Here is a 72,089-nt window from a genome sequence, read left to right on the forward strand (position 1 = left end):
ATGACATTCCACAGCCTATTTCTTTTGATTAAATAAGAATGGCAATGCGGGCTGCAAATGTTCTTTTTCAGGCACAAATGTCACTGAACGATACAACACAGACACTAGTGTTTGATGGAGTCAACTTGTGTGTGTTGGTAGGTTAATGTCAGATGAACAAACTGACATACACGGGTATGTGTCAAATTCATACGCTACGTACTGTTCGCTGGCGCCATCTGTACGCTGTTCACTCTCAATTATTGTGTGTCTAATGATTTAGTGCTCTGATGGCTATGTGCAGGTTTGCCAACTTAACAAAGTAGACATGCTAACCTTATGGACCTAAGTTTGATGTGTATAAGAGTGCAAGGGATAATTATATTGAGTTTCGATTTGACTCTAGGCTTAATGTTATTGTTGTATGAATATTATTATAGTATTTAGCAGTATGCTTAAACTTTTACAAAATTTATCAACTTGACAGAGGGGTATGTATGGTTGCCTTACAGATCCAAGTTCGATGTGTATAAAAGTGGAGAGGGTAATTATACAGGTTTGGATTTTACTTTAGGGTTATTATTATTATTATTATTATTATTATTATTATATGAATAGGATATACGAATAATATTATAGTATATTTAGCAATATGTGCTTTAACATTAGAAGAGCGACACTTATAGAGACATGTTTCGATTGCACTCTAGTAGCTAATGTAAATTAGGATGCCCTGTTGCATACTGCTCTGGTGGGCAATGTAAAAATTAGTATGTTTTGCCACATGGAGCCGTGCTGTGTTCAAGTGTGAAAACAAAAAGGCTTTCCAAACTTGACAGAAGGCATGCTAGCTGTGTAGATTTTAAGTTTATAAGACTGCAATAGCAACCATACAGGTTTGGATTCAACTTTGGTGCTAATATTATTAATAGGATATTCAAGGCTATGCATAAACTTCACAAAAGTGTTACTCTTGCTGGGTAAATGCATATAGGCCCTATGCCACACTCTGACAGGCAGTGTGCGAATTAAATCATGAAATACTTGTTTCTTTAAAATGATCTGTTTTATGCTCTTTTGTGAACAAAGAGGTTTTGTAAGCTGTTGTTCATGCATTAAAGCAGGGCCTCCCAGGGTGCATGCGCGTGGTGCATGCACTGTGCATGGTGCAAAAGATGACTTGGCTTGGTTGACCAGAGTGCATGCACCCCACTCCTCGATTTGGAGCAATAGCACTTACTCTCTCTTTCCTCACGCCTCTCTCGCTCGCTCCGCCTGTCTCCCTCTGTCCCACTTGCGCTGTAGCGCTCCAAATCCGGGCTGAGTTGAGCCGAGTATAGCCGAGTAGAGCCGAGCTTAGCCGAGTAGCCCAGAGACGAAGCGTTGATCCGAGCTATACCGAGCGGCACCGATGCACAGTGCACGGAGCTCTTGCGCCTCGCTCTGCACACGTGAGATTTTGGGCATTTGAGAGGCCCTGCATTAAAGGTTTAGTTTGTTTTAAGAAACTTGTTTAATAATAAGAGAAATAAGGCAAGTAAGGCTTTGTTTTGCCACTGTATATGCATAAATATGTTTATAGGCAAGGAGCATGGAGGAGTGGAGGGCAGAGAGACATGCCATATATGGTTAGCAGGGCGTGACATTTGTTATCAGTATGTAACATGATACGATAAGGAAGGGAAGGAGAAGGCAGCCATTCTGTTTATGAACAAGTGCACATGGTTTTTGGCAACAGATTTAACATGAAGCAGCTGTGTTTTATACTAACATATGAATGTTACTTAAGCAGAAGTATGTCTTTTTCTATTTTGTGTGATAAATAAGCCCAACGGACCAAAAATTAGTCACCCGAGTGCGCAGGAACAGATGGATTGTTAAGCCTGTACAGATGGCGCAGCGAACACATCCCATGTTCAACCGCATACGCACTGCCTCTATGTGAGCATACGGCAGTAGCGATCAGTGAGACAGTAATGTTTCAGTGGACAGTGTATGTCAACATGGGTAAATATAAGGATGTGACACAGTGACAAAAAGGATCGATCATGTTTTGCCGTGCGCATGGCCACATGGTGTGTGAACATACTGGATTTGTTGGCGTTTCGCAGCAGACTGTTTAGCGTGTCTACAAGCAGTGGTGTACTACACGTGACCACGAAACACGACGCCAGAATTGTGGTCGGATAAAGATCCTCACTGAGAGGGATCAGAGACGCATTTCACGGCTTGTAAATCAAAATCGCTTCCAAACCCGACAGGAATTGCTGCGGTTAGTGAATGAAGGTCCATCCCAACCTGTTAGTGAGAACATTGCGACAGGAACTGCGTGCAGTTAACATTTGGAATCGGTCACCTTGCAAGAGGCCATTGCTCACACAGGCACGTAAAGCTGCACGTTTTCAGTGTACTGGAAATCATCGAATGTGGACAGTAGCTGGCTGGCGGAACGTAATGTGGTCTGCCGAATCACGTTTTATTCCAATGACGCATGTTGTCGAGTGCACCGAAGGCCAAATGAAGCATTTCATCCTGGATGTGAGCAAGGTCAGGTTCAAGCCGGAGGTGCGTCAGTGATATTTTGGGGGTTTTTCGTATCATGGATTGGACTCACTCACTGAGGTGACCACTAACATGAACCAGCATTATTTAACCATTCTGGATAATCAGATGTGGCCTTTCAGTTAACATCAGCATGATGAGTATGCTACTGATACCCGAATTTTTCAAGATGACAACAGCAAAGTTCATCGGGCTGAATGCACATAATAATGGCGAATGGCCTCCGGAGAGGCCTGTTGCGGGTCTTTATCTTGTAGACTGCCTATTAGGTGACTTGCATGTCTGTGAAGATGGCCCTACCTAGGATTATTTCTAATGCTGAATACACCACACACACCCAGCCCCCGAGCCATTGGAATTAACCAATTAAGGTTAAAATCCCCGACCCGGCCGGGAATCAAACCGGGGACCCTATTGACCAAAGGCCCGCACGCTAACCGTTTAGACATGGAGCCGAACTGGACGCACATGTGACTAGTTTAATAAACACTCCCCCACTCTATTACATGTCGATTGGCCTGCAAAATCACCTGACTTGAATCCCATTGAAAATCTGTCAGACCTGTTGGATGAGCGGGTAAAACGCCGACATCAGCATGCCCGCAACTAGGTGGAATTGCGCGATCAGATCCTCAGCGACTGGCTTAAGCTGGATGCAACGTACGTGCACAACCTTGTGGACTCACTTCTTAACTGAATCCAGGCGGTTATGAAGTCCAGAGGTGGAGTTACACTGTATTAAATGATCCTTGTAATGATTTCTCTAGGGGTGACTATTTTTTTGTCCGGTGAGCTTATGTGCGACTGTGTAGGTTGGATTGAAGGGTAGGGGATGTAGAGCAAGAAGGTGTAAGGCGATGCTGGTAGGAAGGGAGGGAGAAAGCAGCCATTTTAATAAGAAGCACGTGGCGTTGTTGATCAACAAGTGCAGGTGCTTTTTGACAACAGATTTGACACGAAGCAAATACGTTTTGTACTAAGATTCTATATATTTGCAAACATATAGGTTAGGAGTGTGAGACACACACACACACACACACACACACACACACACACACACACACAGAGAGATGTCTTTTCTTTGTGTTTAGCAATACTATTTTTTATATCACATCAAAGTTTCAGAGTTTCGATAGGATGGGATCAACTGTTTGTGACTGCATATGCGGTGCCTTCTAGTTCTTACTTACTTACTTACTTACTTACTTACTCCGTGGCTCTATGGTCCTTTAAGGACCTTGGCCTCCTTGACCACAGCTCTCCAGTCGTCCCGGTCTTCAGCACGCCTACGCCACCTCCTGACTCCAACGGTCCTCAGATCAGTAGTCGTCGTAAGTTTGGGACCGTCCGGTTATCTTGATTTGGTTTCTGAACAATATGTAGTTTTGTGGTAGTGGAGTTGTTAGCCCCACGTACCAATCCCCAACCTGGAGGACCAGGGTATCACTCTTAGTCTGGATCATCACCTTAGACCTGTCCGGCTTGGGTGGCCCTACCAGGAGCATTATGCTCCCGTCGGCATAGTTCTAAGGATCATTTGAACACGCAAGCCCCCAAAACACCCGGCAAAATGTATTTTGCCTTCGTCAAGGTGGTGATACCATCTGGAGGCCTCTAGTTCTTAACAAGAGAAATAAAGCCAGTTAAGCTTTGTTCCAGAGTGCACCACCTACCTCAACATGGAGTAACAGCTGTCAAACAATCGCGCCCACTATTCAAATTTCCCGCACACTGTAACGTCACACGCCAACAGCCAAGCCAACCAGAAGCTCGTTCAAAGTGCAATTTGGTCTGGATCGCGTGTACGGTAACTGCTTCCATTGTTTGTAAACTGTTTTATGTTGATAAATAAAAGAATCTGTCACATGGGAATACAGTACTGTGGAATTGAATTCCTGTGTGTCGTAATTTATTTCATTTCGCAACTCAGCTGTTAACAGTCGAGTTGAGACTTTAGAGAGAAGTTTGGATGTGTTGGGTGTTCCGCTGTTAATTTGACGCACCCCGGCATGTTTTAAAATTTCGTCCGTGAACACAGCACAGGATACGGTATAATAATTAAAATTAATATAGTTTTCCACTGATTTTGGTTATGTATGATAATCCATTATGTCGAGACGGAAAGTGAGTATGGGTCGTAGTACACGCATGCACAGAAATGGTGTCCCGATATAAACAAAGCATGGATCCCTCCGCCCACCTCCTCGATGCAAGTAGGCAGCCCGCTACAAGACTGTTGCGATTGAAATGGGCACAGTGGGGGATGTACTGCAATACACACACTGTGCCTTCAGCAGTAACCGTTCACTCCCATCCCCTCGTTTTCGGTACCGGAGTGGCCTTCAACATTACCCCTTCACTCACTCCCCTCCTTTTTATTACTGGAGTGAGGTAGTGTTGATTGTTTATGTCGGGACACCATTTCTGTGCATGCGTGTACATCGGACTCCAAAAGAGGGTGTTTATCCTCCAAAAGCAATGAAACTGACAAAGAAAGATATTCTCGATTGTCACAGGACAGAGGAAGAATGGCTTCACAAAGAGCAAGATCTGTTGATTGTAATAATTGTCCGTCTCGAAGTAGACATAATTCACAGAGTAATGCAAGATCGACTATTGAGCGAAATAGCCCCCTCTCAACTGATTAATACGTGAAGGAATGGTTAAAGAATCGACTCTACAATAAGAGTCGAGACCCGGGCAGAACAACCAGCTCAAGTCCACAACTACAACACAACAATTTTATTCTCTGCTACAAAGAACAGCACCGGTAGGTTATCATATACAGGGTTATTCACCTAAGATGTTACACGGAAATCACTTCTAAACCATTAAAGATATCGGTAATCTGTTTTCATATTCGTAAATGATACCCAGGGGCTTATAAAATAATGTGCTACTAATTCCCATGGGGTGATTGATAACCGAGATATTGATACTAACTCCATATTTTTAAATGGAACGGCACAAATACATACAGCTTGCCCAAATGTTCAACCGCGCATAAGTTCAAATATGTAAGTTTTTTCAAAATCGGACAGTTACTTTTTGAGATATCAATAACAACAGCATTTGGGCTTTTGTGTGCCCTATCAGACAGCGTGCGGTCGGCCAAGGACGTATTGGCACGCAAGCTGTTTCCTGGCATTGATTCCAGCCACATAACGGATACCAGGCATGTACTGTAAACTATCGTACACATAATGTGATGTACCGTAACATACCCTGCGTGTGCAACGTTATTGTATGGCTGGCGAACAAACAACGGGGAAGGGAGATTACAGTTTCTTTGTTTTGTTTTGAAATCCATGTGTAACAGGTTGCGCTCAGTTTGGCGTCTTTCCCCACGGATGGAAATGGGAAGGATTTGGAAAGGACGTCGGCCGTGGCCTATCTCAAAGGTACCAATCCGGTATTTGTCTGGTGTTGAACATGGGACACCAAGGACACGAACCCGAATGCACGTACTACATTATTCATTTGCTTTTCCAGAAGGAGCTCTTCAGGTGCTCCGTGTTATGTTTATTTCTCAATTCTCAAGTCAAAGTTACTATTTTATTCCTTTTAAAAGCATCTGCCCTCCCTGTCCTGTCATGAGTTCGCCTGTCATACACACTTTGCAAACCCATCACATGTGTACGATATGCTTACATGCCTGGTATCCATTCTGTGGCTGGTATCACATCGCTTCCGCGTCAGTATGTCCTTGCTCGACTGCACGCTGTCTGATGCGGCACGCAAAACCGCGCATGCTGTTCTTATTGATATCTCAAAAAGTAAATGTCCGATTTTGAAAATACTTACATATTTGAACTTGTACGCAGTTGAGCTTTTAGGCCAGCTGTATGAATTCATGCTGTTCCATTCAAAAATATGGAGTTGCTATCAATATCTCGGATATTAGTCACCCCATGAGAATACGTAGCACATTATTTTATAAGCCCCTGGGTATCATTTATAATAATAATAATAATAATAATAATAATAATAATAATAATAATAATAATAATAATAATATATTTTTATTGCAGCCAATGGCATGATAACGTTCACAGCTCTTACGTGTCTGGTTGATGAAATTTCTTAGTTTTACACAACTTATAATGAAATCCGTGTATTGCAAAGCGTGTGATCAAGTGTCTGAGCTCATATCCTCCTTCTTGCCAGTCTTTGTAAATCCTTGCGCCCGTCGTGTAAAATTCGCTCCATATGTCTCTCTTCTTTGCTCTTAATTTCTCTATAAACTGTAGATATGTTGGTATAGTTGGTAGCGGTAGGTGATAACGCAGATCCTCTACGTAGAAAGGTTCGCGAGTTAACTCATATACAAGCCTTGAAGGCGTATACTTCGAGACACATAAGTTAGTGCCGTTTTCAGAAACGTAGCTTTCATTTTTTCTAGTTGCTCAAACTGTTTCATTTTTAGATGTGGTCATACAATTTCTAAGCCATAGGTGATCACTGGTGATATTTTGAGGTCAAATAATTTCACGGCTGTTTTGATAGACAACTTATTCAAATTCTGTATGTCGTTGATGGCTCTGATTGCTGCGAATACGATATGAAAACAGAATGCCGATATCTCTCCGTGTAACATCTTAGGTGAATAGCCCTGTAAATTCTCCGAGCTACCGTATTCAGAGATCATCATCATCATCATCATCTGTTTACCCTCCAGGGTTGGCTTTTCCCTCGGACTCAGCGAGGGATCCCACCTCTACCGCTACAAGGGCAGTGTCCTGGAGCTTCAGACTTTTGGTTGGGGGATACAACTGGGGAGAATGACCACTACCTCGCCCAGGCGACCTCACCTGCTATGCTGAACAGGGGCCTTATGAAGGGATGGGAAGTTTGGAAGGGATATGGAAGGAAGAGGGAAGGAAGCGGCCGTGGCCTTAAGTTAGGTATCATCCCGGCATTCGCCTGGAGGAGAAGTGGGAAACCACTTCCAGGATGGCTGAGGTGGGAATCGAACCCACCTCTACTCAGTTGACCTCCCGAGGCTGAGTGGACCCCGTTCCAGCCCTCGTACCACTTTTCAAATTTCGTGGCAGAGCTGGGAATCGAACCCGGGCCTCCGGGGGTGGCAGCTAATCACGCTAACCACTACACCAAGGCGGACGTAAGTTATTCAGAGATAACGTGGACTATTCTTATACGGAATAGTTCTTCTTCCAGAGGGCTTCGGCAATTATTGGCGATCGCACCCGATGATGCTCTAGGTTTCACCGTCAGGCATTATGCAGACGTCATTGATGTTACCTCTGAGATACTTGACGCGCTAATGATTTTCAGCTGAGAGAGCTGCTAGACCAAAGGCCATTGAATTCTCTCCTTTTCGTTTGTTACGTATTTTGTAACTTTTGTTCAATTTTTCTTTGTTTATATGCTTTGTGCATGACATACTCTAAATAAATACAAAATGTAGGTACAACACATCGCACTACCAACCACCTCAGTTCACATTTGGTTCTGACCTCAGATTAATTACAAAAGTTACTAGTGAGGAAAGAGAGAATGGACACTGGAAGGAGCAATGTTGTAAAATAAAAACACTGCGACTACTTTCTAAATATTCTATCTTCATTAACACGATGAACATAATTGAAATCAAATAATCGTACAGTTATAGCACTCCACTGTAGCCAGTGTCAACACCAACGAGCTAGACTCCTCTTGTTCTCCTCCGACCCAGACGGTGTTAGTTTTTCAAGTCCTAGATGTTTTTCATTTCCCCTCTTTTTTGTCAGTCATTCTCTTCAACTTCGTCGGTTGGAAACTGTCTATCTCAATTAATTATAAGAGAGGCTGACAATCCCCTTAAAACAATCACAAACACTACTGCACCGAGTTGTTAAAATGACGAAGAAGAAGAAGAAGAGGAACGCCATCCGCCATGAAACACACAGAATTCAAGTGATTCTTCGCCGACATTCCGCCGTTCACCATCAATCAGTCTATCAATCACTACTGGTCTGTCGCCCAGGTGGCATATTCCCTATCATTTGTTTACCTTTTAGTGCCGGGATGTGTCCGAGGATTTTGGCTCGCCAGGTGCAAGTCTTTTGATTTGACTCCCGTAGGTGACCTGCGCGTCGTGATGAGGATGGAATGATGATGAAAACGACACATACACCCAGCCAGGGGAATTGACCAATTATGGTTAAAATTACCGACCCTCCCGGAAATCGAACCCGAGACCCCTGTGGCCAAAGGCCAGCACGCAAACCAGTTAGCCGTGGATGATTTTAAAGAAGTTGGAAATTTATCGAACATCTCCCGTTGTAAATTGTTTTAATCCCCAATTCCCCTTGTTATAAACGAATATTTGCTCCACTTGAATTCCAACTAACTTTTCTATTTCATCGCATGCTGATCTCGGAAGGCTATCATATCAATTCTCCGATCTGACGTGGATCTCTTCATATTATTCTTATTTTAATGCCATTCCACGCCATTTCTCCGCTACTAGCGTGGAACAGTTCGTCCCCTTGCTCTTAAGCATTCTCAGCTCAAAATTTGCAACATTTTCGTAACAGTATACGTTTGTCGAAAACCTCCCAACAAAGCGTACATTCCTTTGGATATTTTCCTGTTCTCAAATTAAAGTAATCCTAGTAAGGGTCCCATGCCTGGAACCATACTCTATTTGGGGTTTTACCAAAGATACGTCCTCTCCTGTATATTCTTACTACAACCCCTAAACACCCACATGACCACTTCACCTCCCAGTGATCCACTGATAACGACTTCCAACAGTGTTGCCACTACAGAGTGAATGAAGTACACACTAGGGGGTAGCAGTAGCGTCAAATACACTATAGTGTATTTCGTAGTGTGTTCGCTGCATGTTCTCATTATTGATGTGATGTTTGGGACATCACTGTATATTTTTAATTATTGAACTATATATTTAATTGATAAGATGTATATATTTAATCACTGATAGGTCATTTTTAAATTAATATACATATATATAGGGTTTTTATCATCCATTTCAATCATCATTTCATTTCTTTGTATCGCGGCTATAACGTATTCTGAACGAACAAATTATTGGGTAAAGTATTTCAACATCACGCATATTTATAACTTGCAGTAAATTTTCCAATAGCCGTTGTGAGGTGACCAGAGTCAGCAGGCTAATTTCAGCCCAGTTCCAGGAAATGTACGTCATCGAGGTTACGAGAGATATTACCCTCTCCACCTCATGAAGAGACAGTTGATATATTATTAATACCCACTTTTCAAACTCAGCTTCGGGACGCTTTATTTCAGCGGGAAAGTTCAGCCTATGTGAATGAACGTAATGAAGCAACGTGATGGATTCACAGCAATACATTGGAGAAGGGATGAGACCTCGAATCTTACTGGACCATGTGATATGGCTGATGGAAGGAGACTTATGAGCCGATAAATACCACCGACAAGGGCTGGAGAGGACTTTCGGACATTCGGACTTTCTCATTTATATTTTTATTCATACTCTTACTACGATTCTACGTCTACGCATCGGAGAAGATTTTAACTTAGTTCACTTCGCATCTGAGTATATTCTACTCAAAAGTTACTCTCATTGGGACTTGTTATCTCAATGACGAGAGGTAGTCAACGGGAGATCGGCTTTGACTAGTATAGGGCAGGAGAGCTCTTATTATGAATTTAGCTACGCTACTGTTCCGTAATACGGAAGAATACGAATGTATTCTCTCCATGAACATAACCCATGGTGGTTTTAGCACTTAAAATTAAGACTCATTACGACTTTATGTAAGGAGTACAGTAGGAAGTGTTAAGGACAGGAAATGTAGAAGTAGGACTGGAATCCAACAACAGAGAAGGCAGCCGGTACGAGATCCACATATCATCAGCTTCAAGACAACAGAGTCTACATATGGTGAGCTTATGGCATAAGTTACTGCAAGTCTTCGCGCAACAGTTCATTTTTAAAATTAATTTCATTCAATTTTTCTTTTGCTTCCGTAAGTTCAGATGTCGTTAAAACGCCGTTACGTCACGTTTTTCATCTTAATAAATAGCTGTTTTAATTTGTATTTTATGAAATGATTATTAATGATCCTTAAATTCCAAGTTAGCGTACTTAATGATTTGTATTCCGTTCACCTCGCCCCTGGGAGTTTTTTGAGTCTCATTACGCATTATTATTATTATTATTATTAATTATCTACTTTTGTTTTCAAGCCATAGGCTTGAAGACTGGCGCCCTTGGGATACTGTTTCTGGAGAAACAATGACATATCATTTATTTATTTTAATATTAAAGTGACCCGCCACGTTATAATTTTGTCATTCATCTGTGGGCCAAGTGGGTACGTCACATATTGTCGCCACAACTGAGGGGCTCGTAAATCATTAAGTACTGGTATAGAAGGATAAAATCAGTAGTTTTGGGGTAACTGTTGTGTATCCGCAGTATATTTTTCTAGTGTGTTTGATTTTGGGGGTAACATGGCTGAGCAAGAGGAGAAAGACATGACGCTGCGTAGTGGACACGTGCTGAAGGGTAGTACTTTAGGTAATTCTAAGGAAGAGTTAGATAAATGTGTAGAAGAGGAAACTGATATTAGGAGCGAAGATAGCGAAGGGAATAAGAGTAGGAATGACGAAGTTACGTTAGATTCAGACGATAGTACGATGGGGGGCGAGGCGGAGGTTAGCCCTAACAGTGAGGGTAATAATAATCAGTTACTTGAAATGATGCAGTTAATGTTAAGTAAGATAGAGGATAGTAAATCTGAAATAAAAAATGAAATGGAACAAAATAAATTTGAAATAAAAAAGGAATTGGAACAAACTAAATCAGATATCAAAAATGAAGTAGAACAAACTAAACGAGAATTAAGTAAGGCATTGAATGAACACAAGGTAGAAGCTAATAAAAGGATGGACGAACATAGCAAACACTTACAAGAATTATTTAAACAAAATGAAAGATTTAACAAGCAGATAGAGGAACAGAAAGAGATAACTAAGCAAAACAAACAAGAGGTAGAAAAGAAATTTGTAGAGCAGAGGAGTGAGTTGTTGGGATTAATGGAAAAAGAAAGCAACAACACTAGAAAGGAGTTAGAGACACAGGTGACAAGTATTAATAATAAAGTTGAGATCCAAAAGGAAGAAATAAAAGAATTTAAAGATCAGGTACAAAACAAGATCGATACCGTTAAGTGTATAATAGAAGACAACACTAGGGAACAAAGAGAAAAGTTTGCGATAGTAGAAGGCAATACAGTGGAAATTAAGACATTGAAAGAAAAACAGAACACTGTAGTGAATGAAATTGAAAGAAGAGATAAAGATGTAGATAACCGCATAGCGATGGCAGAAGCACGCATACGACGAGAAGTAAGAGAAAGGCAAGGTAACACTGAGAGGCAAAGTTATGGAGGGATTTACAGTAAGGAAATCGAATTACCGAAGTTCAATGGGAAACAAACTAACCCATTAGAATTTCTTAAAATAGTAGAAAAACGGTTTGGGAAACGGATTGAGGAAGGGTTTATGGACTGGGAAGAGGCGATCGACATTATTGATCATGCTTTTGTGGGAGAGACGCGTTCCTGGTTTTCAGTCTATAAAAGTAACATGAAAAGTCTGAAGGAATTTAAGACGAAGTTCACAGACAAATACTGGAACGAAACCGTTCAAAGCCGTGAAAGAGAAAGGGTAGTATTCGGGAAATTCAAACATAATGAATGTGTCTCTATGACTGAGTATTTTTTGTCACATGTTATGATTTGCCAGAATTTAGACGGAATCACGGCTGATTCAGATGTAGTCAGATTACTGTTACGACATTTTCCAGACAGGGTACGCGAAGCAGCGTGTATGCAAAGTATTAAAACTATTCAGGAAATGGAGCAGTTATTAGGGAGCTTTGACGCACTAGGAAACATTGGGCATAGAACAGGAAACTCACATAATTTTGTTCCTCATAGTGAACCAAGGGACAATAGGAGACAGCCAAACTACGAGAATCGTAATCAGTTTCAGCCAAGGCATAACGGTAGGGGTGGCGCACCTGAAAATAGATCGGGAAATGCCCAACAAGTCAGAGGACAAGTTACTAACGAGCCAAGTGTAGGTACACGATCGCAACCTTTAAACTAAATGCAGGCTGTAATGATGGGTCAGAATTCCAGCCTTACCAGGAAGTAGTTAGGAATTGTGTTATGAAACTATTGCCATATGACCTAGATGTTAAGGAAGACCTTATGTGTGAACCAGATAATAATTATTTAGATTCGGGTGATGAAGTGATTAATCCTGTGGTTCAATTAGAAGTTTGGGGGGCGTATGTTCACGCGTTAATTGATACTGGAAGTCAGAAATCATGTATTAGTTCAGAATGGTATGACTCTTTAGTTAAACAGGGTATTATGATGGAAGAGATGCCTGTTAAGTCTACATTCATTATTACAGCTGTTGGTAAAAAGTCGAAACAAATATGCAAGCAGGTTGCGGTGCCGATTTGTATAGAGGGTTTTATTTCAGTGCAGGTATGTTTGGTTATTCCTCACCTTGTATTTGATCTCATCTTGGGATGTGACTGGCTGACTTTAAAATCGGCTCAGCTAGATTACGATGATGCAACGGTAAATCTGAAGTGGGATAATAAGTATGTCAAACTCGAACTGAAAAATGAAATTCAGAGGAAAACGAATGTTTGTGCTATGTGGAGTGTTATTGAGGTTTCTAGATATGAGGAGAAACCCAGTGAGGGGTTTAATTTATGCCAGTTGTGGTTGAAAGAGGATCAGAAGGATGCCTTATTTGAAGCTGCGAGTAACAGTAAATTAGAGGAAGTCCAGAGGGACGAATTGTTGGCAGTGTTATGTGAACACGCTGAGATTTTTTCTAAGAAACCCGGTAAAACACATGTTTATGAACATTCTTTTTCAGTGCTGGATGACAGTCCTTTCAGCGGGCCACGGTATGCTATCCCACACAAATATGCCAAGGCAGTTGACGATCAGATACAAGCTATGTTAGCTGATGGGATAATTGAAGTGTCTAATAGCCAGTATGTAAATTCTTTAATCGTTGTGCCTAAGAGTGATGGGAGCGTCAGACTTTGCATTGATGGGATGGGAGGGATATGAATAGACGTATTTGTACAGACCAGTTAAAATTACAGACTATTGAAGAGTTAATTCAGGGCTTTGAGGGTAAAACATGGTTTTCATCTGTTGATTTAAGAAGTAGTTTTTGGCAGATTCCTTTGAGAGTAGAGGACAAGCCTCTGACAACATTTAGTCATAAGTACAGCTTGTATCAGTTTCAGCGCGTTCCCTACGGGACGAAGACTAGTTCTGCAGCCTTAATTAGAGCATTAAATATTGCATTAGGTGATGATACAGGTGATTTCGCCACGGTTTTTATTGATGATATGGCTGGAGTTTTATATCAAGGACCTTATCGTGTACATAAGAAACTAGGACCTTGTGCTTATAAATTATCTGACGGTGATTGCATTTTATTGGGTTCATTCAACATTCGGAGTTTACGTAAATATATTACGAGTCCGGGGGATTTTCCATAGTGCTGGAATATAGGTCAGTGAGCCAGGCCACGCTTATCTCTTATATAATATACACCTGCCGCAGCGTGGAGTGACTGCTCTCTGGTAGGTGGAGTTTCCCAAGTTTTGTTTTGCTTGCTACACGATGTGTGTGTATACGATTGACACGAGTTCATTACCAAGGTTACGTCAGTTCTCTTTACGTAACGCCATGTATGGGTAATCTAGTATTTGATTTTATATAACGAGGATCATTAATATAGCAGTTTAAAATTTGTAAATTCCCCGTAGACTATAAGAAGACATCATAAAGACTTGCAATAATTTTACCCTAGGCTAAAACCACGTGAATGTGTTAGCGTGTGTGAAGTGATAGTCATACACCAAGAACGTATAAACACTTGAAAGAGTAATACGATGCATTTTGTTTGTGTAAATTTTGTACAGATCTAAATTGAATTGTCAAGTATTGCATACACTGCATTCATAAAATCAGCAAGAGGTGACGAACATTTGAGAAAGTGAGACATCAGAAACTCGCTAAGTTGTAATATTGTGTTTTAATGGACATTTTGAAATGTTATATATTATTTGTTATTAAGTTGTAGGTGGAATCATCAAGTTGTAATTTTGTAAAATGGTGTTATGTTGTATACAGTAATGAATGAATGTACAGTTGTTTTGAAAACAAGTGAAACGTAAGTGGCAAAGTGTAAGTGTGAGCCCTCAACGGAAGTACTACTTGTTTCAGGCTCAGAGGGGCGAATGTGATGTTTGGGACATCACTGTATATTTTTAATTATTGAACTATATATTTAATTGAAAAGATGTATATATTTAATCACTGATAGGTCATTTTTAAATTAATATGTTTATATATATATATATATATATATATATAGGGTTTTATCATCCATTTCAATCATCATTTCATTTCTTTGTATCGCGGCTATAACGCATTCTGAACGAACAAATTATTGGGTAAAGTATTTCAACATCACGCATATTTATAACTTGCAGTAAATTTTCCAATAGCCGTTGTGAGGTGACCAGAGTCAGCAGGCTAATTTCAGCCCAGTTCCAGGAAATGTACGTCATCGAGGTTACGAGAAATATTACCCTCTCCACCTCATGAAGAGACAGTTGATATATTATTAACACCCACTTTTCAAACTCAGCTTCGGGACGCTTTATTTCAGCGGGAAAGTTCAGCCTATGTGAATGAACGTAATGAAGCAACGTGATGGATTCACAGCAATACATTGGAGAAGGGATGAGACCTCGAATCTTACTGGACCATGTGATATGGCTGATGGAAGGAGACTTTTGAGCCGATAAATACCACCGACAAGGGCTGGAGAGGACTTTCGGACATTCGGACTTTCTCATTTATATTTTTATTCATACTCTTACTACGATTCTACGTCTACACATCGGAGAAGATTTTAACTTAGTTCACTTCGCATCTGAGTATATTCTACTCAAAAGTTACTCTCATTGGGACTTGTTATCTCAATGACGAGAGGTAGTCAACGGGAGATCGGCTTTGACTAGTATAGGGCAGGAGAGCTCTTATTATGAATTTAGCTACGCTACTGTTCCGTAATACGGAAGAATACGAATGTATTCTCTCCATAAACATAACCCATGGTGGTTTTGCACTTAAAATTAAGACTCATTACGACTTTATGTAAGGAGTACAGTAGGAAGTGTTAAGGACAGGAAATGTAGAAGTAGGACTGGAATCCAACAACAGAGAAGGCAGCCGGTACGAAATCCACATATCATCAGCTTCAAGACAACAGAGTCTACATATGGAGAGCTTATGGCATAAGTTACTGCAAGTCTTCGCGCAACAGTTCATTTTTAAAATTAATTTCATTCAATTTTTCTTTTGTTTCCGTAAGTTCAGATGTCGTTAAAACGCCGTTACGTCACGTTTTTCATCTTAATAAATAGCTGTTTTAATTTGTATTTTATGAAATGATTATTAATGATCCTTAAATTCCAAGTTAGCGTACTTAATGATTTGTGTTCCGTTCACCTCACTCCTGGGAGTTTTTTGAGTCTCATTACGCATTATTATTATTATTAATTATCTACTTTTGTTTTCAAGCCATCAGCTTGAAGACTGGCGCCCTTGGGATACTGTTTCTGGAGAAACAATGACATATCATTTATTTATTTTAATATTAAAGTGACCCGCCACGTTATAATTTTGTCATTCATCTGTGGGCCAAGTGGGTACGTCACATTGAATGCACCTGCAAACGGTGCTATATTTTTGTCACCGGGCGAGTTGGCCGTGCGTGTAGAGGCGCGGGGCTGTGAGCTTGCATCCGGGAGATAGTAGGTTCGAATCCCACTATCGGCAGCCCTGAAAATGGTTTTCCGTGGTTTCCCATTTTCACACCAGGCAAATGCTGGGGCTGTACCTTAATTAAGGCCACGGCCGCTTCCTTCCAACTCCTAGGCCTTTCCTATCCCATCGTCGCCATAAGACCTATCTGTGTCGGTGCGACGTAAAGCCCCTAGCAAATATATATATATATATATATATATATATATATATATATATATATGTCATCGTTGACGTCGACGTTCTCGTATCATTAGTAGTGCGACACATTCTTCCGTATCGGAGTCCATTTTGCTACAGAGGCGCAGTTGGAGAAAATGTCTGCAAGCGGGGTTCACTAGAGGACATATTTACATAGTACGTTTACATGCAGGATTCAGATCGATCTGAGTACAGTTCCCGTATTGAAAACGCCATGTAAAAGGAGACTCAGTTCGGATCGAGTCTCATGGCCGATACGGTAAAATATGGTATCGTATCGTACTCGGTTCGAATTGAGTTCCATGTAAACGCGGATCGTACTGAGATCGTATTGCGCACCCACTCCATGTTTGTTGTGATGAAATCATCATCATCAAAGTTCTGTCGAAATAACAAATATAATAAGCTGGTCAATATATTTACCTGTATAAATGATCAACAACCGCAGTCATATTCAATCAATCACTACTGATCTGCATTTAGGGCAGTCGCCCAGGTGGCAGATTCCGTATCTGTTGTTTTCCTAGCCTTTTCTTAAATGATTGCAAAGAAATTGGAAATTTATTGAACATCTCCCTGGTAAGTTATTCCAATCCCTAACTCCCCTTCTTATAAACGAATATAGACGGCCAACCCTTGCGATTAACAAAATCACGATAACCTTCTGTTGGGGGTAAAATTGGAATGTGCGTTCCATCTATTGCACCAATTACATTTGGAATATCACACATACTTTCAAAACTGAAAGTTATCTCCTGGGCTTCTACTGCATTTGGCGTTTTTAAATTCTAAGAGGTGATATAGATTTTACTACAATTCTGCATCGTTCGTATACGTCGATGTTGCCTGGCGGATTCAATACGATACTCAAGTAACATACTACATGTAAACGGGGATCGTATTCAATACGGTAAGTGTACTCAAGTCGATCTCAGTCAAGTGGCAGCCACTCGTGACATTGGCTAGTGGCTCCGTTTGCTTCCGATCTTAAAGTACACTTTACTGCGTCCACGATTGTCACTTCATAGAGTAGTTTAGTTAAAGGTGGCATCGGTCATCTTAATTTCACATGTTCTCTGGATAATCTTCCACAGCTGAGATCAGTTAGTCTTCTTTGCCCGTGAAGTCTTGGTGGATTTTCTGGAAAACAGGGCTTTACACACGTACCAGACGGCGAAGACAACGCAGCCCAGACCTGCCAAGAGCACGCCCAGCACGTCTAAGAGGAAATACTGGAACAGGTAAAGGTCCGTAGCTGCCGAACGGAGATGTCTTGCTCCCTTGTGTCTTATCACATACTCGGTCCAGTGCACCGCTGTCTCTAGGGGGCTCTGAGGTCTGTCCTTGAACAGAGCTGATATCCTCTTGGCATTCTCCCGATAGCTGGAAAGAAAGACGAGAAAAGTGAGTTGCAGTACTGTAATTGACCTGATCCCTTTTATCATGGGACGTGATTACAGGACTGTGCAGTTTCCTTGTGGACACAATTTAAGAAAAAAACCAGAATTAAGGTTATATTTTCTCGGTAAGATCATATTAGTACATCAAAGAACGGAACTTGAGGTCGGGTATGATGGACAAATACAACTGCATTCAAAACATCCCACAGTTGTTGATAAAGTCAACATCACCTCAGAAATGTTTAACATAATCTGTTTGTTTCAAAACTAATACGGTATAGACATTATTTATTTTATGTGAATGTACGCTTAGTAGTCAGCAGAAAATAAAAATTACTGTTCGTTTGAAGCTGACGCCAGATCTATTTGAAAATGACAGGCTGCGATAAATGCATTTGTCTTATGAATCCCAACGTTGCATTGTGTCCAGCCTAATAAAGGGATTTATTTTCAAGGAAGTGAGTAAGTAAGAAAATTAGTGGCGCATCTCGTTTCAGGCACATCGCCAAAGGAGGTGAAATGGACTGCATAGCAACCCAACCCCAATGAAGGAGCTAAACCAAATGAATGGAGAGTTGCTATAGTAGCCCCTGTGTATAAAGAAAAGGGTGATAGACATAAAGCTGAAAATTACAGGCCAGTAAGTTTGACATGCGTTGCATGTAAACTTTGGGAAGGCATTTTTTCTGCTTATATTAGACATGTTTGTGAAATTAATAACTGGCTCGATAGAAGGCAATTCGGTTTTAGGAAAGGTTATTCCACTGAAGCTCAACTTGTAGGATTCCTGCAAGACATAGCAGATGTTTTGGATTCTGGAGGTCAAATGGACTGTATCGCGATTGACCTGTCTAAAGCATTTCATAGGGTGGATCATGGGAGACTACTGGCAAAAATGAGTGCAATTGGACTAGACAAAAGAGTGACTGAATGGGTGGCTTTATTTCTAGAAAATAGATCTCCGAGAATTGGATTAGGCGAAGCTTTATCTGACCCCGTAATAATTAAGAGGAGAATTCCTCAAGGCAGTATTATTGGACCTTTCTTATATATATATATAAATGATATGAGTAAAGGAGTGGAATCAGAGATAAGGCTTTTTGCAGATGATGTTATTCTGTATAGAGTAATAAATAAGTTACAAGATTGTGAGCAACTGCAAAATGACCTCGATAATGTTGTGAGATGGACAGCAAGCAATGGTATGTTGATAAACGGGGTTAAAAGTCAGGTTGCGAGTTTCACAAATAGGAACAGTCCTCTGAGTTTTAATTACTGCGTTGATGGGGTGAAAGTTCCCTTTGAGGATCATTGTAAATACTTAAGTATTAATATAAGGGAAGATCTTCATTGGGGTAATCACATAAATGGAATTGTAAATAAAGGGTACAGATCTCTGCACATGGTTATGAGAGTATTTAGGGGTTGTAGTAAGGATGTAAAGGAGAGGGCATATTTGTCTCCGGTGAGACCCCAACTAGAGTATGGTTCCTGTGTATGGGACCCTTACCAGGATTACTTGATTCAGGAACTGGAAAAAATCCAAAGAAAAGCAGCTCGATTTGTTCTGGGTGATTTCCGACAAAAGAGTAGCGTTACAAAAATGTTGCAAAGTTTGGGCTGGGAAGACTTGGGAGAAAGGAGACGAGCTGCTCGACTAATTGGTATGTTCCGAGCTGTCAGTGGAGAAATGGCTTGGGAGGACATCAGTAGACGAATAAGTTTGGATGGTGTCTTTAAAAGTATGAAAGATCACAATATGAAGATAAAGTTGGAATTCAAGAGGACAAATTGGGGCAAATATTCATTTATAGGAAGGGGAGTTAGGAACTGGAATAACTTACCAAAGGAGGTGTTCAATAAATTACCAATGTCATTGAAATCATTTAAGAAAATGCTAGGAAAACAACACACAGGGAATCTGCCACCTGGGCGACTGCCGTAAATGCAGATCAGTATTGTTTGATTGATTGATCGTGAATTTCTGGCTGTACCGGGAACTGCAGGCTACACATTAGAGAGGTGGACCAGGGAGAGGATGCCATAAACAGAATAGCTTCTCTATTTCTTTCAAAAGTTCTGACAGGTGTATTTCGTTTGAGTACACTGGTTTTGGTGCACCGGCCTCAAGCACGCAACGGAAATTCTTCTGCAATATAATACACTTTTCTGTTAAAAACACTTCTGTGGTATTAAACTACCACTACTTGCTCAATGGAAAAATAATATTTGCACCAATTAGATTCAAAGTATAGTATAGCATAAACCGAGCTGAGGAGTCAATTAAATCAATTTCTGATTCAACATTTTCAAATATTTGAACCTTCAGTTATGTAACTCCAACGTTGACAGTTCAAAGCTTCAGATAGTAGTGTTTATTATAGGCTAGTAAGTTATAAACCATATTACAGAGTATATAAGCGAATGATTGTGTTATTTAGGCCTACGAGTTGTTCAGAATGGGCGAGTTCGTGATAAATTAACTGGAAACGGGAAGTAATGACAGCAATAATAAGAAAGCCTGCAGTTGAAGAAATTAAACAGTCTGCAGAATTGTCTGGTAAAAGAAGTACCGTACCATTAATTAAGACTAAAGTAACTGTTTTCAAAAATCATGGTAATTATCGTACCACGGGAAAAATTAGGAGGGAAATCCCCCCTAGTTTAATGAATATTTTAAAATCTCCACAATTAAAAATACTAAATTTTCATTTACTCCTCTGATGAGGTTGACGCCAGGAAGGGCATCCGATCGTAAACATTCGCTAGGGAGACTCGTTCCACATCATTTATTTATTTATTTATTTATTTATTTATTTATTTATTTATTTATTTATTTATTTATTTATTTATTTGGGAAACCAAAACAGCAAGAAGCCGAATTACAGAGTTCCGCAACGAAAAATATATTTACAGTTGAGAAGCACAAGGCAAACATAAAAAAATAAGTGGATGAACAATGAGGAAAAAACATCTAATGATAAAAATAGAAGAAAAATTAAAAACTAACAAAATAACAATAGAGACACAACAGTTAAGAACAAAATATAAAGGCAAAAGAAACAACGAGGTAAATTGAAGATTGAACGTAAAACGAAGAGAAGAACTTATAGCTAGGCACAGTAAGATAAATACAGATATAACACATAAGTAATGGTATAGTACAGTAAAAAATAAATAAATAAATAAATGAATATTAGCCTACATTATGCACAAAAGGGAAGACAGCAATGAGAAGAGAAAAAAAGGAATATGAAGAAAATGAACTAGGTTAAGGAAGAATCGATTAAAGAAGGCATACGAAAAAAAGAAAAAAAAGTCCAAGTTCCTGTCAGAAGATAACGAGTTAAGGAGGGTTGGTATGCGGATAAACAAATTTCTTTGTACGAGAGAGAGGCGGGAATACGGAATATGAAGGGGCGGATTAGTCCTGGATTTTCGAGTTGGAACATGTAAGGAAAAGAAGGATGCAGGTTCGGGAGAACGAAATACGACCCCGTAGAACAACGGGACAAGGGTTGAACATACATATATTAATATTTGATCATTACCGGGCAAGTTGCGATCAGGGGCACGCAGCTATGAGCTTGCATCCGGGAGATAGTGGGTTCGAGCCCCACTGTCGGCAGCTCTGAAAATGTTTTTTCGTGGTTTCCCATTTTCACACCAGGCAAATGCTGGGGCTGTAACTTCATTAAGGACACGGCCGCTTCCTTCCCACTCCTATCCCTTTCCTACCCCATCGTCGCCGTCTGTGTCGGTGCGACAATTTTTAAAAATAAATAAATACATTTTATCATGAAGGTGCTATACTGATTGAAATATTGTTGTACATGAATATCGTGCTTCTTTGGTTGCTAAACACACACACACACACACACACACACATATATATATATATATATATATATATATATATATATATATAATATGTACGGTATAGTGAAATATAGTAATTAATACGTAATATAAAGTGAGTAATCAAGTAATTAAATGAACAAGTAATTAATAATTAAATTTTTTGTAACTAAAACATAACATTAAGTCAAACTATGTATTTGAATAATGATTATGTATAAATTAAACTGAAAATGCGAATGTAGGTCTTATTGTACTAGTGAATGAACCAACCTTGGCTTTGTAAGAAGCTCACCCAGCGCCCAGCTCACTGACTCTCGAGTGACATTCCAAGGATCCAGGAAGAGCGCATACCCTGCGTCCTGTGCTCTCGCCGCATTCGGCCTCTGGTCACCCATCACCGGAATGGCCAGCAGCGGAATTCCGAAGTAGGTCGCTTCTTGTACACTAAGAAGTCCTCCGTGGGTCATGAACACACGGACGTTAGGATGAGCTGAAAAAGAAAAAAAAAACACAGATTGAGGAGCCTTCATCGTCTGTTGCAATAAAAATGAGAAATGTTTCGATCCTTCGATGGAATAATCTGAGAAAGGTAGAGAAGAGCCATGGAAGATGTCCAGCTGCTAAAATTCCCGTAATCCCCAGATATTTACGCCAGGACAATCCGTACCACTTGATGCCAAATTGGAATTCCATTTTCACATAATGAGCCTCACAGACACACTTTGGAAATCAGAAATAAAAATAATTTACTTTTGCTGAAGAAAACTTCTAGATTTATTCTTTTATTCTTGATCTATATTAATGACATTTCTTCTCATCTGAACGACTGCAACTATCATCTTTATGCCGACGATCTTCAGATATACTCACACTTTAAGGTCCCTGACATTGATAAAGCAATCCACCATATGAACTCGACTTTATATTCAATTAGCTCTTATGCTAAAGATAACTGCCTATTAATTAACCCGAAGAAAACGCAAGCAATCATAATAGGACAATCTAGACTTTTAAATACGCTAAACATCATACAGCAGCCTAACCTCATGCTCTGTGGTGAAGCTATACCTTTTCAGAAGTCTGTAAAAAACCTAGGCGTTGTCATGAATGACACATTAAACTGGAATGACCATATAACAAGTGTCTGCAGAAAAGTATATGCATCTCTTCACCCCCTAAAAATGAAACAATCCATTCTACCACACAACATGAAAATAAAACTTATTCAAACCCTCATTTTTCCAATAATTTATTACTGTGATGTCGTATTAACCGATGCAACTACAGAACAAACTATGACACTTCAAAGGGCAATGAACTCTTGCATACGATTTATATTTTCTTTGAACTTTAGGACACATATTTCCCCTTATTATGAGAAGCTATCCTGGCTGAAAATTGATCAACTAAGGAATTTACATACTGCGACACTAATTTTTCGACTTCTGAACGAATCTACACCTGAATACCTATCCTCACATTTTAACTTCCTCTCATCTTTCCATGGACATAATACCAGATCGACTTCTACCCTTATGATACCTGTTAATCATTCATCTGTATACAGCCACTCTTTCCAAGTGTCTGGGGCAAGGCTATGGAACACACTCCCTGTCAGTATACGTAATAGCACTTCAACAGTCTCATTTAAACGGTCTTGTCGAGATTTCCTCTTAAATACGTGACCAGCTTGTATGAATGTTAGTGTGCATGAGTGCAATTATGATTTAGAACTATTGTTAGGTGATGTAGATGTAGATAGGCTAGATAATATTAATCATTAAAAATAACAATTATAATCTGTTATAATATTACTCCATAAATTTAAGTAGCTCTAGGGTCTGCTAATGTTATTTTACTAAAGTATGTGATTATGTACTGTACGTAGTGGTTAAGTGTAAGAGAGGGCCGTGAGCCCTAACTTCGCCACATACAAGGCATAAAAATAAAAATAAATAAAATTATTTTAATAATTTTCCTTTAAACTATACTTATCACTTATGTTTACGTAAATAAAAAGCTGTTCGGTGCTAGCCGACAAATGTGCAACCCAATAAACTCTTGTTCTTGTAGTATTTCCTCACAACGGGAATAATCCCTGAAACAAAACACTACAATAGAAATATATATCGTGTTCGGGCGCAATGTACCTGACGAGCATAAGGATGGGTAATATTACTATTATTGTGAATATTTATAAACCATTGCCTTATTTCATTACCGAGTAATAAGTAAAACAAAATATTCTGATGAACTGGCTGATATGGGCTTGAAGGTCGCGTGGAAACAGAAACTACTGAATGGTGGAAGTAACTAGGAACCCGCGAATGACGAATACGAGGTAAGAATTAACACGTCTGCCAATCAGATCAGTTGCGCCCGACGGAACGTTAACACCAGTAGTGGTCACACCGTTGCGGGGGCTTCTGCTCTAGTAGTGGACAATGGATATACAAATGAATACATGCAGTAGGATATCGTTTTTACTTCGCTATAGTTCCTATTCTTTCAAGTAGTACGGAATGTCCTCTCCTAAATATTTTAAAGTAATCAACTGACACATTTCAGGTAATCAGACGGTGAAGTCGTATGAAATGTCCGTGGTACGAAAATGTCCTAGAAATCTCTCTCTCTCTCTCTCTCTCAGCTTTTTTTTTTTTTTTGCTATTTGCTTTACGTCGCACCGACACAGATAGGTCTTATGGCGACGATGGGACAGGGACGGGCTAGGAGTGGGAAGGAAGCGGCCGTGGCCTTAATTCAGGTACAGCCCGAGCATTTGCCTGGTGTGAAAATGGGAAACCACGGAAAACCATCTTCAGGGTTGCCGACAGTGGGGTTCGAACCTGCTATCTCCCGAATACTGGATGCTAGCGACTGCAGCTATCGAGCTCGGTCTCTCTCAGCTAGTGATGCTTCCTTTCGCGCTGACTACTCACTAGGGTGATGCCTGCACAGAAGGCCACTTAGCATAATATGTAGGCAAAGTTTACCTACTGAACAACTTTTTCTTTTGCTAGTGGAGACGATGGGATAGGAAAGGCCTAGGAGTTGGAAGGAATCGGCCGTGGCCTTAATTAAGGTACAGGCCCAGCATTTGCCTGGTGTGAAAATGGGAAACCACGGAAAACCATCTTCAGGGCTGCCGGCAGTGGGATTCGAACCCACTATCTCCCGGATGCAAGCTCACAGCCGCGCGCCCCTAACCGCACGACCAACTTGCTCGGTGCTGAACAACTTAACAAACATCGTTTTAGTAGGATGCCCCTGCTGTTGAAATGGAAGCCTAATTTTTCGAGTGATCTTTTCTTCCTATGTCTCAGTAGGGGTTAATGAACCTGCGGTTTTGAGTCACTATCATCGCCTGTTCACTCGTTACCAGGACTGAATAATATTTCCAAGTTCCGTTTAATAGCTCGTTAGGCGGTGATATACAAGTTATACAAGAATTCTCCACAACTTTTGTAATGTACAATATTTGGAAGTTAGTAATAATCGCGAATGTCACTGTTATTACATCTCGTACCGTAAAAACGTATGAAACATACGAGATCAGAAATTATGCACAATTTTCGATGTAGCTAATATTAACGGAGAAATTTGGCATTTGTAATTACGCCCCCTGTAGCTCTCATACCGAATATCCCTGATCTTAAAGACGGAATGTCAAGAAATTGTGTAAAGAACTTCTCCCTCGATGGTATGATACATACATTCTTTTAACTAATCCTGCAGAAAAGCGAAGTATGGCTGTAGATGTGGATGCGGCTTATTTATTTATTCATGTATTTATTCATGTTGAATGGCGTAATGGCGTTCGGAAAAGCCTGGTTCAGGTCTTTCGAATTGACGTCCTGCACGACTATGAGGATGTTGAACATGGAACGAATACCCAGCTTCCGAGCCAGACGACTTAACTAATGAAGGTTTAAATCCCCGACCCGGCCGGGAATATAATCCAGGATCTCTAGGACCAAAGGCCAGCATTTAGTTATGGAGCCGGACTCCTGATTGTACTTACCTAGGATGTCGTTCTGAGGCAGCCACTTCTCGGTGCGCACATTGGCCGGCTTTCCTGGGAGCGTGTCTGTCTCCCACTTCCAGAGGACTTGTTCCTTGAGGCCAGAGAACGCCTCCAGGAGACCTAACCTCATGCTCTCCGGCATGTTGGCGCTGCGGACGTTAGAGCCCAAACTGAAGTAGATTACCCCGTGGGGAGCCTCGTCCAGAAACTTCTTTAGCTCCTGAAAACGAAGAAGGATCCGTCTTTATTAAACTGAACCTTATTATTATTATTATTATTATTATTATTATTATTATTATTATTATTATTATTATTAATCTACAAAGCGTATATGGCAGTAATTACATAAATAATCATCAAGAAACTACGGTAAACCTATAAAGGACTACCGTCCCAAAAATTTATCTTGAGACCTGCTACGTATCCAGGTGACGCTTCTGGAATTGCTGCACGTACGTCATCCAAAGAACGAGAAAATGCATGCAGCCGACTTATTGATGGTCTGCGTTTCAGCACCGCAGTACAACAAGGAGTCTATTAAATCCCATTGATGTAGAGATGAGTCAGTCCGAATGAGTGTTTCATCTGAGCTTTTCAGCTTGGATCAGACAGGCCTGGGTAGTCTGAAGCCAGCTTTACTTCCTCTTAAAACAATAATCATCACCACCACCATTAGTGGTAAGAGAATGGTTGTCCAGTAATACTTCCTCTTAAAACAATAATCACCACCACCATCAGTGTAAATACAGGAAGGTTGTCCAGTTGTACTTCCTCTTAAAACAATGATCACCACCACCATCAGTGTTAATAGAGGATGGTTGTCCAGTTGTACATCCTCTTAAAACAATAATCACCACCACCATCAGTGCTAATAGAGGATAGTTGTCCAGTTGTACATCCTCTTAAAACAATAATCACCACCACCATCAGTGTTAATAGAGGATGGTGGTCCAGTTGTACATCCTCTTAAAACAATAATCACCATCATCATGAGTGTTAATAGAGGATGGTTGTCCAGTTGTACATCCTCTTAAAACAATAATCACCATCATCATGAGTGTTAATAGAGGATGGTTGTCCAGTTGTACTTCCTCTTAAAACAATAATCACCACCACCATTAGTGTTAATAGAGGATGGTTGTCCAGTTGTACATCCTCTTAAAATAATAATCATCTCCACCATTAGTGTTAATAGAGGATGGTTGTCCAGTTGTACATCCTCTTAAAATAATAATCACCTCCACCATTAGTGTTAATAGAGGATGGTTGTCCAGTTGTACTTCTTCTTAAAACAATAATCACCACCACCATTAGTGTTAATACAGGATGGTTGTCCAGTTGTAGTTCCTCCTAAAACAATAATCACCACCACCACTAGTGTTAATAGAGGATGGTTGTCCAGTTGTAGTTCCTCTTAAAACAATAATCACCACCACCACTAGTGTTAATACAGGATGGTTGTCCAGTTGTACATCCTCTTAAAACAATAATCACCATCATCATGAGTGTTAATAGAGGATGGTTGTCCAGTTGTACATCCTCTTAAAATAATAATCACCTCCACCATTAGTGTTAATAGAGGATGGTTGTCCAGTTGTACTTCTTCTTAAAACAATAATCACCACCGCCATTAGTGTTAATACAGGATGGTTGTCCAGTTGTAGTTCCTCCTAAAACAATAATCACCACCACCACTAGTGTTAATAGAGGATGGTTGTCCAGTTGTAGTTCCTCTTAAAACAATAATCACCACCACCACTAGTGTTAATAGAGGATGGTTGTCCAGTTGTACATCCTCTTAAAACAATAATCACCATCATCATGAGTGTTAATAGAGGATGGTTGTCCAGTTGTACTTCCTCTTAAAACAATAATCACCACCACCATTAGTGTTAATACAGGATGGTTGTCCAGTTGTACATCCTCTTAAAACAATAATCACCACCACCATTAGTGTTAATAGAGGATGGTTGTCCAGTTGTACATCCTCTTAAAATAATAATCACCTCCACCATTAGTGTTAATAGAGGATGGTTGTCCAGTTGTACATCCTCTTAAAATAATAATCACCACCACCATTAGTGTTAATAGAGGATGGTTGTCCAGTTGTACATCCTCTTAAAACAATAATCACCACCACCATGAGTGTTAATAGAGGATGGTTGTCCAGTTGTACATCCTCTTAAAACAATAATCACCACCACCATTAGTGTAAATACAGGATGGTTGTCCAGTTGTACTTCCTCTTAAAGGAATAATCACCGCCACCATCAGTGTAAATACAGGATGGTTGTCCAGTTGTACATCCTCTTAAAACAATAATCACCACCACCATTAGTGTTAATAGAGGATGGTTGTCCAGTTGTACATCCTCTTAAAACAATAATCACCACCACCATAAGTGTTAATAGAGGATGGTTGTCTAGTTGTACTTCCTCTTAAAGGAATAATCACCACCACCATCAGTGTAAATACAGGATGGTTGTCCAGTTGTACTTCCTCTTAAAGGAATAATCACCACCACCATTAGTGTTAATAGAGGATGGTTGTCCAGTTGTACATCCTCTTAAAACAATAATCACCACCACCATTAGTGTTAATAGAGGATGGTTGTCCAGTTGTACATCCTCTTAAAACAATAATCACCACCACCGTCAGTGTTAATAGAGGATGGTTGTCCAGTTGTACTTCGTCTTAAAACAATAATCACCACCACCATTAGTGTTAATAGAGGATGGTTGTCCAGTTGTACTTCATCTTAAAACAATAATCACCACCACCATTAGTGTTAATAGAGGATGGTTGTCCAGTTGTAGTTCCTCTTAAAACAACAATCACCACCACCATTAGTGTTAATAGAGGATGGTTGTCCAGTTGTAGTTCCTCTTAAAACAATAATCAACACCACCATTAGTGTTAATAGAGTATGGTTGTCCAGTTGTACTTCCTCTTAAAATAATAATCACCACCACCATGAGTGTTAACAGAGGATGGTTGTCCAGTAGAACTTCCTCTTAAAACAATAATCAGCACCACCATTAGTGTTAATAGAGGATGGTTGTCCAGTTGTACTTCCTCTTAAAATAATAATCACCACCACCATGAGTGTTAACAGAGGATGGTTGTCCAGTTGTACTTCCTCTTAAAACAATAATCACCAACACCATTATTGTTAATAGAGGATGGTTGTCCAGTTGTACTTCCTCTTAAAACAATAATCACCACCACCACTAGTGTTAATAGAGGATGGTTTCCAGTTGTACTTTCTCTTAAAACAATAATCACCACCACCATTAGTGTTAATAGAGGATGGTTGTCCAGTTGTACTTCTTCTTAAAACAATAATCACCACCACCATTAGTGTTAATACAGGATGGTTGTCCAGTTGTAGTTCCTCCTAAAACAATAATCACCACCACCACTAGTGTTAATAGAGGATGGTTGTCCAGTTGTAGTTCCTCTTAAAACAATAATCACCACCACCACTAGTGTTAATACAGGATGGTTGTCCAGTTGTAGTTCCTCTTAAAACAATAATCACCACCACCATTAGTGTTAATAGAGGATGGTTGTCCAGTTGTACTTCTTCTTAAAACAGTAATCACCACCAACATAAGTATTTAACACAGGATGGTTGTCCAGTTGTACTTTCTCTTAAAACAATAGCCACCACCACCATTAGTGTTAATAGAGGATGGTTCGGCCGATTTGCACTCACCTTGGGCAATTTCTGAGGCGGTTTGATGTGCATTCCCCCGACGTCGATGGTATTGGGAGTGAATGGTCGAGGGAAAGTCATACTGAAGTGAGTGTTGAGCAACATTAAGGACGTGTTCCTCTCGATATCGGCAACGCTCGGAATGGTGGGGTCATCGAGAACACGACGCATCGCCGCGTCTTGCCGCGGAAGGATGACCAGCTCTCGCAATCCGACGTATAAGACTGCGTTTAGAGAATTAATCAGCCGCTCCTTGAAGGTCATGTCCGTCCGGTGGGCGGCTATGGAGTCGGGGATGTAGGACGTAGTGTGGGGATTTCCTGCGGGGTCCCCCAACCACAGGGTAACAGTGTTGGCGCTGATCAGTATCACAGGAGCGTTCATTTTGTGGACCACCCCGAAGAAACATTCGCTGAAGAAACTCTCGAAGATGATCACGTCGTAGTGCAAGTCCTTGTCTGCGAGCAGCTTCTGAATGTTGGGCTGGCGCAAGTTCTGCTCGCATATAGCAGACCCACCCATCGCGATGAACATCAAGATCGAGTAAAACGATTTCTGGTCTTGTAGACTGAACATCTTGTCGATATCTGAAACACGGACAACACCAGCGTCACAGAGCGCAAGCGAGATGTTCTTTACACAGTAGGAGAGGGGGACAGTCTGGAGATTAAAAGCGTTGTCTACGCTATAATACAAGGCCTTGAAATGCACTCGTGGAAACGGGTTGCTTCCTAGTTCACCATTCAGCCGCTAGGATCGCGGTCTTGCCCCCTTGTATTCGCATGGCCGTATATGTCAATAAGTAAAGTATATCCTAAATAAATGAACTGAATGTTTTTGCGAGTATTGACAGTACTTTATTTATAGACCGGTGCTGCATTGGCTTGGATATGTCATTGAAGTTTCAAAACTTTCCTTCTGAGGGGCTTCTTATCAAGTTTCAAAATTTTCTCTCTTCTACTTGAGTGGCTCAAAGCAATGTTGTCTAACAGAGGTCTCAGAAATTTTCAAAGTAGAAAAAGAGGTGGTTTGTTGCCTTTATACTTTCCACACTTAATTTCACTGTTGAACATGTCTCTCGAAAAAATAAACGTACAGGTACACCTTTTAGTAACTCTCTTCGGGACAAGTACTGCGTAGCGGAAGTGACAAATACCGCCGTTCACTGCAGAAGTGCCACAGACGATGATTTTCGGTATCTGAGGGCTCCTTGATCTTGAAAACGAATAAGCCACAATATTGGACTTTGAGTAGCTGGAGAACAGATATGTTCTAAACAGCCTTTATAGTCTGTTTTTTCTTTTGCCACACGAACCATAATGTCATTGTATTCCGCTTGGCGTCTTAGGTAGCTGAAGAAGAGCTCGATGTCATAGCTCGTTAGGTTCCTCGTCAATGCATAATGCAAATGTATACTTATGAGGTATTTTACTCAGGCCACAGTGGACTGGATAGTCAAGATCTACGCCTGATACATTTCTCTCATGATTCGTTTTTACTTTCTCTGAATGCATTTTAAGTTTCTTAATATACGACAGGAAATCATTAATTAACCAACTAAGGAGTTCATCTTCAGTACTAAAAGATGTTTTTTTTTTTTTTTGCTAGTGGCTTTACATCGCACCGACACAGATAGGTATCATGGCGACGATGGGATAGGAAAGGCCTAGGAGTTGGAAGGAAGCAGCCGTGGCCTTAATTAAGGTACAGCCCAGCATTTGCCTGGTGTCAAAATGGGAAACCACGGAAAACTATCTTCAGGGCTGCCGACAGTGGGATTCGAATCCACTATATCCCGGATGCAAGCTCACAGCCGCGCGCCCCTAACCGTACGACCAACTCGCCCGGCTGAAAGATGCTCGTTTGTTCTCGTTCCTGAATATGTCCCATGTGAGGTGTTGCAGACGTTATGCGCATTGAACAATTTAATAAAATGCTCCATAAAACAAATGGCTTATTTTAAACTGTATTTTATGCTCTCGGGACAAAACTACCTCCATACTTTTCAATCCAGAGATTTTTTCAGGGGAAAATACAATATTTTCAGTTCTTGCTACATTCATTTTCGTGAAATTTATTGGGCAAATTATTTTCCTCGTTGGTTTCCTAATTTAAGATTTCTGAGTTTGAAGAAGCCTCTCAAATGATTGCCGGTCACGGTAGCATAGTTTAAAAAATGTCCAGTGACAAATTTTGGATCGCCCGATTCTTATGACGTAACTCGGATCAAAACTTAGGAACAGAGGTCTACTTCGATCAGCTTGAATTCGTATCTCATGCGTAATACTTCCTCTGTATAATGTTTCGAACATTGAACATTCACTGGAAATTGTGAAATGAAATTCCACTACCTTTAATTTCTCGTGAATAAACCATGACTGGAACTGCGAATGTTTAACATCAGACAAATACATAATACATTCACAACCAACTCAGTTAATGAACACGTTTAAAGGCGCGAGCCTGGTAGTCAGGGGGCAAGAAAGCGATCCTAGCGGCCCGGCATTGAACTTCAGTGTAACCACTTCCATAGCGTTTTACGGGCTCTATTTCCAGGCCTTGTATTATAACGTAGGCAACGATTAAAAGATATACAGTCGAACCTCGATATCTCGAACCTCGGTTACTCAAATTTTGAGTATCTCGAAGTAACTTAAATTTCCTGACCGTTCGTCCAAGACCAACTACAATATTACATCAGACCGTAATCCAGAAAAAAACATAGCGGACATCGGTGTGCGATATGAGAGGTTGAGGGAAAGGTTATGCATGTTTATTCCGAGTCACCTAAAGAAAATATCACAAATCGAACGTCATGAAGTGCAACTCACTAACTCAAAATATAAATAATTAAACACCAAAAGTAGCGTTATCGCGTATTGTAAGTTTAAATGAAATTTCAGAGGGAAAATAACGAAAGGAGAATTATTGTATCAACGTCGGATTGAAAAAGACACAGAGTATAAGAATATTTCACATATGAATCTCCGGTCAACAAATACGATAGGCCTATATAGATGTCAACAAAGAACATTATTAACCTTACATAAAATACAATGTAACACTACCATTAACCACAGACCATTATGTAAAACACGCAAACAAATTTCTCCAACAAAATTTCAACCCTCCAAAATCCACCTGTATTGCTGAGTAGGTACAAGCGATATTTGTATGACACACTTGACCATCTAAAGCACTCGTCACCTTAAAACTCACCAGAATTGATGGCATAATTGTATTTTATATATAAAAAAAGAACATTATCCTCATGTTCACTCACGGGAAATGGGGTTAGGTTTAGTTTACGCACGTTCATTGTAAAACGTTGAAAATTAATTACATCATTCCTGCAGCACCGTTTAAATTTAATTTAGTCTCCAAATAACAAATCTTGCTCATGATTTTCCGAATCTTTCTGGGACTGATTTAATTTCCTTCGTAGTAAGGTACGTTGGCTTATAGGGAAAATGCTAGAATAGGCATCATTGGTTTTAACCTCGGAAATTTGCGCGGCGCTCGAATTAGATCACCCCCTATGGGTATATAATGTCTTCCCTCACAATACATTTGATTTCAAAAATGATAAAATGATTAATGCACACAACATTATCAGTCCTATGATTCGGTTCGAAGTTTTCCTTACGAATGCTCTTAACCCAATTTTGCCTTAATACTAGGTCTTTTGGAAACGGGAACACTGAAGCTCTTACTTACATCCAGGCACACAGCACAATAAACTACTCGTATAGACATATTGCATAGGTAACTAAAAATGAAGAAAAATACTTTCAGAGAAGAACACGAGAACCAACATTAACATAATCACCACCGATATTGTTGTAATAAATAAGCTCTTTGAGAACAAACAGCTTATTACGGCACTGAAAGAGGATCTATAACCTTCTTAAGACTATAAATAAATATAATTCACTATTAATAATATTCAAATTTCCGTAAATATTTGGTTACAACACGGCTTACACAAATCAAAACAAACGCATGCTAGCACTCCAGCTGCCGCCATTATGGACATTTTCTATAGGTTGGTTAAGGTCTTGTAGTTGGTCTTGGTTCGTCCTATTCTTCACGTGTATTTATTTCTCTATTACTCGAAATTCGGTTACAAGAATTTCTGGATTTCTCGAAGCAAACATTTCCTCCCTTGCAGCAAGCAATACTCTGTAACTCGTATTTTGTGCAACATTAACTGTTAGATTGATTTGTGGTTTGTGAGGAACAGTAAAGAAAGGTTGACAGTGATGCTGGGAGCTAATATGACGCGAACCGAATAACTAAAACTTCTAGTGATCAAAACATCGACGAAGCCTCGCTGTTCCTTGGGTGTGAATTAATTACCGGTCACGTACGAAAGCAACCCCCGAAGTCGCGGATGACAAGCTCCAAATATGAATCTCGGGTACGTGGTATTGATAAGAAGTTTCAACGTGAAGGAAGGAAAGGTTAACAGTAACAAACAGAAGAGACTGACGGATTTTTTCCGAAGGTGTTAAGCGATGTATGTTTCTTGTTTCACTCCTGTATGTACAGTATCCTGTCTACTAAAAATGTTACAATAATATGTTTTATAATTAAAGTGATGCCGTAAAATAGAGTTAGTTTGTATATTTTTAAATACTGTTAAAATAGTGTATTCACTATAAGCCCGTAGATACATATGATTCAATTATGTGCTATACATGGTCAAAAACGGTATTCTCGATATCTCGAAATAAATATCTCCCGAGGTGATTCGAGATATCGAGCTTCCATTGTAATTATGCCATTTTGGGGAATACATGCGGATGTGGGCTTCCTTTCCTTTGTTTAATTTTTTCTCAAACTTCCAATTTTACATGGATAGATACTGTTTAACTTTATACAATGTTATTTCACTTTCTCCCTATGATTATTATTATTATTATGATTATTATTAGGATCCAGATAAGGAAATCAGGTGCAGAATTGAGAACGCTAGAGCTGCATTTCGCAGGATGAGCTCTTTGTTCTGTAATAATAATCTAAATCTGAAGCTCAGACAGAGATTAATGAAGTACTACATCTGGTCAGTACTGTTACATGGAGCAGAAACATGGACCTTAAAAGCCGCAAGTATGAAACGACTTGCCGCCTTTGAAATGTGGTTGCACAGAAGAATGCTTAGAATACCCTGGACAGATATGATAACAAACGATGAAGTCCTAAGGAGAGCTAGGACAAAGCAAGAACTAATAACAACTATAAAAGTTCGCAAAACAGCTTATCTAGGCCACATATTAAGAGGAAACAAATATCGCCTCATAAAACTCATTCTCCAAGGTAAAATAGAGGGAAAACGGCGAGTTGGCAGACCAGAGATAACATGGTTACACAACATCAAACAGTGGACCGGTATTGAGACAACTGAGAGACTCTTCCGACTAGCAGAAGACAGAAAAACTTTCTCCAGAGTAATCGCCGACGTCTGGGCAACCGGATATGGCACTTGAAGAAGAAAAAGAAGAAGGTAGGGGTTATTCTGCCCGAAGGCAGGTCCGAACCTCCGTAGAGGTGTTCCTGAGCCGGAGTTTACGTGCGGTAGGGTGGCCAGTTCCTTTCCGCTCCTCCATTCCCTTACCCCCACCAACAGCGCGTGGCAACCCATCCAGCTCCTGACTACGCCCAATGTTGCTTAACTTCGGAGATCTCACGGGATCCGGGGTTTCAACACGACTACGGCCGTTGGCTATTCTTCTTCTTCTTCTTCTTATTTGTCGTTTAGGCCTACTGAGGACCACGGGGCTCGTATCTACTCTTCGCTAAACTTGTTGCTTTCTTCTTCTTCTTCTTCTTCTTCTTCCAATACTCCTTCATTTGCTGACTATGAGCCAGCTTTCTCTCCTCTGCCCACTTAGTTCCTGTAGTCTTCTTACTTGTAAGGGACGTTGGGAAAACTCCGTGTTGGATGGCTTGACGGAACAGTAGTCGGTCATGAGTTTGTCCCAGTGGGATATCTAGTTGTTCCATATCCGACTTAACTTGACGTGATCCATTTGTTCTTAGAAGCCTTGCCTCTTCCTGTTACTGTGAATATCCTGTTGGTGAGTCTTTTTGGAATCCAGACGGGCCAAGTGTCCATAAAAGGTCAGGCGCCTTTATCTTATAGACGTGACAATGTCCTTCTGGTGTTCATACAGTTCATCATTATGGCGGATTCTGTAAGTGGCTCCTTCCTCTCTGATTGGCCCTAATATCCTCCTCAGGATCTTCCTCTCCTTTAACTCTAGCTTTCTGAGTGGGCCCTTCCTAGCCATGACAAGGCACTCGGAAGCATACAGAACAGATGGTTTGACGACCGAGTTGTAGTGTCTGAGGTTCTTGGAGAGGCACTTAGATGAATAGGTACTACGACACGAGTGATAAGCCCTATCAAACTTGGTACATCTGGCATCTATGGCTAGGTTCTCGCTCTGATTCGCAGAGATCCATTTTCTCCCAAGTACTTAACTGCAAGTACTTTCCGTGTGGTAGCGTCTGTGAGAGGAATTATTATTATTATTATTATTATTATTATTATTATTATTTACTCTGGAATGGAACCCATGTACTACGCTTCTACGTAGTTCCTCTTCTGATTACCTACTTTTAGTGCATGCAAATGATAATACACTTTCTTGACTTTATACGTAAATCCTTCCCTCTAATGTACAGAGAGCTTTTATGCCATTTGTTTCATCGTTATGATAGAAAACCTGTTTTGAACGTTGCATTTTTCCAGGTCGTAAACTTAGGTACAGAGAAGTTCATTTAAACGCAATATATCACTGGTTATAAATTATGCACAAGAAGATGAATACAACATGATATTTCTACATCTGTGCATCGGAGATAAAGGAAACTACGAAGGTAATTCCAAAAATAAGGTATCCTATTTATTTATAAATACATAGACCTGTTTATTTCTACAATGGTTTACATAATTTTACAGCTTGAACATTTAGCTATTTTTCTACATAATCACCATTTCGGTCGATGCATTTTTGTAGACGCTGTGATAGTTTTTGTATGCCCATGTCATACCAGCTCGCCGCCATGCTGTTCAAGAAGTTATGAACCCCATCTTTCACCTCGCCGTCGGTGCTGTCGCCCATCTTTTGCCCACCTTCCGGTATTTCAACTTTTCCGTTAAAATTCTGTGAGCGGCGCTTCGGGAAACATCCTGAATCAAAGTGCAGAGATCATCCTGGGTGATCCGCCGATCTTCACTCATGATTTGTTCAACCTTCACGACTGTCTCGAGGGAAATTGACGGTCTCCCTCTCCTTTGTTCGTCGTGAATTTCAGTCCGACCGGCTGCAAACTCTCTACACCACTTTACGAACATTTTTGACATGCATGCACTTGGCGGTAACATCTAGCGCAGGGTCTCTCAGGGTGCATGCGCGTGGTGCATGCACTGTGCACGGTGCAAAAGACGACTTGGCTTGGTTGACCAGAGTGCAGACCCCCCACTCCTCGATTTGGAGCAATAGCACTTACTCTCTCTTTCCTCACGCCTCTCTCGCTCGCTCCGCCTGTCTCCCTCTGCCCCACTTGCGCCGTAGCGCTCCAAATCCGGGCTGAGTTGAGCCGAGTATAGCCGAGTGGAGCCGAGCTTAGCCGAGTAGCCCAGAGACGAAGCGTTGATCCGAGCCATACCGAGCGGCACCGATGCACAGTGCACGGAGCTCTTGCGCCTCGCTCTGCACACGTGAGATTTTGGACGTTCGAGAGGCCCTGATCTAGCGGAAGCTCCATTCTCAACGGCTGCCAAGTGCCTCAGCGCGGCGAGCGCGGGAAACACTCTTCACAAAATTGTGACCAACAGCCACACGAGCAGAGTTATGTATTAATAAGAAAATAGACCTTATTTTTGGGATTGCCCTCGTATGCTACGAACTTGGAGAGCGAAAATGACATTTTTCTATTGTTATTTCACATGCATGCTTTTCAGCGAAAAGATTCGTAAATTTCTCTTACGTGAAAATCAAAATCCACAGCCTGTTTCCAGTCATTGATCGGGTCAGGAATGGAATGAATGAAGCCCTATCTAGCGGATAGGAATTGTGCCGGCTGCCGAAGCCTGTCGCACTCTTCTGGGGCAATGATTAATGAATGACAGATGAAATGATATTGGAGAGTGTTGCTGGAATGAAATATGACAGGGAAAACCGGAGTACCCGGAGAAAAACCTGTCCCGCCTCCGCTTTGTCCAGCCTCACATGGAGTGACTGGGATTTGAACCGCGGAACCCAGCGGTGATAGGCCGGCGCGCTGCCGCCTGAGCCACGGAGACTCCTCTCTTCTGTAATAATACAAATATGTTATGCCTTTGTAAAATCAAATCATCAAATTTTGATTTTTGTTATTTGTCATGGAAATACACTAGACTTGGTACCTTTTGCCCCTAACATGAAAAAGTAGGAAAGGAAATTAGCAAAGCACTGTGCCCTTATTGGACAAAGCAAAGCTATGATAAAATAAAAATAAGACAGCAGTTGTTAATTGAAACCCAACTATTGAATTGAATTATATTTTTAAGTGAAAGAAGTAATCATTTCGAAGATTAATTTTGCTATTTTTGTATATAATTTATTATTATTATTATTATTATTATTATTATTATTATTATTATTATTATTATTATTATTATTATTATTATTCATCTGTTTACCCTCCAGAGTCGGCTTTTCCCTCGGACACAGCGAAGGATCCCACCTCTACCGCCTCAAGGGCAGTGTCCTGGAGCTTCAGACTCTGGGTCGGGGGATACAATTGGGGAGGATGTCCAGTACCTCGCCCAGGCCTCCGGGGGTGGCAGCTAATCACGCTAACCACTACACCACAGAGGCGGACATTATTATTATTATTATTATTATTATTAGTTACGCTGGAATGGAACCCATGCACTACTGATCAACCTCTTTTGTTAGTAAACGACAAGCTGGTTGGTCAACCTGGCATGATGCATCCTGTAGACCTGTCCATAAATGCCAGGAGGCCCTTCCTGGCATGATATGAAATACAGTCCACGACGTATAGTAAAATGTATTAAATAATTGTTATTATTTTAATAAATTACAAACGTTCACTATCAGTGAACGATAGAATATAATATTTTTTGACAATGGTACTTTAACAACCGAACAAATGGCCGCGTAGGTTAGATCACGCAGCTATCAGCTTGCATTCGGGAGATAGTGGGTTCGAACTCCACTGCCGGCAGCCCTGAAGATGGTTTTCGGTGGTTCCCCATTTTCACACCAGGCAAATGCTGGGGCAGTACCTTCATTAAAGCACGGCCGCTTCCTTCCCACTCCTAGCATTTTCCTATCCCATGGTCGTCCATGAGACCTATTTGTGTCCGTCGATGCAAAGCAACTTGTAAAAAAAAAAAAAAAAAATGAGGGGGAAAAGAAAAGAAATAGCAACAGAGAGCATCTTGTAAGCTCGAAACTCATTGGCTTGTCGCGAAATTGAAGGAAGGTCACTCAGGGCGTGTATGTATCGCAGAGTATACGAGGCACTTCGTAGAGCCGGGAATCAAAATCCTGGCCAAACGCAGGATGATGGGTCATGTGGGCATGGGTGGGCGGGGAACCTCCAACAGTTGTCCGGGATATGGCAAGCGCTGTTCATTTGGCTCGATAAAGGACGGAAAACCTTTTGCAAGAAAATGAACTAGGTTACATCGTGCTTGCTTTTTATCAGAAAGAACATTCCATATTTTCGGGCTCTATCTCCCCCAGCTGTATCAAAAGCACTTATCATCATTTTATCACGAACGATCTCTTCATCTTTGTTATCTAAAATACCTCCAGTTATAACTGGTCCTCACCTTTCGCCTTTCCGCTCGCAACAGCGTTTCTAAATAAGAATCAGAAAATTCCTCTCTACTGCTCGCTTCTAAGTGAATAGGCTTTGCCGCAGGTCACTTTACGATTTACTTCATTCTATCTCGAGCCAATATCACTACTGTGTTACTCAGTTAAAGTCAATCATTTTTCACTGGCAAAGTAATTCTATATTTTGACGTCGAAACCTAGAGAATACAAATATCTATCAATGTTTAGAATTCCACCAATGGCAGATTTCCATTTGTGTAACTGAAACACAAGGACGTTCTCAAATTAAACCTACAAGACGTTTAATTCGACCAAATGTATTTTCTTCGTCTTTAGGAAAAGCGGGCGAGAAAAAAGAAAACAAACAATGGCGATGGGATTACTCAATCAAATATGGCTTCTTTTTCTTCTCTTCAGGAAAAACGGCGGAGAAATACGTAAAAAGAAAAGATGCTGAGGGGTTACTCGATCAATAAGGTGGTTTTCTTCTTCTCCTGCTTCGCCTCCCTCTTTTTTCTTCTTGAGGAGAGGCGCGAAGAAGAAAAAAAAGAAAGAAAGAAAAGAACGATGGCTGAGGCCTTATTCAATCAAACATGTCTTCTTCTTCCTCTTCTTCTCCTCCTTTTCTTCTTCTTCTTCTTCTCCTCCTTCTTTTGGAAAAGCGGAGGAGAAATAAAGAAAAAAAGATTAATGGCTAAAGCTTTACTCAATCAGATATAGCTTCTTTTCGTTATTTTCTTCTTGTTTAGAAAAAAGCGGAGGAGAAAGAAAGGAAGAGTACATTGACTGGGGGCTTATTCAATGAAATATGACTTCTTCCTCTTCCTTTCATGTTCTTCTCCTTTGGGAAATGCGGGGGGGGGGGGGATTTCTTTTTGCTTCGTCTTATTACAATACTTTATTGGCTGTGGATACGGTTATTTCAGACTTGTTCATGGCATTTTGGAACAATCCTGCTAAAGGCATTCTGACTCCTGTCTACAACAGCAAAACTGCACACTAGGAAGTTGCCGGATTTCTATCAATGTCAGCGAACAGGTATGTGAAATAAGGAACAACTATTAATACAAACAAACAAACAAACAAACAGAAAACAGAATAATAATGGAGCTTGTTTCTGAAATACATTCTTGAACGAGTCTTATGCACTGAGTTTTCAATATTATTCACAAGTTAACAGAAAAAATAGATCTTGATTCATAAATACATTTTAGTAATAACTGTCCTATTACCATACTGTATATTATGCATTTCATGACACAAAATGTGAAAAGCTCTACCACTGGATGAACCACCTCAACAATCTCCACTGGGAAATGTAGTTCTCTGAAGGAATGCCCGCTTTCTAATCTAACTTCTTGATATAAAACCATCTACCACCTCCTCCATATTTAACACCGTACAGCCTCCGAAGACTACCAAACTCCACGTTCTAAGGGGAATTTACATGTAGGAGGAGTTTTTTTGTGGGGGAGGGGGGATAGCACTCTGTCCCCTAAGATCATTTGGGAGGCAGAAAACGCCTCCCCTCCCCCAAAGTCGGCGCCACTGTCTGTCTCACCATGTTAACAGCAGGGATTCAGACTGGCGACTCATGCTTGCCAGGTCGAACACGCGCAGGCTGCTTGCAAGGTCAAGCACTATGCGCGCGCCTCCCGTACTGCAGCTGTCGTAGCGCAGAGTACAGACACCGTGCGGTCGGTCTGGATTTATATAAGAGACCCTGTACTAATATCAAGCTTGTAGACATCAGTAGTATGAAGTCAGTAGATGACTTACCTTGCTTAGGGAACAGGTCGTCCAGTACGATGTCTTTGAAGTTGGGGGGCGGATTCTTGAGGGGGAAGGAGCTCACCACTGTTACTTCGTGTCCTCTATGAGCCAGCTCCTGTAGCAGGGGCGAGAAGGAGATCATATGGCTCTTGGCGGGGAACGGGAACAGTCCGAGGATCTTGGCTCCTTGGGTACCGCCCACCACGAGCAACAGCAGGGTCCAAGTACACAGCTCTCCCGCCATCGTAGCTTATCTAAAGCGACATAAGAACAAACGTGCTCATCATCATTAATATTATGAACTGTGTTATGGAGGGTAAGAGAAGTAGAGGGAGACTAAGACGACGATATTTAGACTCAGTTTCTAACGATCTAAAGATACGAGGTATAAAACTAAATGAGGCCACAGAACTACTTAGTAACAAATAGAGGATTATGCCGGAGCACAGTGTGTTATTTTGGCAGTCTAGGTGGGAAAGAAGAAACATCAGTTTTCCAACAACGCGCAACTTATTGCTGCATGTTAAATCCCGAAAGTAAAATGTTCAGTGGATCTGAGAGCAGACATATTGCGGAACACTTGCAACTGCCACATATCATTTTGAGCATAGTTTAACTAATGCACGTTACCTACACAGTTTTTACTTAGTGTATTATGTGTAAAAATTATCTTCTGTGGACACGTAGGATCTTTTGAAAGGTAAGTAATATTCATTTAGATTATTAGTCAGTTTTCAAGTTCATCTAAGGTTTCAGAATAGTATTTAACCTCATTTAAGGTTCCACGGGGATGGTGGATTCTTGTAGAAACAGGTCTAGAAGTACACAGAAGTCTAAAGAATTATTTTTCTGAACTGCACTGTTGTAGACATTGCATAGCCTGTAGACTGGGGAATTTTTGTGAGCAGCTTGGTGTAATTTACTACACTATATGTATATAGCAAGGTCTCTCAGAGTGCATGCATCTGTGCAAAAGACGACTTCGCGTGATTGACCAGAGTGCAGACCCCCACTCCTCGATTTGGAGCAATAGCGCTGTCTCTCTCTTTACACACGCCTGTCTCGCTCGCTCCGCATATCTCCCTCTTCCTTACTTGCTCCGCAGCGCTCCAAATCCGAGCCGAGCTTAGTCGAGTAGCCCAGAGACGAAGCGTTGGTCCGAGCCGAGCCGAATGGGACCGATGCACTGTGCACAGGAACTCTGTGCCTCAATTTGCACGCGTGAGATTTTGGGTGTTTGAGAGGACCTGCTATATAGGTTAGGCCTGGAGCCTGGAGTGTGTATCAGTAAGCTATGAGCTCGATGTTTCGCTTTGCTAATGAATTAATTATTAATTTCATTTTGTGTATTTATTTCTAGCCGAGTGCATCCGATGAGGTTGGGCGGCATCTGCCATGTGTAGGCAACTGCGTGTTATTGTGGTGGAGGACAGTGTTTTGTGTGAGTTCCAGGGATGTTGGGGACAGTACAAACACTCAGTCCCCGAGCCATTGGAATTAACCAATGAAGGTTAAAATCCCCGACCCGGCCGAGAATCGAACCCGGGACCCTCTGAACCGAAGGCCAGTACGTTGACCATTCAGCCGACGAGTCGGACTTTTGCTTTGCTGTAACTACGGTTTACGGTCGACTTGAGCTTCACACTAGGTCACTGCAAACGAGCCGTTCCATAATCATATGCACATATTCGATAACTGCAAATAATAATAATAATAATAATAATAATAATAATAATAATAATAATAATAATAATAATAATAATAATAAAAACAAAAAGTCCATCTCGCGAAATGCAAAAATCGACATTATCAAACTGTAATTAGACCTGAAGTATTATGCAGTAGAATGTTTAACACACCAAACAAATAGCCTGCTTGAAAAACTGGCAATTAATAAAAGGAGAATTATCCGAAAAATCTTTGGTCCCAACTCCCAACATCAAAGATGGTGTTCTTCGGAGTAACTTAGAAATATACACCCACACCGAAAAGATATCAAGCGTGATTCGGAAAAGAGGATAACATTTTACGCTCATCTCTTCAGATTGCCGGCTGAAGGAATCTGTAAACGTTTGTTATCCTACTCCAGAAGTCTCAAGACGATTCTTCCTTGGTTGGCGAAGATCTATAAGGATCCTTTAAAGTATGAAACCTGAGCAACATACATTCAACTCCGAGTACCACTCACACACAAACTTAGAGAGTTTCACCAAGAAGAAGTTTCAACTCGGCTGAAGTATGTCCATTCTGATGGATGGAAGAAAGCACACTGCGAAAGAAGACAAACCGTTCAGATCTCACGGTTCTTAATTGTCCTAACGATGAATAATAATAATAATAATAATAATGACAGTAATAATAATAATAATAATAATAATAATAATAATAATCCGTAAGTTTGATGCCGTCCGCCTCTGTGGTGTAGTGGTTAGTGTGATTAGCTGCCACCCCCGGTGGCCCGAGTTTGTTTCCCGCCTCTGCCACGAAATTTGAAAATGTTACGAGGGCTGGAACGGGGTCCACTCAGCCTTGGGAGGTCAGTGAGTAGAGGTGGGTTCGATTCCCACCTCAGCCATCCTGGAAGTGGTTTTCCGTGCTTTCCCCACTTCTCCTCCAGGCAAATGCTGGGATGGTACCTAATTTAAGGCCACGGCCGCTCCCTTCCCTTTCCCTTGTCATCCCTTCCAATCTACCCATCCCCCCCCACAAGAACCCTGTTCAGCATAACAGGTGAGGCCGCCTGAGTGAGGTACTGGTCATTCTCCCCAGTTGTATACCCGACCCGCTCCAGAACACTGCCGTTGAGACGGTAGAGGTGGGATCCCTCGCTGAGTCCGAGGGAAAACCAACCCTGGAGGGTAAACAGATTAAGAAAGAAAGAAGAAATTTGATGCCACAAGTAACTTAGACGTTGGACATTTTGAATGTAATTCGCATATGGCTATGTTCAATTGTGTGTCAACTGAACTAAAGAGCTACAATACAAAGAATACAAGGTAAAAAAGTAAATCAAAACAAAACACATTGAATCATCCAATGGTATTTGGAAAATGAAAAGAAGCAGGAAGTTAACATACACGAGTATAATAATTTGGTCACCTCTATATACGGGGAAAGTTAGATCATTTCAGAAAATCAGTAACAGAGCGGGTATTCTTATAAATAATATAAATAATAATATAAATAATAATGGCGTATGGCCTCCGAAGAGGCCTGGTGCAGGTCTTTTTCTAGTAGACGGCCTATTAGGCGACCTGCATGCCTGTGAAGATGAAGATGAGGGCCCTACCTAGGATGATTTCTAATGTTGAATACGCCACACACACCCAGCCCCCGAGCATTTGGAATTAACCAATTAAGGTTAAAATCCCCGACCCGGCCGGGAATCGAACCCGGAACCCTCTGAACCGAAGGCCAGTACGCTGACCATTCAGCCAACGAGTCGGACAATAAAATAAATAAATAAATAATAATAAATAATAAATAAATAATATAATAATATTTGTTAAAGCCTTACCAGGTTGCAATTTCTCTCTGGGTATATATATTGCTAGGTGCTTTACGTCGCACCAACACAGATAGGTCTTATGGCGACGATGGGATAGGAAAGGCCTAGGAGTTGGAAGGCAGCGGCCGTGGCCTTAATTAAGGTACAGCCCCAGCATTTGCCTGGTGTGAAAATGGGAAACCACGGAAAACCATATTCAGGGCTGCCGGCAGTGGGATTCAAACCCACTATCTCCCGGATGCAAGTTCACAGCCGCGTGACTCTCACCGCACAGCGAACTAGCCCGGTCTGGGAATATTTAACCAGTCCTTAGTGTGGCTGGTTTAGAAATTGGTAATGCATAAATGTTGAGCATTTATTATAATTTATTTTACTTTTTTTTTTTTTTGCTAGGGGCTTTACGTCGCACCGACACAGATAGGTCTTATGGCGACGATGGGATAGGAAAGGCCTAGGAGTTGGAAGGAAGCGGCCGTGGCCTTAATTAAGGTACAGCCCCAGCATTTGCCTGGTGTGAAAATGGGAAACCACGGAAAACCATTCTCAGGGCTGCCGATAGTGGGATTCGAACCTACTATCTCCCGGATGCAAGCTCACAGCCGCGCGCCTCTACACGCACGGCCAACTCGCCCGGTAATTTATTTTACTACCTTATACACTACCGGCTTATTACAAACAATACTGGACCGATCGAGTTGGCCATGGGGTTCGCAGCTGTAAGCTTGCATTCGGGAGATAGTGGGTTAGAACACGACTGTTGGCAGCTCTGAAGATACTTTTCCGTGGTTTCCCATTTTCACATCAGGCAAAATGCTTGGGATGTAACTTTTTAAGGTCACGGTCGCTTCCTTCCCATCCCTAGTCTTTTCTCTGTCCCATCGTTGCCATAAAACCTATCTATGTCGGTGCGACATAAAGCAACGTGTAAAAAAGAAAAAAACCCTGGAAATTGCAGTATTTAATAATACCACAACTAGGATGAGGTGATTTAAGCAACAATACGCAACGAAACCCACCTGTTTATCAACACATTTGTGGCGAGGTTCTAATTTTTACAACTATACGTCGCTTCAAAACATAACTCACCACATTTAAAGCCGACGGTGTTATCACTGCCACAACTATGGATGCACTGCGATCTGCGATTGGGAGTTGCGTCTGTGCGTGTCCCTGGTGGTTAGGAGAGAGAGGTCAAGGCCATCGTGTAACGTCATGGCTACTCACCATCGCTTACGAAACATAATGAGCTACACAGCGTTACTGTGGGAGATACAGTATATCTGCTTGAAAAACAATTTATGATGATGGTCGGTGCTTAAGAAGCTCCATAATAGAATGTTGTGTGAAACCGTGATCTCGTTTGTTGACTTGTGAAATGTATACAGGCTACAAACAGTACCCGGGTTTGTGGGATACGAGCGGACGAGGGTGGAGGGGAATGGGGTTGGAGGGGGGAGGGGAGTTACATACATCAAAACTAAAGAAATAAGCTACGAAATGTTAAGATTTTTGGTGCTCTCTCAGCGAATTTCGACAGAGGTTTTTATTCAATACTAGGTAGGTATATAAAACTTTCACCAAAGGAACAATATTACGCATTTACTACAATGAAATGGAAGTACGGGTAATAATACAATTAAAATCATTTGGTATTTGATTACATACTAAGAAACTACAGTAAGAGACACTAAAGATAATACCGTACCAGACTGATGAATGCGTGCGGCAAGCGGGTGTATCATACCTGTGACCATGGTGGTGGTGGTGATTATTGTTTTAAAAGGAAGTGCAACTAGGCAACCACCCTCTATATAACACTAATCAGAGAGAAAAAATGGAAGGGATCCGACACGTCGAAAAATGAAGGTATCGGCCAAAGGAAGACAAGAGCCACGAAAAGCATGAAAATGAAAGACTCCCTAGGCCTCAATACGTAATACCGTAGGGTCAGAAAATAACAAGATTTGACCAAGGGAGGTCGGACAGGATAGATGAAAGTGAGGAGCCTGGCACAAGTAAGTGGGCGCATTGTCAGAACTCAGCTAAGGGCCCCGTGGTCGCTACCCACGCTCGGAAGTACAGAGCCCCTGGGGCTCTGTGACCATGACCTTCGCAAAAAAAATATACCCCTGCTTCTTTGAATTTTTCCGTAACCGCAAAACAAAACCCAACTGGTTTGAGGAAACTGAAAAACACCTAGTAGAATTAAAAGTTACAGAAAATTCATTATTCGATCCAACAGCTAAAGTACAGTGGAACCTTGATATCTTGAATCACCTCGGGAGCTAAATTTTATTTTGAGTTATCGAAATTTCGAGATATAGGGGAATATCACTTTTGAGCATGTATAGCATCTAACTGAATCATATGTATCTACGGGCTTATACTGAATACATTATTTTTAATAGTATTTAAAAATATACAAACAAACTCTATTTTACGTCATCACTTTAATTACAACCCTTATTATTGTAGTAACATTTTAGAAGACAGGGTACAGTATATCATCATCATCATCATCATCATCATCATCATCATTATCTGTTTACCCTCCAGGTTCGGTTTTTCCCTCGGACTTAGCGAGGGATCCCACCTCTACCGCCTAAAGGGCAGTGTCCTAGAGCTTCAGACTCTTGGTCGGGGAATACAACTGGGCAGTATGCCCAGTACCTCGCCCAGGCGGCCTCACCTGCTATGCTGAACAGGGGCCTTGTGGAGGGATGGGAAGATTGGAAGGGATAGACAAGGAAGAGGGAAGGAAGCGGCCGTGGCCTTAAGTTTGGTACCATCCCGGCATTCGCCTGGAGGAGAAGTGGGAAACCACGGAAAACCACTTCCAGGATGGGTGAGGTGGGAATCGAACCTATCTCTACTCAGTTGACCTTCCGAGGCTGAGTGGACCCCGTTTCAGCCCTCGTACCACTTATAAAGTTTCGTGACAGAGCCGGGAATCGAACCCCGGCCTCCGGGGGTGGCAGCTAATCACACAAACCACTACACCACAGAGGCGGACCAGATAACGTGTCTTGATATTAGATCGCTCCATGTGCTTGCCGGAAACTTTTTGAATGTCTGCTTTTAGGATTTTTATAACTTCTTAATTAGGTGTCAAGTGAATGCTTGTAGATTTCTTATGGTGATGTTTATTTTTGTAGTTTTAAAGTTATTTTTGTATGTTTAATTAAAAGTTTTTCATGTGGAGCGTTGTCTTTGTTGCAGGCCGTATTGTCTGGGAAGTAGCTGATCCCTTCACATAAATATGAGAAGTAACTTATAACTGAGTCTGCCTCTGTGGTGTAGTGGTTAGCGTGATCAGCTGCCACCCCCGGAGGTCCGGGTTCGATTCCCGGCTCTGCCACGAAATTTGAAAAGTCGTATGAGGGCTGGAACGGGTTCCACTCAGCCTCGGGAGGTCAACTGAGTAGAGATGGGTTCGATTCCCACCTCAGCCATCCTGGAAGTGGTTTTCCGTGGTTTCCCACTTCTCCTCCAGGGGAATGCCGGGATGGTACCTAACTTAAGGCCACGGCCGCTTCCTTCTCTCTTCCTTGCCTATCCCTTCCAATCTTCCCATCCCTCCACAAGTCCCCTGTTCAGCATAGCAGGTGAGGCCGCCTGAGCGAGGTACTGGTCATTCTCCCCAGTTGTATCCCCCGACCAAGAGTCTGAAGCTCCAGAACACTGCCCTTGAGGCGGTAGAGGTGGGATGCCTCGCTGAGTCCGAGGGAAAAACCGACCCTGGAGGGTAAACAGATGGTGATGATGACAATTAAGTTACATTTTTGTGATATGATTAGTCAAGCATGTAATATTTTTTATTTTTTATTGTTAATACATACATGCATACATACATATCTTTATTACCCACCCTAGTAAACACTATCGGCTTACAGGTAATAAAGGCAGAGCGAACTACAGAATAAACAAACAATAGGCACTACATCTCTCCTAAAACTACTTAACTGAATTATTTACCTCTAAATCTACTCAGTGCCCTCCCACACGTACGCGGATAGCCAGCATACGTGCAGCAAGCACCGGACTACAAACTACCCTATTCCCCTATTCCCACCTACCACCTAAAAAAAAAAAAAAAAAAATGTTAGTAGACTGGTCGCTGCGTCAGCCCTGGTATGGGATATATGCCCACCAACCCGTTGATTGCAGCCACCAGCCTCGCCACGTGAGAACTGATCTCCTATCTCACCTACACTTGCTGACAATGTATTCCCTCCCTACCATGTGTGACAAGCCAGCTTGGCGGAAACCAGACCCAACACATGGCTTGCCACACACTTCCGCTATGTACGTCACACCTACTATGTTCATTGTCATCTCTCTATCTTCCCTCTCCTTTTTCTTCCCGTGCAGACGTGCTCCAGCCTAACTTCTTTGCGGTGGGTCAAGGCCCACCCATCCCCTCCCTCTCCCTTTGATACGTCACCTTCTCCTTTCTCGCACTATTCTCGTCCACTGCATCTCACCTTATTAAGCTTAAGACTTAAACATCAACTAACAACCACATTACATCCCTCATCATCGCACTTAAAACAATTTAACTTTTTTTTTTTACTTACACACCAGTCCGCCTCTGTGGTGTAGTGGTTAGCGTGATTAGCTGCCACCCCCGGAGGCCCGGGTTCGATTCCCGGCTCTGCCACGAAATTTGAAAAGTGGTACGAGGGCTGGAACGGGGTCCACTCAGCCTCGGGAGGTCAACTGAGTAGAGATGGGTTCGATTCCCACCTCAGCCATCCTGGAAGTGGTTTTCCGTGGTTTCCCACTTCTCCTCCAGGCGAATGCCGGGATGGTACCTAACTTAAGGCCACGGCCGCTTCCTTCCCTCTTCCTTGCCTATCCCTTCCACTCTTCCCATCCCTCCACAAGGCCCCTGTTCAGCATGGCAGGTGAGGCCGCCTGGGCGAGGTACTGGTCATACTGCCCAGTTGTATCCCCCGACCAAGAGTCTGAAGCTCCAGGACACTGCCCTTGAGGCGGTAGAGGTGGGATCCCTCGCTAAGTCCGAGGGAAAAACTGACCCTGGAGGGTAAGCAGATGATGATGATGAAAATTAAGTTACATTTTTGTGATATGATTAGTCAAGCATGTAATATTTTTTATTTTTTTATTGTTAAGACATACATACATACATACATACATACATACATACATACATACATATCTTTATTACCCACCCTAGTAAACACCATCGGCTTACAGGTAATAAAGGCAGAGCGAAACACAGAATAAACAAACAATAGGCACTACATCTCTCCTAAAACTACTTAACTAAATTATCTACCTCTAAATCTACTCAGTGCCCTCCCACACGTACGCGGATAGCCAGCATACGTGCAGCAAGCACCGGACTACAAACTACCCTATTCCCCTATTCCCACCTACCACCTAAAAAAAAAATGTTAGTAGACTGGTCGCTGCGTCAGCCCTGGTATGGAATACATGCCCACCAACCCGTTGATCGCAGCCACCAGCCTCGCCACGTGAGAACTGATCTCCTATCTCACCTACACTTGCTGACAATGTATTCCCTCCCTACCATATGTGACTGGCGGAAACCAGACCCAACACATGGCTTGCCTCACACTTCCGCTATGTACGTCACACCTACTATGTTCATTGTCATCTCTCTATGTTCCCTCTCCTTTTTCTTCCCGTGCAGACGTGCTCCAGCCTAACTTCTTTGGGGTGGGTCAAGACCCATCCCCTCCCTCTCCCTTTGATACGTCACCTTCTCCTTTCTCGCACTATTCTCATCCACTGCATCTCACCTTATTAAGCTTAAGACTTAAACATCAACTAACAACCACATTACATCCCTCATCATCGCATTTAAAACAATTTAACTTTTTTTTTTTTTTTTTTTACTTACACACCAACAGTTTCCATTCTAAGTCCATTAGTTCACTCAGTCTTCTCAATCTACAGTACCACACTTACATCTGACTATTAGACTTATCCCATTTCTTCCATCCTATTCAACTACGTACATAAACATCAAGAATCCCTCGATTTTACACCGCTCAACATGGCATCTAATTTCCATACTGCCAGCATTTTCTCCTTGACTACAGTCCCACTTAATCTATCTCAATTCTATTACATACACCTTCTTTATACTCCCTCCCTCCTCACAGTAATATTACATACATGCTTGTTTAAGCATGTAATATTACTGTTCGCAGTGTTTTGTGTGGAATGTGGTGTCATATGGATCTGAAACATGGACATTTAGAAAGAAACAAACAAAGTATTTAGGAAGTTTTGAAATATGGTTGTGGAGAAGATTGGACAAAGTGAAGTGGGCAGATCAAGTGAGGTATGATGTAGTGCTAAGAAAAGAAGGAGTGGAGAGACGCCTGACGAAAATGATAAGGAAGAGGAAAATATCCTGGTTGGGTCACGTACGAGTACTACGTAGAAATTACTTCAACAGAGGCTGCTGGAGGAAGAAATAGATGGAGGAAAAGGTAGACGAAAAAGAAGGTTAGGAATGTTAACAGATGTCAAACAAGGGGGAAGCTATGAACAAGATGCTCATAACAGAGAATCATGGAGGATGTCCAGTTGATACCTGTCTCAAGACAGATTCACAGAATAATAATAATAATAATAATAATAATAATAATAATAATAATAATAATAATAATAATAATAATGGGGCATGCTGTGAATAAACGGCTAAGAAAACCACATACATCATCATCATCATCATCTGTTTACCCTCCAGGTTCGGTTTTTCCCTCGGACTTGGCGAGGGATCCCTCCTCTACCGCCTCAAGTGCATTGTCCTGGAGCTTCAGACTCTTGGTCGGGGGATACAACTGGGGAGTATGACCAGTACCTCGCCCAGGCTGCCTCACCTGCTATGCTGAACAGGGGCCTTGCGGGGGATGGGAAGATTGGAAGGGATAGACAAGGAAGAGGGAAGGAAGCGGCTGTGGCCTTATGTTAGGTACCATCCCGGTATTCGCCTGGAGGAGAAGTGGGAAACCACGGAAAACCACTTCCAGGATGGCTGAGGTTGGAATCGAACCCACCTCTACTCAGTTGACCTCACGTGGCTGAGTGGATCCCGTTTCAGCCCTCATACCACTTTTCAAATTTCGTGGCAGAGCCGGGAATCGAACCCGGGCCTCCGGGGGTGGCAGCTAATCACGCTAACCACTACACCACAGAGGCGGACAATAATAATAATAATAATAATAATAATAATAATAATAATAATAATAATAATAATGTTGGGGCATGCTGTGAATAAACGGCTAAGAAAACCACATACATACTATACGTAATCTCGGTCATTTTGGATTTTTTTTCCCCCATCCTTTCTCATTCCCCATGGTGAAGGTGGCATCCGTGGTGTCACTATTCAACTCAGCGATCGCGAAAACTATGGATTCAACACTAATATTGGTCGAATTCGATTATTTTTACATGCCACTCCCTCCCCACTCCCCCCCCCCCCTAGGGGTGCTGAGCTTGCCGTACTCTGACAGTGTTTCTTTCCAAATAACATTAACTTACGTGTGTGCCACGTTTGGTGGAAATTGCAGGTTTGCCTACCGTCGTCGTCATGCCGATATCTTTACGTAAATATAATGCTGTCCGCCTCTGTGGTGTAGTGGTTAGCGTGATTAGCTGCCACCCCCGGAGGCCCGGGTTCGATTCCCGGCTCTGCCACGAAATTTGAAAAGTGGTATAATGATGATGATGATGAAATATAATGCTCCCTAACTGTGTGCAGCCCGCTAAGTATGGAATGTATTGCAGGCTAGGGAAGCCTTCGCCTGCAATTAATGGAGTGGTCATTTAGTGATTTGATTTTAGGTTTTCTCAAAGTTGACTGAAGTTAGAGACCTATCAATACCTGATGATTCGCCGGCGGATAATTCCGGAGGGAATAAAACAAAAATGAAGCGAATCTGTCCAGTAGAACGGACGGACGGGCTTGCCAAGGCTGTTTTCAGTAAACTTTTTAATATAGAAGTTTATTAGTAACACGCACCTGCGGACTTTCTGACTCCCGTTCACCGCAGTTACCATGTAACCGGCCATTAGTCGTGGAACGGTCCGGCCAGTAGCTGCCTCTGTGGATCCGCGGTAGAGTGTCGGCCTCCGGATCCCAAGATAGCGGGTTCAAACCCGGCAGAGGTAGTCGGATTTTTGAAGGGCGGAAAAAAGTCCATTCGATACTCCATGTCGTACGATGTCGGCATGTAAAAGCTCTCTGGTGACACATTTGGTATTTATCCGACAAAATTCATTAAATCTCAGCCATAGACGCCCAAGAGAGATCCGGTTTACACTGTCTGCCATCTAGTGGGCCTAGAGTAAAACGGAACGTCGAAATTGACGAGCAGACAGCCAGATGGCGTCAAATCGAAATGTCTGCACACGGTAGCTGAGGCCATATGATTATTATTATTTATTATATGACATTTAGTGTATCGAAGGGATGAGATCAGGTTTCAATAGTCAACCATTAACAACTAAATATGGAAATAATGCTCAAATAGACTAATTTAAGAGCTTAGGTGAAAATATTGAATCTGCAGGGTTAAATCAGCAAGCTAACAAAGAGAGAATTGCAAAACTTCAAAGAACGTACACAATTACTTGGAACAAAAATGAAACGGCGTATGGCTTTTAGTGCCGGGAGTGTCCGAGGACATATTCGGCTCGCCGGATGCAGGTCTTTCAATTTGACACCCGTAGGCGACCTGCGCGTTGTGATGAGAATGAAATGATGATGAGGACAACACATACACCCAGCCCCCGTGCCAGAGAAATTAACCATTGATGGTTAAAATTCCCGACCTTGCCGGGAATTGAACCCGGAACCCTGTGACCAAAGACCAGCATTCTAACCATTTAGCCATGGTGCCGGACACTTACTTGGAAGAGATACAATAAAAGAACTATATCAAAAAATGTAAAATTACGACATAATAAGACAGTAGTTAAAAGAGAAGCACTTTATGCATCTGAAACTATTATAATTGGTGGCAAATCTCGAATAAAGATGATCGGAAAACAAGAAAGGAAAGTCCTCAGGAAAATCTTAGGCCCAAAATGCGGAAATGGAATTTGGATGACAAATAAATCACATGAAATCTGTCAAGTTATAGAAAAAAATTACTGATGCAATCAGAAAATGACGACTGCAATTTTATGATCACTTACAGTGTACAGAATCGATAATAACAAGCTAACAAAAAACATTTTAAACTTAGCCTTATCAGTGAAAAATCACAATAATAAGATAAAATTGGCATTAACGAAGAAACCATTCAAGCTAGCATAAAATTCAGAACCTTACAGTAATTCACAAACACACATTTTCTGTAATGGTGGTGATTATTGTTTTAAGAGGAAGTACAACTAGGCAACCATCCTCTATATAACACTAATCAGAGGAAAAAAGGGAAGGGATGCGACACTTCGAAAAATGAAGATATCGGTCAAAGAAAGACAAGGGCCACGATGGGCGTGAAAATGAAAGACTCCCTAGCCCTCGCAAACCTAATAGCGTCGGGGTCGGAAAAGAACAAGAGTGACCAAGGGAGGTCGGATAGGATAGATGAAAGTGAGGAGCCTGGCACAAGTAAGTGGAAGCAAAGCCAGGACTCGGCTGAGGGCCCCATGGTTGCCAACCCACGCTCCAAAGTTCAGAGCCCCTAGGGCCCCTTTTAGTCGCCTCTTACGACAGGCAGGGGATACCGTGGGTGTTAATCTACCGCCCCCACCCACAGGGGGAACATTTTCTGTAAAGTCCACCGGACTAAATACAGGATGTTCTGAACAACTTAAAATGGAACACAGCGAGAGGATGAAGAGATATTGGGAAGAAAAGAAGAAATACAAAAAAGTGCTAATAAGTTCAAGCGCGCATAAAGAATAAAAAAAGTATGGCATTTAGTGCCGAGAGCATCGGGGGACAAGTAAGGCTGGTCTGGATGTGAGATGAGGAGAGTGTGAACCCCTGTTTCGGCGCATGGCCTACTCCTGACGAATAACATAAAGGTGTCCGCTCAAACCTTAACGTCTCCATCCGACGGACGAAGCATCATAAGCCATCACTCAATGTATGAAGACTGCAATTTTGGAACCGAATCCAGACTTTTGACACGTAATCTACCGATTACATTCTGATGGCGAAAGTTGTTCGACCAACGGGATTCAAACCGCCTAATCACGGTGTCAGGCCATAGAGATATGACCCCTTAACGATGATGGTCACCAAGCGCGCTGCCGCGTAGGACAAAATCACCCCCGAGGCAAGCAGAGACTTGGGCGGAGAAGATTATCCCGGACTCTGCAACTCTGACACGCATGGCCCTGCATTTCCTGACGCCAACACTGTCTCGTGTTATGCGTTTCTTTCTCTGTACGGACAAACACCCAGTCCGTAAAGCCAGTAGCGGTGGTTAACCCTCCAAGTGATATGAGTCGTTAATAACGACTCATTTATATCTTTGTGAAATGATAAAGTCGTTATTAACGACTCATTCCTGTAGAGCCGTGTTGCTGGGCAACCATTTAATGAATATCGTCGAACTTTGCACTAATCAATAGTTCATTTCATTGGCTATTTCGATTCGTCTAGCTGAATTAACGAATAGGTCTTTTTGCTTATGTACTGACTAAAACAAATCTTAACGTCAGTCGCTCGAAGCGTCACACCGCATGGCAGTGTTCTAATGTTGTTCTACTTGATTGGTTAGTGTTTCAATAAACTTAAATGAGCGATCCATGTTGTTCTGACGATATTCGGGATATGATAGAAGAAGATTATGAAAATTATGTTTTCAGTGATGACAGTGACTTGCCAGGTGACGAAATACCAGAAGCAATTTCTTTGAGTGGTAACTCGTCAGAAAACGAGGATGACAAAAAGAAAGCGAAGCAAATTCTGGTGCCTTAAGTGTAATTGTGGCATTCATCCTACTTGCTGTTGAAACACTTCTCCCGGCCCATAGGAAAGGGGAGGAAAAGAAAAACTCTTGCAAGTGACTCGAAGTAAAGAATTATGCCCGAAGAGATGTACATAGTTTTGGGTTTTCGTACATAACTTTCTGTTCTTTTTTTTTTTTTTTTTTTTTTTTTTTTGCTAGTTGTTTTACGTCGCATCGACACAGATAGGTCTTACGGCGACAATGGGACAGGAAAGGGCTAGGAGTGGGAAGGAAGCGGCCGTGGCCTTAATTAAGGTACAGCCCCAGCATTTGCCTGGTGTGAAAATGGGAAACTACGGAAAACCATTTTCAGGGCTGCCGACAGTGGGGTTCGAACCTACTATCTCCCGAATACTGGATACTGGGCGCACTTAAGCGACTGCAGCTATCGAGCTCGGTTTTCTGTTCTTTAGTTTTACGGAAAATATGTACTCTAAGTCTTCAGTTGCTGACGAAATGGTGAACATTTTATACATTTACCTTTTGTTTTGGTCTTGTATAGTTTAGAAACTACGTACAGTGAAAAGTGAAAAATTGTAATTCACCACCCGCAATAAAATGTAATCAACGCATGTACCCAATATTATTACATAATCACATACTCTAGTTTATACTGAACAAACAGATATGTAATATGATATATTTTACTGTCATTTTGTATTTTTTTAATGAATTTTTCAAAGAAACTTGTACTAAGACGTTGCAGTCGCTTATCACTTCAAGAGGTTTTTACGTATCACTTGGAGGGTTATGGGGGGCACTCTCCCCACTTTGTAGAGAAGACATTGCATTTTTATACCATTTTAGCGGGCTGAAACTATGGTACGCGAACCTTTTCTTGATACCAAGTTCCGATTCAGTACTAAAGAGCTCAGATATCAAGAAAAGGTTCGCGTACTGTAGGATTTATAGGAATTATATTTTAAAAAAAGCAATTTGTGCAAGCCTTGTTGTCTTATCATTTGGTTATTTCCTTTATTTCTTTAATTATTAACAAAATTATTTGCGGGAATATGCACGAAATGTCGTTCGTTCCGGCTAACCGATTTGTAGAGCGCCGCAGAAAGTAGTGGAGAAGGGTAGCAGGGTTATATTTTTTTTGCCGAGGAAATAGACACTGAGGTATAATTCACCCGCTTGCCGCGCGCATTCGTCAGTCTGGCAGTCTCTTTAGTGTCTGTTAGTTTCTTAGTGTGTAGTCAAATACCAAGTGATTTTAATTGCACTATTCTATTTCTATTCGATTGGAAGAAATGTGTAATATCGTTGTTTTGGTGAAAGTTTTACTGTATGGTATTCAATCAAAATCTCAAAACTATTATTACCGCACTTAAGTTTGCAAACTGTAAAGCTTTACCTCCCTGTCGAAATTCGCTCAGAGAGCCTTTCGAATCATGCACGCCTCTGGTCCCACCTATGTGGTCCGACTCCATCTGCCCACCGAAGATGTACAGCGACTCATCAGCAATGGTGCCTACATCTACCTCCATCTCCATAAGGTAGAACCCTCTCGCTCCCCACCCCAACATTTTCCTCGCCATCCTACCAACACACGACGTCGCACCCGGCCAGCTCCTCCTCCATTTCCACCTAATCAGTCCGTCCGTCCACCCCTAACCCCAACTAATTTCTTCTATCAACCTCCTCCGCAGTTTGAACTCCTCCGACTCCTCATCAACTCATTATGTAATATCACAGCAACCCTCCACCTTCTAACCCTTCAACTCTATCCTAACACCCTCAATTAAACCTTCACTCCTCACACACATCCCCCAACATTTGCACCCTTTCTCCTCTATCAACTTATCTCAGCCATTCCCACCTTCTTCATTCCACACATCTCATTGTTCTCTCCACCTCTCCCGGCCCGAGCGAGCGCGTTACGCTCTAGGGGGCCCGCCCCTCCCCCTCAGGGAGGGGAATAAAAACGAGAAAAGAAGAAGTCGCTCAGAGAGCATCAACAAACTATCCATTGTATAGGTTTTTAGTTTTGATGTAGACTATATACCCCTCTCCCCCCTTCGCGGTAGCTATACCTAACAAACCCGGGTACATGCTTTTGCCCCTGCACTTTTAATTCCCAGTCGCCGCCACTGCCGAAAGCAGAGCAATTAACTGAAGAGACACAGAACGCAGTATCCATGAACTGAACGTTGCAAACCTTCTTGATCGGTTTGAACCAGCTAACCAACATAAAGACAACGACAAAGTTACCTCCGTCCAGGCACGTGATGGTATAGAGAGGTTAGTTCTACGCCCGGCCGCCTTTGCCCCCAGGAATTAACCTGGTACTCATTTTTGGTGTAGGCTGAGTGAACTTCAGGGCCATATGCACCTCCGGAAGTGGAAATCTCGTTTCTTAAATATTTACAACTTCCTGACGCGGATTCAAACCCACGTCCTTCCAGGCGAACCGAGCATGCTTTTACCGCCTCGGCCAGGCAGACCCTGACCAACATAAAACTAACTGAATTATAGTTAAGAGTAACTTACCTTACTGAGTACGAATCAGTCAGTGAGACTTCAGCACGGGAGAACTTACAGCTTATCGTCCAAGTGATGTAATCTGGTTGATGATGAGTTCAGAGTCTCACACTCGAACCGTAGACATTATCAGATAACACTAATGTGATACACGTCTCATATTTTGTGACCTATTTTAAAAATGCATGCACCGAGCTCGATAGCTGCAGTAGCTTAAGGGCTACCAGTATCCAGTATTCGGGAGATAGTGGGTTCGAACCCCACTGTCGGCAGCCCTGAAGATGGTTTTCCGTGGTTTCCCATTTTCACACCAGGCAAATGCTGGGGCTGTACCTTAATTAAGGCCACGGCCGCTTCCTTCTCACTCCTAGCCCTTCCCTATTCCATCGTCGCCATAAGACCTATCTGTGTCGGTGCGACGTAAAGCAACTTGCAAAAATGCATGCACTGGTTTTTTTTCATGGTATACAACTTTGTACCGGAAATGAAGCTGAGCTTTTTGAAACGGAAAATCATGTCCCTGCGGTTCGCGCATTCCACGAAAAACTAGACATTCCGTGGGCAAAATGAAGACATGAACAGTGACATAAATCGGTGGTCACATGCCTATGATCACGATATCAACAGTCTCATAAAACTGGATGTTCTGTGATTATGATCACGATATCAACAGTCTCATAAAACTGGATGTCCTGTGATTATGATCACGATATCAACAGTCTCATAAAACTGGATGCCCTGTGATTATGATCACGATATCAACAGTCTCATAAAACTGGATGTCCTGTGATTATGATCACGATATCAACAGTCTCATAAAACTGGATGTACTGTGATTATGATCACGATATCAACAGTCTCATAAAACTGGATGCCCTGTGATTATGATCACGATATCAACAGTCTCATAAAACTGGATGTTCTGTGATTATGATCACGATATCAACAGTCTCATAAAACTGGATGCCCTGTGATTATGATCACGATATCAACAGTCTCATAAAACTGGATGTCCTGTGATTATGATCACGATATCAACAGTCTCATAAAAGTGGATGCCCTGTGATTATGATCACGATATCAACAGTCTCATAAAACTGGATGTCCTGTGATTATGATCACGATATCAACAGTCTCATAAAACTGGATGTCCTGTGATTATGATCACGATATCAACAGTCTCATAAAACTGGAGGTCACATTCCTATGATCACGATATCAACAGTGACCTAGAATTTGAGGTCCCGTAGTTATGAACCCTGACACAGCACCTGCCTCTTTTGTTTTTTAAGTAAGTTGTGAAATTTGACATGCACTATATAACTCCCGTAAACCTTTTATAACAAAATAGGCTATTTCTACTGAAAGCGGGATGTATAAGAATGTTTGAAGCCAATATTAGAAGAAAATAAAGTCAGAATTTTGATCAATTCCATACTACTAAGTAGATGAGCTTTAGAAATTATTTCAGATATTATGAAGTTTGTAGAGTTATCACTGTGAATATGAATTGTTATTGAAGAATCCGCCCATATCTTCTTCTTCTTTCCGTTGATGCCTGCTAAGGACCACGTGCCAATTTCAATTCAGTTCTTCATACTGTGTTGTTTTCTCTTCCGCTCCTTCCAATATTCTTTCATCCTTTCACTATGCTGTTTCTTTCTGTCCTCCGACCAGTTCGCACCAGGCTTCTTGTTCAATCTTCCTTGGAATCCTTCCGTACTTACTACCCTCTTTCTAAAAATTTCTCTGTCCATAATTTCTTCTTCTCTTATATTATTTCTTTCTAAATATTTCCTTACTTCTTGAATCCAGCTAGTTGTTGCCTTTTTGCTCCAAAGGTACTTGAAAATCTCTTTTGTTAATCTGGAATCATCCATTCTGTAATTATGTCCGAAAAATTGCAATCTCCTTTTTTATTATGGTTTCTGTTATGTTTTCTATGTTCCTGTATATTTCATCATTAGATCTTAATTTCCATACTTCTGTTTTCACAGGGCCTAAGATTTTTCTCGTGATTCTCCTCTCTAGTACCTCAAGTTTATCTAATCTATAGTTTAGTACCAGGCATTCACTTGCATATAAGCATTCCGGTTTCACCACTGTAGTGCAGTGCCTTATTTTAAGATTTTTAGATAGACATTTTTTGTTATAAAAATTCTTTGTGATACCATATGCTCTTTCCATCTTCTACTGCAGATTTGTCTAAACCATTTTCTTGAATTATTTCTCCCAGATATTTGAATTTCGTTGCTCTTTCTACTGGACCAATATCTGTTGCTAAAAATTTTGGAGCATTCTTGATGTTTGTAATAAATTTTGTTTTTTTCTGCGGAGATTCTCAGACCTGTCTTGTTGGCTATTTCTTCGAAGAGATTGATTTGTGTTGTTACACTTGATAGGTTTTCTGACAATATAGCGAAATCGTCTGCAAATGCTAGGCAATTTATTTCAATTTTCTCCCCAAATTACCGGCAAAATGTTATGCCCTTTAAGCTTTACGTTCCGAATGCATACAATTTTCTCTAGAACACAGTTGAATAGAAGGGGTGACAGACCCTCACCTTGCCGTACTCCTGTATTGTACAAGTCCTATTATACACCAATTCTTACATACAGTCTCGAAACCACAACACTAACCAATAGAGATAATTCCAAACTTCAGGCAGCTGAAATGAAATTCCTACGCACTATGATCCAGAAAACCAGGAAAGACAAGATTAGGAATGAGAAAATTAGAGAAGAAGTAGAAATAGATGATTCTCTCCCCAATAAGATTCAGATATCAAGACTGAAGTGGTTTGGTCACATGAAGAGGATGCCAGTAAACAGAACTGCAAGGAAGGAGAAAAGTAGAAGGAAGACGATCCGTGGGAAGACCACGAAGGAAATGGATAGATTTATTCAAGAACGATGTACTGCTGAGAGGTCATGATTGGGACAAGTTGGTGGAGGAAGAATGGTACAAGGACAGGATGAGATGGAGGAGGCTCACATACCACACCCGGGAAACTGGAGATGGTTTAGGATGATGATGATGATGATGATGATCTCACCCATCAATTTCACCTTTGAAATTGTGTCTGTAAGGGTTTCACGTATTAGGTTTGCCAATTTAGTTTTCACTCCAAATTCACGAATTATCATCTTGTTTCAAAATTTGTAAATAGGTATGACTGAAAAGAAGGATGGTACGAAATTCAGTGAAGTATGGTCTCATATGTAAATTTGTTGACACCCGCAGTCTTAATGAAGTGTCCACTTTATGTAAACATAGGTAAGGATGAGCCGCACACTTCCTAATCAGAAACTGTGCGGACTCAGTGTACAGTTCGTCCCGTGCCATTTAAGTAATACCATAATGAATAGTGAGATCACTCACCGAGTTCAAATGCGCTCCCGCAGAGCGGCGCTAGTGGAGCCAAACACCAACGCTACACGGCCAGCTGTTTTAGTGGAGATTACACTGATACGAAAATAACCAAATACAACACCCAATAGTTTGGAATTATGAATAATATTGTCAGAGAGTTGTAAATAATATTCTCAGTCCCCGAAAAGAAATATGTCTGGACTTTAATAAGAAAACACGCGAGATATAATGGAACATTACGAAAAGCGAAAGCAGTATTGTGTTTTATATTCTTATAAAATACTTTTTAAACAGAGCACATAAAACATTAAACATTCCATGTTCATAGCCTGTCCCTGTAGGAAATTAATCCTAGCCCTGACCGAGGTAAGAGAATTTAGCTCTCATTAAATTACGAGTTACGTTCTTTAGTCGCCTTTTGAGAGACGCTATTGGCTTTTGGGCATTAAGACAACTTGACTGGTGGAGTATTTGGCTACAAATAGGCTGACATTGAGCCTTACCGCTCACCGTTGTCATCACTGCTTCACTCACATCGTGATTCTTGTTCCTTATGCTGTTGATACTGTCTCCATTCCTTTTACTACTGAGTGCCTTTCGTGATTTTACCTAAGTGTATAGGTACTTCGGTAACTTTGGAAAAATGTGAGACACAGCTCCTGGTTTTAATTTCCACCTCACACAAGGAAGTTCAATGTTTTCACCGTTCACAACGAAACAGTCCACCTTTATAAGTTAATTAAATCTGCCGAAAAATGCAGGTTACAGTTTACGGCTGACAGTTGCTTATCTTTCCGCGGAGTAACTCTTGTCCACTTCGCAAACGGATTATTTTCTTTTGGTGGTATAAAAAGTCTTCTACCATCAGGCTTCCTTCCGTAACACGATTTACAACCAGGAACGAAACAGTACGGCATTTTCTCGAAATGATAAAAAAACTAGTTGATTGCACGCACAAAGCACTGCACAGATATTAATACAGAATTTCGAAAAATATCAAAACAAACAGATTACTTCGATAAGCGTTAAGATTGTTACAATGACTTCACGCACGCACGCTATTACCTTCGTCGACAATTTGGCGCACGTGTTGTTGCAGCTGTTTCGCTGCGACTCCAGCGCCACACTCCGGCGGGGCCACCAACGACAATGTTAAGAGAGCAGAGTGATTATTATTATTATTATTATTATTATTATTATTATTATTATTATTATTATTATTATTATTATTATTATCGTGTTTTGGTGGTTCGCAGAGAGGTGAAAGAATGTGCGGGCTTGAATCGGTTTAACTACAATATCAAGAATTGAATTAAAACTTTAAATAAAAGTTATATTTCTTTTAGAATTTCAAACTGAACAAATTTCTTCACTGAGTGGACAGTAACAGGTGGTGGTGGTGGTGGTGATTATTGTTTTAAGAGGAAGTACAACTAGGCAACCATCCTCTGTATAACACTAATCAGAGGGAAAAAGGGAAGGATCCAACACTTCGAAAAATGAAGATATCGATCAAAGAAAGACAAGGGCCACGAAGGGCGTGAAAATGAAAGACTCGTAGCCCTCGCAAACCTAATAGCGTCGGGGTCGGAAAAGAACAAGAGTTGACCAAGATAGGATAGATGAAAGTGAGGAGCCTGCCATAAGTAAGTGGAAGAAATGCCAGGACTCAGCTAACGGCCCCGTGGTTGCCAACCCACGCTCCAAAGTTCAGAGCCCCTGGGGCCCCTTTTAGTCGCCTCTTACGACAGGCAGGGGATACCGTGGGTGTTATTCTACCGCCCCCACCCACAGGGGGAAGGGACAGTAACATTGAAATCTCAGGTACAATGCCAATTCACTTGCAAGGGTGGAACACCCCAGAATAGAGAATTTAACAAATTTGGGCTTCGAGCCCTCAGTTTACACGTTTACAATTCCAAAAGAGGCATTGCTTAGACTTTTTTTTTCACAAGTTGCTTTACGTCGCACCGACACAGATAGGTCTTATGGCGACGATGGGATAGGAAGGGGCTAGGAATGGGAAGGAAGCGGCCGTGGCCTTAATTAAGGTACAGCCCCAGCATTTGCCTGATGTGAAAATGGGAAACCACGGAAAACCATCCTCAGGGCTGCCGACAGGGGGTTCGAACCCGCAATCTCCCGAATACTCGATACTGGCCGCACTTAAACGACTACAGCTATCGAGCTCGGTATTGCTTAGACACGGATACAAGAGCACTTTGTTCCAACAAATTTATCGCCTTCCAGAGGCACTCCTCAATATTACAGAAATTTAGGAAAGAGCTTACATGCTCTCGATTTCTTACAGCCTACTCAAGGCAACATTACATCAACATCTTACAATCTCTGACCTCTCAAGGCACGATTCACAAAATTTACTTTACACAGGGGTATCTATTACCCAACCTACTGGGCCTTTGTGGAAAAAGGACAGGTTAAAAGACTGACCCAAACACAAACTGAATGGAGGCGTACACATGCGTTCCTAGAAAATAAAATATTAAAAACCTAACAGGGCTCTCGGCCCGAAGAAACAGGGGCTAGTCCCAAGCTACTGAGGTGACTCGAATGAAAATAAATTTAATACATTACACGAAAGAAAATAGTATGAAATTGTGGTCACCTGAAACCAAGATGAAGGGGAGCTCGAGAGGGTAAAACACTCTCTATCCCCGATTTACAGTTAAAGAATTTATTAAATTTGACATAAAAGGGAAGAAGTTTCCATTAAAACGGTTACATAGTAGAAATTCGGACCTTCACCTCGGATAAATTCGCGGAGAAGGCACGAAGATAGATTTTAGGTGGCCATTACCTGGCTGTTGTTCTGCCAGCCGAAGAATGAGGCGTCCCGCCTCCTGCCTTAACACACAAACAATCAGAAAGACGACGATCAATGAGACAAGGTTACTCAGAAAAACCTCAGCTTATATACCCGGAGGGAAGGTTCGAGAGGATTCTGGACTAATCCGGATACACCCTCTCAATTTTATTGGTCAGTTCAAACTTTACACCCAACAAACCAAGAAGAAGCCTGTGATAGGCTGAAAAATAATTACAGAAAAAATTAGTGGCCAGATTCAAAACTGGCGGAATGCGAAAGAAGTGTTGCAACCCTTGAAATATGTCAGAAAAGAAAAGAAAGTTAATTTGCTAAAGAAAACCGATGAACAAAATTTCTTTCAATAACAACTTCCTTTACCTTGCACCAAAGTGCATGACCGTAGTTTTTTGGAAAAGTGTCCAAACTTCTTGATGTAAACAAACACACAGCAAATAAAACCAGTTAGTTTAGGCAACTTCACAATAACACATTTACTCAATACTTCAGTAGTAAGTAAGCTCGTGTCCTCATCGCGAGGTGGTGCAGCTCTTTTCAGGCACACCCCCATTGGAGGTGAGCTGCATGTACCATTTCAACCACCAGCCCTCCTGTCATTCTTAAAATTTCTGGCAGTACCGGGAATCGAACCCGGGCCCCCGAGGGCGGCAGCTAATAACACTAACAGTTACGCTACCTGATTAAAGTCACAACTTTATGTGGTAGCAGTTGCACATTTGTTGGATAGACAGAGTTCATTAACGCGCTTCGTTTGAATGTGCGGGGTTGAGGTGTACCTCCCAGTACTATTATTATTATTATTATTTATTGTCTTGTTTCATATGGCGGGACTCAGGCTATGAAGCCTGTTATTCTGTCCGACCATACATACACATACATGAAGAGTTAAATATACACTAAATAAGTTATCTACAATTTAATATTTTAAGGTATCACTTAAATGTTTTAATTAACCTAATAACTTGGATATGTTCTAATCCTACGTATGTTATGAATCATTATTATTTATTAACCAGATTTGTCAGAGTTTCTTAAAGCGGAGGTGGTTTGACATGCACCTAATTTCAGCGGGTAGGGAATTCCAAATTCGACTGGCGGCGACTAAAAATGATCTACTGTAACCAGTTGAGCGGTGAATGGGAATGCTTAGTACTGAGGTGAATGATGATCTGGTAGGAATACTAGAAGGTGATGCTAGGTAATGGAATTGTGTGGCAAGGTATTCAGGAGTGTTGAAGTGCAGTATACGATGTAACAGGAAAACAGTGTGTAAATTTCGTCGATCTCTTAAGCGAAGCCATAAAAGTCTATCAAATGCGGGAGAAATATGGCTAAACCTTGGTACATCTGAAATAAATCGAACATATGCGTCACGTCCCTTTTGGAGCTTGATGGAAAGCGAGGTGTTCAGGTTACTGTATACTACGTCACAGTAGTCGAATGTTGACATTACCATACTTTGGATAAGCAGTTTTCTTATCTTTTGGGGGAGTAAATCTCTGAGTTTCTAGGGAATGTAATAAAACACTCGCTGACACATACCTATTACATGATCGTTCTAAGTAAGATTTTTGTCCATTATCATCTGTAAGTTTCTAATTGTGTCTTTGAACTGTAACTGAGTGCCTCTTAATGTTACTGGGTGAGTATGAACGTCTGTGAGGCGTACGTGGGTTTTTTGAGTTTTTGAGTAGCTAAAAGAATTCACTGCGATTTTTTGGCATTGATTTTTAGTGCATGGTCATCGGTCCACTTACATATTCTTTCTAGGTCGTCATTCATATTAGTTATTGCAGTCGGTAAGTCACGAGGGTGTGCATGTGTATATATTTGTAAGTCATCTGCGTACACAAGATATTGACAATGTTTAATTACTTGTGTTAGTCCTGAAATGAAGATCGAAAATAGGAGTGGCGCTAGCATTGACCCCTGTCGTATTCCAGTCTCTATAGATTGCCACGAAGAGAAATTTTCACCTGCTGATACACACTGCCGGCGATGAGAGAGATAGGAATACATCCAGGGTAGTGTGCTTTGTGGGAAGTTAAGATCACGGAATTTTACCATCGCTATGTCCGGTATGGTTCTATGGGTAGGTAAAGCAAGGATGGAATTATTAAGAGATCTAGTGTTGACTGTGATAAGAGGCATTCGAAATACACTCATGTTCATAAAAAAACTAGCACACCTTGAAAGACTAGAGATAGGAAGTTCATATGCACAGGACATGTGCATTAGTATGTTCTGAAGAAATGATTAGTGTTTGAACCATGTTGGCCCTCAGGTTTTCCTTATCTTGGCGCACCACCACCGACTGGTGCTCTCATTGTCGCTATAAACTGAAGGTGGTGGATCAGTGTGACTTGAGCAGATGTGCAGGATGCCTCGCAGACGTATGCATACCGTCAAATGAGTGAGTTTGAAAGAGGGCGCATTTTTGGCATGAGAGAACGTGATGCATTTATCCGGGAAATTGATGCTCCTGTGGAATGAAGTATGTCGGTAGTGCAACGTGTGTGTACAGAATGGTCCACAGAAGACCGTAGAGCACGACGAGATGGGTCTGGTCGCACCACTCAGACTCCCCCCAACGGGAAGTTCGACACCTCATCCGAATGGCATTCCAGGACGGATCTGCGTCCTCCTTGGCTCTGGCGCAACAGTGGAACAATGTAACACATCGCACACTGTCAGGAGTGACAGTCCGTCGCCGTTTATTACGGTCTGGGTTACCGGCGTGTCGTCCACTTCTCCGCCGACCGTTGACTGATGTGCATAAACATGCTTCACTGTAATGGTGTATGGGACTACGTCAATGGGGACAGGAATGCTAGCAAAGAGTGTTCGGACGAATGCAGGTTCTGTTTGTTTGAAAATGATGGCCATATTTTGGTTCGCCGCGGACAGGGGGAGAGGCATTACATTGACTGCATTCGCAGAAAACATACAGTGCCAACTCAAGGCCTTACTGTGTGGGGTGCTATTGGGTACAACCACAAATCACAGTTGGTGCGTGTCCAGAGCACTGTGACCAGTTTGACTTACGCGAATGACATCCTGCGACCCTTTGTGCACGACACCCCCATATGCCATATTTCAGCAGGATAATGCGCTACCACATGTTGCTGCACGAACAAGTGCCTTGTTTATGTCACAGGATGTCGGACTGTTGCCCTGGCCCGCCCGATCACCGGACTTGCCACCAATCGAAAATGTGTGGGATATGGTGAAACGACGGGTGCGGCGCTGTGACCCAATGCCAACCACCGAAGATGAACTGTGGAACCAGGTGAATTCAGCATGGATGGCTATACCCCAGGACACCATTCGCGCATTATACGCGTCAATGCCATCACGCATGGAAGAAGTTATCGGTGCCCCTGGAGGACCCAGTGCCTACTAGCCAACAGGGCACATGCTGAACCTAGGTGACTGAAATGCTAATCGTTTCTGCACAACATATTAATGAACTGAATATGAACTTCCTATCTGCAGTCTTTCAAGGTGTTCTGTTCTTTAAGAACATGAATTTATGAAGTAGGGAAGGTAACATGGCTCTGTCATATATTAGTCAAAAACGTTTTAACCATACGTCCGTAAGATAAAAAACACGAAAGCAAATAATAGTTACGCAAATAGGTTCAGTAGAAACGGCAGGCGCCAGTCGAAATTAATGACCTTGTGTTTTGAATACAGAGTGGAGATGTTCCAACATTCTCAGTAGACTGTTGCCCCAACAAGACACATATTGAAATAAATAGACTCATACTCAGTAATATACACAATACTTTATTTATTTATTTATTTATTTATCCTCAGTGAGCTGGAGGGCAATAGTACGGTGGTGGATTACCTGAAACAGAAGATACAGTAGAATATCAGCTCGCGCCTGCCTTTGGACATTTATATTCTAGAAACTAAGTTGTAGCTGTCGGCACACACCCAGGTGTAGTCCACAGCCAGCTGCCCTAGCCAACATTGATTACAGATAGAGACACTGTATCAACACAGATTATCAGACAGGCAACGCAATAGAGGAGTCAGTCATGGTTCGAAGTTAATGTAGCTCGCTGAAGGTTACAAGTTTGTCTTGTGCCCGGCAGCTCACCTTCTTACTGGCAAACTCTTGGTATCTTTCGACCCCGTCGGTATTAGAATTCCGAGACTAAAGGGTCTTTTCCTTTGATAGCCCTACGTTGATTACTTGACTCGTGCTTGAGGTAGTCGGGCGGGAATCCATTCCACGTTTATAAGGCTGGTTGGGCTCTCAAGGCCAGCACACGTCTGACAGAGAAACTGACGCGCATGTCGCTGTTCGCTAGATCATTGGAGGTGGAAAGACTCTCCAGCTTGTGACTGTGGTGCTGAAGTGCAAACCATCGTGCACGTTCTGTAGGACTGTCCTCTGGGAGCTTTTACAGCTTCCATGAGGACATACATCGTGTGACTACCGATGCACTCTCTTGCACTCTCATCTATAAGAGACTGAAAGCCCTCAACATTAACCTTTTAATGTGTAGTTCGTGTATATATTTTAAAATTTCCGTTCGACGGCCCTACAGTCCTGAATCGGGATGTCAGTCAGGAAAACTCGCCATGAGCATTGAGACACTCATCCCACGGACGCACCAGGTTGAAGATCTCCTATGGTAAAACACCGCGTCCTGCTGTGTGAAGAAGTCCGTAACCGCCTGCTGCACATCCCCGACGACAGGAAGCGTCGACCCTTCAAGGAATTCTGGGGGGACCGAAGGCGGATAATCGCATGAGGAGAGATCAGAATCCACCGCCCGCTTGTTGTTGTCCGTAATGGAGAAGGCTTGCCTCCCAGATCGACCGAAGTCTCGTGTCGAAACGCGATCCGCACGGAATTTGGCGCACCATTCCACAACGGTGATTTTTCGACAGACATGCAGCCCCATACACAGTCTTCATTCTCCGATGCATGTCCACCGGTGTTTGTCCTTCGGCAGCCAAGAACAGAATAATAGCACATTGGTCCTGTTTGGACGTAACGTCGCCATAGTTTACATGACCACTTTTAACGCACGCACCTTGGCACAATACAACTGCCACACCTAATCCCTTTGCCTACATGCCCGTGTTTACATACCCGCATTGGAGTCGAGCTATGCGGCATGTCCGCTGCAACAACGCCCTCAAGCGGAAACGTTTTCATTACGCCTTATATAAACGGTCCTCCAGCTTGAGCCAGGTGGGCTCCGACGACGCTGACAATATTGCCGAAGAGCGGACCCCAATTGACGGGAAAAAGGCCAGGAAAGAGAGAGATTCGTTTATGAACATCGTCTGAAATTTAATAGGTAAAGCCGTGAAGCGGCCGAGCTAGAGATGGAGGTACTTACCGGCGCAGGGATCACCTCTTCTACCTGCAACAGAGACAAAACAGATTAATGTGCTACGGCAGCAATACAGTTGATGGTAAACCTAACATTCCAGGAATAATTAATGAACAAGGGGAGTGTGTATGCGAGGAACTTCAGAAGGCAGAAGTATTCCGTCAGCAGTATGTAAAGATTGTTAGTTACAGATATAATGTCCAAATAGAGGAGGTGACTAATACTAACGAAGTGTTGATATTTACATACGATAACAAAGACATTTACAATAAGATACAAAAGTTACAAACTAGAAAAACAGCTGGAATTGATAAGATTTCTGGTGATATACTAAGGACAATGGGTTGGGATATAGTACCATATCTGAATTACTTATTTGATTATTGTTTGAATGAAGGAACTATATCAAATGAATGGAGAGTTGCTATAGTAGCCCCTGGGTATAAAGGAAAGGCTGATAAACATAAAACCGAAAATTATAGGCCAGTCAGTTTGATATGTCTTTCATGTAACCTTTACGAAAGCATTATTTCTGATTATATTAGACATGTTTGGAAATTAATAACTGGTTCGATAGAAGACAGTTCGGGTGTAGGAGAGGTTATTCTGCTGATGCTCAACTTACAGGATTCCAGGAAGATATAGCAGATATCTTGGATTTAGAAGGTCAAATGGGCTGTATCGTGATTGGCCTCTCTAAGGCATTTGATAGGGTAGATCATGGGAGACTAATTCAAAAAGTCAGGGCTATTGGACTATACAAGAGAGTGACTGAATGGGTGGCTATATTTCTCTAAAATAGAACTTAGAGAACTAGAGTAGGTGAAGCTTTATTTGATTCGGTAATCACAAAGAGGCAAATTCCTCAAGGCAGTGTTATTGGACTTTTATGTTTGCTTATATATATATACAAATGATATGAGTAAAGAAGTGGAGTCAGAGATAAGGCATTTTGCTGTTGATGTTATTCTGTATAGAGTAATACGAGTAAATAAGTTAGAAGAATGTGAGCAACTGTAAAAAGACCTGGACAGTGTTGTGAGATGGAGAGCAGGCAATGGTATGATGATAAACATGGTAAAAAGTCAGGTTGTGAGTTTTACTAATAGGAAAAGTCCTTTCAGTTTAAATTACTGCGTTGATGGGGTGAAAGTTCCTTATGGGGATCATTGTAAATACGTGGGTGTTAATATAAGGAAAGATCTTCATATGGGAAATCGTATAAATTGGATTGTAAATAAAGAGGGAATATAAGACTCTAGTAAGACCTCAACTAGAGTATGGTTCCAGTGTATGGGACCCTCTCCAGGATTACTTGATCCTAGAAATGGAAAATCCAAAGAAAAGTAGCTCGATTTGTTCTGGGAGATGTCCGACAAGGGAGTAGGATCACAAAGAAAATGTTGCAAAGTTCGGGTTGGGAAGACTTGGGAAAAAGGAGACGAGCTGCTCAACTGGTGGCATGTTCCGAGCTGTCGGTGGAGAAATGGCGCGGGACGACATTAGTAGACGAGTAAGTTTGAGTGGTGTTTTTATAGGTATGAAAAATCACAATAATATGAAGATAAAGTTGGAATTCAAGAGAACTAATCGGGGGCAAATATTTGTTATAGGTAGGGGAGTTGGGGCTTGGAATAATTTACCAAGGGAAATGTTCAATAAATTTCCAAATTCTTTGCAATCATTTAACAAAAGGCTAGGAAAGGAACAACAGATATGGAATCTGCCACATGGGCGAGTGCTCTAAATGCAGATCAGTGTTGATTGATTGATTCATTGATTTAACTACATTTGTTATATGTTGCGGTTTAATTAGGATGTGTACTTATTGTAGCGTCATTTGTTGTAACGAAAGTACTCACCAGGTGATGGGTACCCGGGAGGGTGATATCGACGATGGTCTGAAAAACAGAACAGAATTTTGATGTCAGCTGCTGTGTTCAAACAATCTTGTACCTTATAGCAGAGAAAGCGATATCTGTTGGGTTATTTATGTCTGAATTAGGCAGACATGGACACTCTAAACTCGTGACCTTCGGATCCAGAAATGGAGCCAAACATCAGAACCAATGTATAGTGGTCACGGTATTTGCCGGTGATATTGCGAACCATGTGACCTTGCCGCGGTGGGGAGGCTTGCGTGTCCCAATGATGCAGATAGCCGAGCCGCAGGTGCAACCATATCGGATGGGTATCTGTTGAGAGACCAGACTAACGAATGGTTCATCGAAAGGGGGGTAGCAGCCTTTCGATAGTTGCAA

At 41.6% G+C, this 72,089-nt stretch overlaps 1 protein-coding gene across 3 annotated transcripts; it reads right to left on the reverse strand.

Annotated features, from left to right (window-relative positions):
- Positions 1-16,342: 16,342 nt before the first annotated feature.
- LOC136882292 (UDP-glycosyltransferase UGT5) lies at positions 16,343-58,304 on the reverse strand. 3 transcript variants are annotated; one of them, XM_068229426.1, is made up of 6 exons: positions 58,260-58,304; positions 41,289-41,536; positions 29,647-30,233; positions 25,926-26,148; positions 22,175-22,394; positions 16,343-18,026 (listed from the first exon to the last, which is right to left on the reverse strand). In XM_068229426.1, exons 2-6 carry the CDS (start codon positions 41,524-41,526, stop codon positions 17,744-17,746), a joined length of 1,551 nt encoding a protein of 516 aa, XP_068085527.1. In that variant the 5' UTR covers positions 41,527-41,536; positions 58,260-58,304; the 3' UTR covers positions 16,343-17,743. The 3 variants fall into 3 exon arrangements, with proteins under 3 accessions (XP_068085527.1, XP_067010963.2, XP_068085528.1); XM_067154862.2 differs by lacking the exon at positions 58,260-58,304 and adding an exon at positions 45,877-45,976; XM_068229427.1 differs by lacking the exon at positions 58,260-58,304 and adding an exon at positions 45,807-45,831.
- Between the last annotated feature and the right edge of the window lie 13,785 nt (positions 58,305-72,089).

The sequence above is a fragment of the Anabrus simplex genome, chromosome 10 (genome assembly GCF_040414725.1).
Source record: "Anabrus simplex isolate iqAnaSimp1 chromosome 10, ASM4041472v1, whole genome shotgun sequence".
Lineage (NCBI taxonomy): Eukaryota > Metazoa > Arthropoda > Insecta > Orthoptera > Tettigoniidae > Anabrus > Anabrus simplex.

What these genes read in the sequence shown, in the direction of transcription:
- LOC136882292 (XM_068229426.1), bottom strand. Translation starts at nt 41,526, where the DNA reads ATGGCGGGAGAGCTGTGTACTTGGACCCTGCTGTTGCTCGTGGTGGGC. An exon ending in CGCCTCAGAAATTGCCCAAG is followed by an intron (nt 26,149 to 29,646) that starts GTGAGTGCAAAT and finishes CTTCGTTTTCAG; the next exon opens with GAGCTAAAGAAGTTTCTGGA. An exon ending in GAGCTTCTTACAAAGCCAAG is followed by an intron (nt 18,027 to 22,174) that starts GTTGGTTCATTC and finishes CTTTCTTTCCAG; the next exon opens with CTATCGGGAGAATGCCAAGA.